The 54,957-nt window shown below is 53.4% G+C and overlaps 1 protein-coding gene across 1 annotated transcript; it reads right to left on the bottom strand.

Moving 5' to 3' along the window:
• Window positions 1–759: 759 nt before the first annotated feature.
• Window positions 760–54,220, bottom strand: RAB6B (RAB6B, member RAS oncogene family). The gene is made up of 8 exons (XM_037143870.2): window positions 53,818–54,220; window positions 28,038–28,096; window positions 13,281–13,334; window positions 12,967–13,072; window positions 11,297–11,408; window positions 10,157–10,250; window positions 7,230–7,296; window positions 760–5,127 (listed from the first exon to the last, which is right to left on the bottom strand). The coding sequence occupies exons 1-8, from the start codon at window positions 53,885–53,887 to the stop codon at window positions 5,063–5,065; spliced, it is 627 nt and encodes a 208-aa protein (XP_036999765.1). The 5' UTR covers window positions 53,888–54,220; the 3' UTR covers window positions 760–5,062.
• Window positions 54,221–54,957: the final 737 nt, after the last annotated feature.

The following is a 54,957-nucleotide window of genomic DNA, read 5'->3' as shown; positions in this document are numbered from 1 at the left end:
CACTATTTCCTGTCCCTCATAATTAGAGATGGCTCCTTTGAGGTGGCATTTTGGAGGGCATTCCACAAATTTTAGAACCTTTAAAGGGAAAACACAATAGTGGAGTGGAACTTGAAAAAGAATGAGACCTGGTGAACTTGGCTTCACGACCTCAGGATTCCTAGGGCTCACAGTCAGGGCACTTCTGTGCTTGATGATGGCCTTTGTGTTCTCTTCGGATCAACCCCACAACTCTCCCGGCCTTTGGGGCATCTTTCGGTCAGATGATGACTGAGACCTGAAAGGGGCCTCTCAGAAATGTTCTCTTGTTGGTGTGGGGTGACCTGGGAGGTGATATGTGGCAGCTTGGTGTCACCTGAAAGGTTGATTATGGCTCCTGTGAAATTCTTGCCCTTAAATGGCTTCCTGGAACTTCCCAGAAGGAAGAAAGGCCTAGTCCCTGCACCCACCCTTCAACCACCCCCAGCCAGGGCACACGGAGAGCAGGGATGACGGAAGAAATCACACCTCTGAGAGTCTCAGTTCTGCCTGGAGGTTCCCTGTCCAGCCTTTAGGCAGAATGGAGATTATGGAAAAATGAGTGTATTCTACCTTTGCCCCCTCTGAGATGGTGGAGAGCCCAGGTGAGTAGAAGGAAGAAGCTAAAGGCTTTGCATGGTGGATACATACACATAGGAGGGTCTTTGTGGGGCATGCACTTGAACTTCTCTCCCCACACCCATATATGATGGCACCACACAGAAATGGTAGACAAGAAGCTTTGTGTTGAGAATTAGGACAGTTTATTGTTTGATCAACATGCTGAGTCTTCCACATTTTACACAGTTTTATGTAAAGTCAATGTGGCCATTTGTGCCTGCTGAGCCAGTAAGAGATGGAAATGCCACCTTCTGTGCTCCCCACAGCTAGTCACTTCATGGGTGCAGGTGAGGGAAAGGGAGGGGAGACGGTGACACACCACGTGATAGGACTGGCCTTCGATGTCTGGAGGCTTCCCACAGGAAGGAAGCGTCCAAACCCCACTGCGTCACCCACACGGGTCTGGAACACCTAAACAGTTCAATTCAAACAAATTCAAAGGGTGCCCTGGTCTGTGGGTGCTCACAACAATCAGAGTGGGCCTGGGCGCTGGCCCTCCTTGGCCGTGGAGGAGCCTGAAACGGAGGTGGTTCTTCCCTGGCTCACTCAGACACGCTGAGCAGAACCTCACATCCTAACCAGAGCAGAGATGGTCTGACACCGTGCACAGCAGCCCTTCATGTGCAAGTGCACAGTCACAGTTGTACACACAGGCCAGTGATGGGTGAAGATGGAAACATCTTGGTTCTGACCGCTTCTGACTTGCTGGGTGACTAGGCCACCCTTCTGTCTTGCTTTTCCTGCCTGTGAAACGGTTATGAGAACTCCACCTCACTGCTGCAGCCAGGTGACAATGCCTCACATTCTTGGGGAAGAGGTAGTTTGGAAACTAGTGAGCATACAACTCTACTTGGTCGATGCAGACACACTTCTGTTTAGCTGCCCCTCACGTGGCTCAGACACACCTCACAGTCTGCAGCCACCTGTTCTCGCATCCTGACGTCCTCACCTACCTTCCACTGTGTGAAGGAATGAGGCTGCTCTGCCTGAAGGACACCGAAGCCAGCGGTGCCATTACTGTCACACCTGGTGCTTGAGGGCAGGGGCTCCCAGCACTGGCTGGCCACCAGGAGGACAGAGACGTTGCCCTCAAGCTGTGTCTGCATCCTGAGCTACCACCAGTGCAATCCTTTCTGTTTCCTGGGACACTTGAACTGACCTGGCCATTGCTCCATGGACCTGGGAACAGCACAGAATGTTTGGGGACGCTGACAGGAAGGGGGCAGTGACAGTGACAGCAGGGAGGCCTCCAACCAGAAGAAGCTGGTGCTAAGCGTGCTCACCTCGGACTACACAGCCGCTCACCTCGGACTACACGGCATTCAAGGTGTTTCCATCACACTTTCGTTCCAGTGAGTGTGCATTAAAAACGCGCTATGTGATTTTTTTCCATCTTATGCTCAATTTTCCAGCACCGGCAAAACAGCAGCTTTACTGACAGCTTTTCTTTCCCAAAGTAAAACAGGCCTAAAGATGACCCTGCTCATCTCCCAAGTCAGGGCTAGTCTTTGAGATCGTGTCCTGGGAGGATTCCTCCACTTTGCTTTGTGCTAGGCCATCTGGATCCTGCAAAGCCGTCACAGTCACTGGGGACGCCACAGCAATTTCCCAACGTCTTCAAGGGAACCTGACCTTTTTATTATTGAACCTTAACTCTCTGAGTCAAGATCCTACCTACGAGCAAGAGGACAGGGATGGCACCGGCTCAAAATGAGAACCAAAGAACCAATGCACTTCTGCGCAAGAGGTCTGGCTGCCCTGACACACCAGGAAATCAGGGGAGCGAATCGGGCCTGAGGAAAGAAGGGTCATCGAACGGGACGGCACCACCAAGATGCAGACAAGGTGAGGCGACCGCACTCACTGGCAGAGGCCCACAGGGCTGGGGAAAGCCTGACTCAAAACGGGATGTTGTGCACGGGCCGGGAAAGGCGGGCTCGCGGAGGCCACAGCAGCCGAACGACAACTCTCGTGCCCCGACTGCTCCTGTAGGCTGGGGGAGAATAAAGAGCTCATGGTGCCTTGGGCATGAGTGCATATGAGGAGGAAACCGAGTTTCTACATTTTTCTTATAGGAATGTTTTAAGAAAAGCTACTCTTTAGTACCAAGAAAATAAAAATCCACCGCACATTCGTTCACTGAGACCCAGTGCAGATCCCTGCAAATGAGGCTGTCCCAGATGCCACAGGCAATGGCCCTCACTGCCGTCCAGGCCGGATGCCGTGGCACCAACTCCTATAAACTCTCACGAGGTAAGTTAGCGTTCTTCCAACAAGCACCACTGGGGGGTGTGCCATGTGGCGTGCACACCCGTGCAAGTTAAGTGTGTGGAGGGAGAAATGGTGCACATAGTCCTGTGGGCTATTTTTGCCTGTAATTTAACACATCTATGTTATTATTTTATTGATGGCAAGACAATCACAAGTTTTTTGACAATATTAAGTACTTCTTATTTCAACACGTTGCATTACTTTTGAATTTCCAAAACTGTTATCACAATGCAAGTTCCAACTTGAGAGCAGGAGAAACAAGAATATACGTTGAGCACGTGTACCTCTGAGAATGTGTGTGTGGCAGGTGTATACACAAGTCTATCTCTATATATAATTATGTACACACATAGAAAAACAAAACACACGACACAGATTATTACGTTTGTACGTTGGTCTTTGCCTTCAGGGAGAGGAGCTCACTGGGAACTCTGCTCCCTCTTTTCTTCACCTGAAGACAAATTTCTCTTTAAGGATCAGCTCTGACACCCAGTCTCCTTAGCAGGAAGTGTGTGGCAGGCCCCCTGGACAAACGGCAGTGAGTCCTGCCCGTGTTTCACTGCATGTACTGGCTGCCATTTTGGATTAGTTTCTGAGAAGTTCCAAAATTCATTGCAAATAACTTGTTTGAGCTCTGCTTTGTGGAGGAATTCTCTGCCTATCATACCCCGGGTGGTCATTTAGCTCCCCTGTGACATGCCCAAGGGCAGCCTGGAGGAAGAGTCAGCCAGCTTGGAGGGCAGAGTTCACTGTTTTTGGCCAGAGTTGCTGTCCTCCGCCTGGCTTTGGGCAGGCTCGGGGTTGGTGAGTCTGGGTCTATTCAGAATACAGGCCAAGCAGATTACATCACGAAGAAGACAGAGCTCCCCTTAGAGATTTTACAGGTCCTCAGACTTAGCCCTTCTCAGAAATGAGTCAAAAATGGCAAAGATGGCTATCTCCAGGCAGCCTTCTGGAGACCCCACCGCAGCCTTACTCTCAGGCGACCAGAGTGTGGGCGCAACAGCCAAAAAGATTTCAAATGCGCTGGGCCAGTGGGGCAAAAACACATCAAGAAGTCAGCTTTCCCAGAGCAGCACTGAACAGTATTAGCAGGATCTGAGAGGATCTGAGAACATGCCTCTTTGAGGTAGTGGTTCTGCAAACAACCCTCCCCAAGCGCACACAACAAGCTTCTTTTTGCTCTTCCCATAGATTCAACCCAGACATGTGCACTGAACACTGGGCCAGTTGGCTAAAACATTTTCAGAAGTACACGTGGTGCCCCACGTCTGTAAACCAACCCCCCACATCAGCACTGCCCACAGTTGCCAACAGCACCCCATCCTTCCTTCCGATGACCTCTTGCTCTGCCAATCACTGGGCAGACCACAGAGAACACAAGGTTGCCTGTGGCAGGTGCCCCCTGCTCCCTTCAAGGTTTTTCAGGGAGGGGAAGGGAGAAGCAGAATCCATTGCAATGGGACCTACTGCTGGGCTCCCTGCAGTCCACCAAGGCCTTAATGTCAGCTCAGGGCCATGCCTGATGTGCCCCTCTGGCCACGGGAGAAGGACAGTGTCAGAGCTGCCTCCTCAGGCTTTGTTCAATCAGTGTTTGATTTAACCAGGTAGGACCTGTTTGGTGGGGCCTTGTTAGTCTGGGCCAGATGGCCCCAGACTGGAGCCTAATTAAATTGCCTGGTTAATGTTTTAGTTGACTGGGCTGGGGTGGGAGGAAGGCAGAGGTGATGGACAGTTCAAAGAGGACAGGACTGAGGAGGTGTGTGGAAAAGGCTCTCTGTAAGTTTACAAATATACAAAAACAAAAAAGCACATCTTTCAAATAAAAATGACTACGTTTTTATCTGGCAAAAAGTTGTATACACATGATTTAAATTTTTTTTTAAATTTCAACAGTTTTTGGCAATCTTAATAAAGTACAATATATTACAACCAAACCAAAAAATAGTTGTTTAAGTAACAGCTGTTAAGAGTGACGTGATCCCTGATGCCCAGCCTCCCTCCCCACCCCACCCTACTCCTACAGACAGAGAGAAAAGAAAAATCCTCCCATCTCGTTAAGCTCATTTCCCACCCCCCTTTAGGAAGCTAACCAATAGGAAGCAACACAACAAGCGAGTAGTGTCGGAGGAAGCCGTCAGGTCAGGCTGCATTAGCAGGAGCAGCCGCCTTCGCTGGCTGGGGGCTCTTGGGGTTTGTCCAGCTTGATGTCGATCACTGCAGGGGGCTGGGCTAAGGAAGACAACTCGCACAGAGAAGCTGCCACCTTGCCTCACGCCCCTCCCTGTGCAGCGCTCAGCTGCCCTGCACAGCCCCTCTGTCCCTCCACAAACACCCAGGCTCTGGCCTGGGAGAGAAGATTTAGGGTCCCCTCCCACACCCCCTCACCCCTTTCTCGGAAACCCTCCTGTTGACCAGGCCCTATACACTGGCTCCCAGCTCAGACCCCAGCCCCACCCCAAAGTGCACTGGAGGTGGAGAGCCTGAAGGCCTGGCGCAGATCCCACATCTCAAAGCACACGCTACCTGGGCCTCGCCCTACTTCGTTGCAGCCGCACAGACCCCTCAAGCTCTAGTCAGTGCACTTAGAGTCTGAGGATGCCACCATGAGAAGCCCTGGGGGAGGGCCGCAGCAGAGCCCCTTCTCCAGCCTTTCCATTGGTGCCCAGAGGATGGTGGGCTGGAGAAGCACCAATCAGAACCACCAGAGGGGTGGGTTCAAGATGCACAGACAGGCTGTTCCCTCGGCTGTCAGCAGGCTGGACACTATCAGGCCAGGCCCATCACAGCTGAGGACCAGGTCCTCCACTGTGCACAGCATGACTCCTGGGTGGGGGAGACTGCACTGGGCTGGGAGAGAGGGGTGGGAGATATAAGAAGGCCTGCTGTGGGAGCTGTTGCTGGCATCCTAGGGATGTTTTTGTGGCCCCCTATTTGAGACTATGGGAGAGATTCTTTTGGCTTTAAGTATAGTTGGCCCTGCATAGCCACAGGTTCTGCATCCATGGATTCAACCAATCATGGACCAAAACATTCGGACTTGACTTGGGGTGATGAATACATAATACAGTATACAGATGATGTATTATAGAACTGGGCACCTGAAACCTATATAATTTGATGAACCAATGTCACACCAATACACTCCATTTAAAAAACATTGGGAAAAAAGTGTTACGCTGTTGCTGACGTGTAGTTAAGCCTGCAACAGTTGCATCTGTACTGAACACGCACATTATTTCCTGTCATTGTTCCCTAAACAATACAGCTAACAACTACTTATACAGCACTTACACGGTGCTAGGTATCATAAGTAATCTAGAGATGATTTGAAGTGTATAGGAGGTTACATGCAAATGCTACACCATTTTATTTCAGGGACTTGAGCATCCACAGAGTTTGGCACCCTGGGGGACCTAGAACCCATCCCCCTCGGACAGAAAGGGACAACTGTACCACAAAAAGCCATGCTCCTCCCACAGACCACATTCTCCCTCCTTGCCACTCTTCGCCGTTTGGTCATGGCATGTATTTATAGTTTGACTTTATCTCTTCCTTCCCTTGTTTTCCTACTTTGTCTTCCCTGGGCCTTCATTTTCTCACACGTGCATGTACACAGATGACACATTTCTATCTTGTTTTTGTGTGTTCATGTACATAAACACACATTTTTCACAACAGGGCAGAGTATAAACAAACTATAAATGGCACTAAATGCCTTCTTTCTAACTGGGCAAATCAGATGACCTCTCTGAACCCCCATTTCAGCTTCTGGGTGTCGCCTGTGGTTTGGCATAGGCCATGTGAATGGCGTGCTGACCCTGTCCCACGGGCAGTGGGGAGACCTGGGGCTGTGCGGGGCGGAGCCGAGGATGCGGACAGGCCGTGGAGGCGGCAGGCGCTGGGGGAGCTGCTGTATACAGGAGGCTGAGCCACAGTGAAACCATATCTGAGTGTAGAGAAGAAACCTTCCCCGCCGCGGAGACGCGACTTGTGCCCGAGTGCAGATCAGGGTTCACTGTAACTAAGGGCGGCGTCCCTGTCTCTCACGCCCTGCCCCACACCATCACTCTGTACGTATCTCTCCGGTACCCCCAACCCATCTGGGAGGTAAGAGCTTAGTAGTTTGAGCTGGATGGTCCTACAGACCTTGGGGTTCAGCCTCACCCCTGTACAGCACCCTAACACCACATTCCCCTGCTGGGAAGCCTGAGCTGGAGGCAAGGCCTGGGTTTGTCTGCTGCTCTGAAATAGTGAGTAACTAGAGTAAATGGCTCCTCCAGCACATCTTCCACTCACTCATCAAAGAAAAAGGATACTCCCTTCTTTGCTTTTCTCCTGCACATTCTCCATTCCAGGCAAAGCCGACGCCACACGTCGGAAGAGCTGGAGAAAGGGGGGAGATGAGGCATGAGTACCCCCCACTCCTGTGTTTCCTCTCCTGCTCCCACTGTGTCTGCATCCTCTTGCTTCTACTTGTCTGCTTGGGCTTCTACTCTGTCCCCCTGGGTGTGTCCTGGAGGTCAGGGCTGCACCAACTTCTCTGTCCCCCATTGCCAGCACCTCTCGCAGGGTTGGCCCTTACCAGGCCTCTCAGCCAGCAGGGTGGCCAGGGGCCCACCAAGAGCTGCACATGGGTCGTGCTGACTGAAGGGGACCTACCCCAGTGCAGATAATGATCTGGACCCCAGGAGACGAGCCCTTGGGAGGACTTCTGTCCCACTGCCCACATAGAGACCAGGTGTGGGGAACCAACTTCCCATCTGCTCTTAAGACAAAGACACTCTTCTCACAGAGTCCTGCAAGTTCATGGGCATCAAGGCAGCTGGGAGCCAGGGCCACACAGTCACAGCAGAGAGAGACTTCTGAGAGAATACCACAGGAGTGTGAACGTGAAGTTGCGGGGTTTGTGGATGTATGGGTGTGCAATGTGTATACTGTGAGGGGCGTGTGTGGTATGGGTGTGTGGTGTCTCAGTGTGTGTGGCGTGTATGTGCACACATGAGGCCTCCGTGAGTGTGTGTGTGTCTGGGGAGAAATGCGGGTGGGGTGTGTGTGCCGGGGCGGGAGGTAGGGGTGTCAGGGAGCTGCTAGCAGACACGGAACCAAGGAGGTGGCAGCAAGGACAAAGCCCAAGTACCAGGCACCAGAAGATTCTGAACACTGGCCCCTCTCCTCACAAATACTAACTGTAGAACTTGGTGCGCTCTGCACTTGTAACTTCTCTGCGTGAGCTCTGAGGACAGGGCGAGTCTTCTTCATGGTTTCACCCAGAGCCCAACTGCATCAGAGCACCCAGGCCAAGCGAGGGCCCTATGGGAGCACCCAGTGCCAAAGGAAATGAGGGTCTGGGGGTAAAGCCACTGGTCTGCCTGGCAGGGTGTGGGACCCTGTGGCTAGGCTGCAGAAAGGGCTCCAGAGTGGGGCCGGCAGAATTGGGTGAGGGTACAGAGGGCCTGGGTCATTCCTCCTGAGCTTTCCTTCATGGCTTTGCTCCTGGCAGCCTTGCTCTGCCTGTCAGAAATGTCAAAATGGCCACGGATTCTGCCAACGGCCAACCTGGCAGCTAGAGGGCAGGTGCTGGGGTCTCTGTGAGTCTCTGGAAGCAGGTATGGTCACGGTCAGAGTCCAGAGTCTGTAATGCGAGCAGGCTCCTCTGAACCACTCAGGGTTTCAACTGACCCCACTCAGACCATTACGTGGCTTCCAGAGCATTCTAGGAAGGGCAGCATCAGCATCTCCCTGACCCTGATCACTGGTACAGAGGCTCCCCGCCCTCTCTTCCTGGCTCCCCATGACTTTCCATTTGGGGGCAAACAGCAGCAGCCCAGTGTCTTGTATGCCTGCAGGGACAGGCAGCTCCCTCCTCCTATGCCACGCAGCCCCAGTCCTACACCAAAGGAGGCCGGGAAGGAGGTGGGAGTGAATGGAGCCATAGTGCAACCACTCCAGCTGGGGGGGCACTGAGCGCTGGAGCTTTGGGGCTGCCACGCTGCCTCTGGCCACTCCTCTGCCATCTTCCCCACCTGCGGCTGGCACTGTCCACAGGGGGTGAATCTTCACTGGCCCCAGGCCAAGTGCTGCCTGGGCAGCTTGTCTAGTTTTTCCAGGCACCAAAGGGCATGGCTGGGCAGAAGTGACGCCCCAGCCAAGCCACGTTCCTCACTCGGAGTCCCCTCCCGATGCCCCAGGCACCCCTCCTGCCACACGTTTACTCACGCTGTGCCCCTTGCCTGTGATGCCCACCCTCTCATCACCTCTCCAAGTCCTCTCCTTCTTGAAGGCAGGGGCTCCTAACCTTTTGTGAACCACAGGCCCCTCTGGCAATCTGGTGACACCTACACACGCCTTCTAAGTGTGTGACATCAATTACACAGCGGCATGAAGGAAACCATTTAGTATTGAAACCTTTAAGACATAAACTGGTGATGGCGCATGAACCTGTGAAACAGCAAGAGATGGCAGTGTGTCTAATAAGCACTGTGATGCTGGAGTAGTGGTGAGTGTCAAGTTCAAGACACTGTAACTCCGCAAGGTGATAAGAACACAGCTGTGATCTGTGTGATAGAGCCACAGGGGCTGCTGCTGTGACAGTCCTGCCGCCTGCGTTCATCTCTGAAGGTAACAACACTAAAGAGCAGTCAGACCTAAGTGCCGATAAAGCTGTAGTTTTCCCAACCCAAGGCCACAGAGCTGCTGGATTATATCCATGAACTCCTTGGGGTTTGTGGACCCTCTACGCTTCTTTGATAATTCTGGCTGCCCAGGCCTGACCCCTCCTGAGAGTTGCAGTGCACCATGGCTGGGCACCTGTCTCCAAGCCTGCCTGGCCCTCCGACCACTCAGCACTTGCCAAGTACAAGGCACGAACCCCTGTACCTCCATCCCTAGTCAAGTAAGGTACCAGGGAAACAATGCTTCCTTCAGCCACCTGGAGGTTGGGGACTGGACACTCACAGAAGGCTACAGGGGCCATGTGGTTGGCTACTGCAGGGTGCCTAATGATGACATCCTTCGGACACCCGCCGAGGGCCAGTGTTCCTTCCTTCTCGCATGCCTGTGTTACCAACTCTGGAGGTAAGCTTGCTCCTCATTAGATGGGGCAATGGGCATTCTGGTTGGCTGCCCCAGCCCAGTCACTAGCCCACTGGGGAGGCAGAACAGAGGCTGGGGCTGACCATGCTGGAAGCCAAGTGTGGGCCCCATGGCCAAGCTGGGCCAGAGGTCAGCACCAGGCATGTCCTACCTGCTTCACGTTGTAGCCAGTCTTCGCACTGGTCTCGATGAACATGACGCTTAGTTCTTTGGCGCGCTGCTCCCCCTCCTCGATGGTTATCTGCCTGCAGGTGGGGGGAGGGGGGCACCAGTTCAGCAGAGAAGCAGCCTCTGGGCGAGGCGGAGATAAGGGGGCCTGCCCACAGGGCCGGGGAGCCAACCAGGATGAAGGGGATACAGGGCACAGCAGGACACAGCAGCCCCTTCTCTGCTCCTTCTGCAGCATCTTCCAGTGTGGGAATAGGCCCTGTGGCCACAGGGTGGGGCTGTCCCTTACCTGCCTTCCCCAGCAGTTGCCACCGCCAGGGACGACATCTGTAAAGTGCTTCAAGTCACATACTGCCTCTCTGGGTGACGTCATCAGGCCCATTTTCCAAATGAGAACACTGAGGTTAGAAGTGACTGCCCCAAGGTCACCTACTTAGAGAAGGAGCTAGGCTTTGAGCCTCGTTTTCTTCACTTCAAGAAGAGGATTCTAATAAAGGAGGCTCTCACTCAGGTTACTCCTTAAACGGTCAGAGGATGTTTCAGAAAGCCCACAGTCAATGGCCTGTTGCTTCATCTAACCAAGTTAGGTCCCCTGAGACAAGGGGACAAAGGCATGTAAGTGGCACCCAAGTCAGCCCTGTGCCCTGGAGCAGCCTCTTCATAGAAAGTGCCAGACCTAGACACAATGCCAGATCAGGAATTCTGAGGTTGACACCTGGGACCCAGACCTTCACACCCCCACCCATGCTGGTGTGGGCATCTCCTGGGGGCAGACACCCAAAGCCCAAGCAGAGGTCAGTAGGAGCCCAAGGGACTGCTGTGCCTGCAGCTGCGTTGGGTGTGGCCAGGCCCCGGACCACGCACTGCGGGGCTGGCCCACAGACCACACACAGGGGTCCCTGTCCTGCCCCTGCGGGCAGTGCAAGGTGGGGCCTCAGAGATGACACGGGCAGGGGTCTGCCACAGGCTTTCAGAGCCTCCAGCAACCTGATGGGACCTTTCCCAGAGGCATGGGACAGGTGAGACAGAGGGGGTGCCCACTACCCATGCACCCCAGAACTCCATGTCCAGGAGGAGGTGCAAAGGCATGTGGGGGGCCCAGCGTGCCGGACTCTGCACCCACCTCTTGTCGGCCAGGTCCGTCTTGTTGCCCACCAGCATGATGATAACATCGCTGCCCCTCTCCGTCCTGACATCATCGATCCACTTGGAGGTCTGCTGGAAGGAGTTGAGGTCTGGAGGAGGAAAGTGGGGTAGCACTAGGAGTGAGATGCAGCTCGCGGCGGGAGAGGACAGAGGTGGGAAGGGAGAGGAGGGAGCATGCAGCCTCAGACGCCCGGGAGGGGCTGGAGCACGGGCCACATAGCCCAGGGGGTCTGAGCCTTCCACAGAGGGCCCATGTGTGCTTGCGGAGCAGCTGCTCCAGCTACTTGCATTGCTAAGCCATCCTCTGGGGGTGCTAAGCCATCCTCTGGGGGTGGGGGAGAAGTCAACCCATCTGAAATGTCACAGTGTTATGAGTTGCTACATGGACCGATGGCTTTAGGGACCCATTTAAGAGTCAGATGTCATGTTGGGGCTCAGGGCAGAATGAAAAATGGAGCCCTGGACTTGACCATGCTTAAAAATTGTGGAAGGGGGTGGGGCACAGCAGCCCCTAGGGGAGAGAGCCATACAGAGCCAGCTGTCACCAGGGGGAACTCTGGAGCACTCCAGAAAGGACAGAGGGTTTTCCAAAAAGAGCCCTCAGGTCTCCAAGTAAGAACAGGGTAAAGGCGGCCCCAAGGCAGACAGAAGCCAGGAAAGGCAAGGCGACTTTCAAGCAAGCAGCTCTCTCCTCAGCCAGAAGATATGCACGACCTTGAAGAGGAGCATCGACCTATCATCGAAGGGCGATGGCCCCGCTCAGCAGCCCACACACCCAGGGGAGGGGAGGCAGCCTGTTTCCGCAGCCTGAGCTCTCTTCTGCCCTGTGTCAGGTCACATGACCCCAGCCCCCACATGTATGTGGTCAGATGGGCAGGAAGCCCGCGGTCAGGGAGGGGGCAGAACAAAGGGGTGGGGAGGGCCAGGGGCAGCAGGCTGGGGCAGTGCCCTGGGTGTCCTCCCACCACGGGCATGACCACAGCCCAAGGGCTTACCAGCTGTGTTCTATTACATCTGCCTGGGCAGTGGGGCCCTGCTCCAGGGCCTGCCCCCTGGTCTCCCCTGCACCCCACCCCATGAGCCTCCCTCAGGGCTGTGCAGTCACTCTCAAGGATGGCTGCTTTGGCTAGAGAGCCATGATGTGTGAGAAGTGAAGCCACCAGAGCTCACCCGGACCCACTCAGCCTCGCCTCCCAGGGGGCCCTGTGAGGAACAGGGATGCCAGCTGACAAAGCCACAGCCAGTGGGCCCAGCCAGCCCAGGGACCAGTGTCTTCTCCCACCTTCACACCACAAGCACACAGAAGATGCCCTGTACAGGACTTTCTGGCAGCCAGGGCCAGGGAGGGCCCAGAGTGGCTGGAAGCAGGGCCAGCCCCGAGAGCATCTCTGCTCACCTCCACACACAGGTCCCCACTCTGAGCAGGCCGGCCTGTGCACCCATGGCTGCTGCAGGAGGGAGGGGAAGGGGAAAGACATGCTGGTGTTCCAAGGCACTCACCCCTGACCCCCGAGCGCCCGCCTTCCTGCACTCAGAGGACAAGTGTGTGTGTGTGCACACACACAGAGGCTGCAGCCTGTTGGGGCTCCCCTTGGGCCCTGGAGCCCCTGGGAGCCACCCTCCCCTGGCACCCAGGACCACACTCACTTGTGATGTCGTACACCACGACGGCCACCGTGGAGTCCCGGATGTAGCTGGGGATCAGGCTGCGGAACCTCTCCTGGCCTGCCGTGTCCCAGAGCTGCAGTCGCACCTGTGGAAGGCAGGGCAAGGGATCAGTGGGGCGTCGAGGTCCTCGTGGTGGCCATGGGGGCCATGGGGGGGTCTTGGTGCAGGGATGCTGGCACTGCCAGCTTGGGAGCAAGCATGGGCCCTCCGTGGTGCCCAGCTGAAGGTCCAGGGGAGAAACCCAAAAGAACCCTCCCTGTCCTGTCCTCCCGGTTCTGAAGTCAGGTGCTCACCGTACGGTCTTCCAAGTACATGGTTTTTGACAAGAAGTCAATTCCAATGGTTGCCTGTTAGAGAAAAACACAGAAAAGGTCAAAATGAAAAGGTCTCAGACAAAAGGGCAAAAGCTCAGTGATCCAGGCAGTGATAGCCAGAAAAATGCGGGACACCCATGCCAGGTGCCGGGTGGGTTCTGCTTTGCTGTCCCTGGTCCCCACTCTCTCAACAGTGAGCCTTCTTGCCCCTCTCAGAGGAAGTGAGCTTGAACTAAATCAGGATGTTTGGGAGGCAGAGAAGCCAGAAACAAGTAGTGTCGTGAAAAGCGAGGGAAGAATGCCAAGGAGGAGGGTTGGTCAGCAGGCTCAAGTGCATGGAGTCTGGTCTACAGTGTCCTTACCACTGGCAGGTGAAATACCCTCTGGCAGCCATAGCAAGAGCAGCTTCCTTGGGCAGGAAGTAGAAACCAGGCTGCCCGATTTAAGCAGTAGGTGGGAGGGGAGGGGGTGGAGACAGGGTTTTTAGGGAGCGACATAAAAGGGAAGGAGATGAGAGAGTGAGGTGAAAAGGCTTCCCCAGGAACAAGGGCAGAAGGGCCAGTTTTGGAAGAATGACGGTCATCTCAGGACATGAGAGGACTAAGGGAAAAACCCAGAGAGACCCCACCTTAATGTCTCAATATAGTAAGTAACCCTTCCCCCCAAATTACCTGCCCATAATTTAGTTGCCTATTAAAATAAAACTCAACACCCTTCAGAGGAAGGTAAGAGAATCCAAGAATCACTACAATGTATTTTATTCACAACATCCCCTATACAATAAAAAAGGATTAGACCTGTAAAGAAGCAGGAAACTCGAGCCATAATCAAGAGAACAACTCAAGAGAATGACCCAGATATTGGGTTAGCAGAAAGGACTTTAAAATAACTGATATAAATGTCGGAATACAAAGGAAAAGATGAATATGGTGGGTTCATTTCAAGCAATATAAGAAAATGCTAAAAGAAAAAACAGAAATTTTAATACTAAATGGTACTAGACCTAAAATATAAACACATTGGATTTAAATAGTAGCAACTAGGACACTGCAGAAGAAAGGTCAGTGAACTTGAAGAGAGGCCAAAAGAAACCGTGCAAACTGAAGAACAGAGAGGAAAAAGATGCAATAAAACGAACACAGGATCGGGCACTTCCAGGACGATGCCAACTGACCTGATATGCACGCAACCACGCGCAATTAGGCTCTCACAGACAGAACAGAAACAAAACCAGCAAAAAAATTTTTTTGAAAAAATAATGGTCAGAGATTTTCCCAATTTAATCAGAAACACCCGCCCGTAGTTCTGAGTAGCTCGGTGAACCTAAAACAGGACACATACAAAGAAAACCACACCGAAGCATATCATAGTTCAAGTGCTAAAAAACAAAGACAAAGGCAAAGGCTTCCTAACCACCAGAAATGGGAAACACAGGATACACGGGAGACAACGACAAGAATGGCAGTTGATTTCTCACCAGAACAGTGCGGGAAAGAAGGACAAATCCTGAAAATTCCAAAAGAAACAACCACCATCATGTCAACCTGGCGTTATGTAGCCAGTGAAACTGTCCTTCAGCAATGGAGACAAAACAAGAACGGTTCCAGCTGAGGGAAAGCTGTGCTCATGTGCAGCCAGTGGGCCCTCGTGACAGGACACGCTCTAGGCTGAAGAAAAATCTTACAGACAGAGGTTTGAATCTTTAAAGAAGGGATGCAAGAGCACCAGAAGTGGTAACTATGGATAAGTATAAAACCACGTGACTTGTCCCCGATCCCCACCTGCTCTGGTCCGTCATCAGCAACAGCTCCCAACATCCTCCCCTGTGCTTTGCCCCTGCTACACCCTCAGCACAAGCCACTCTCAGAAGATGCCCACAAGCCTACTTTGCAACAGGAGGTGCAAACCACTCCAGTTCCTTGGTTTTATGCTCTAATATAACAACGATAACCACTACAACGATGACCAAATATGTGTGTATTTATCATTAACCAGCTATTGTGCTGAGTGCTTTTCATGCATTATTTAATCCTGATAACCTGTTATGGGTTATATTCATTAGTATTCGCATGTCACTGGTAAGAAAACAGTACAAGACATGCTAAGTTCCTTGTCTAGTGTCAACAGCTGGAAATGGAAGAGCCAGGACTTAAAAGGCATTTGCTAGAGTTGTCTCCATGCACTCAGCCCCATCACCACATCTGGCTGGGCTCTGGGCACCTCTCCTGTTCAAAGCCAGCCCCTCCTTGGGGTCCTCCTTGCCCTGGTCCTCTTTCCCTGGGTGCTCTCTCTCAGCCACCTCCATTTCTTTCACTCTCTTCCACCTCTCATTCTGTACTGATTCTTTCCTTTTGTTAAAAAAATTTATTAAAATTCTCACATCTTTAAAAACAACCCTTCCTGTCACTAAGTGGCTCTCTAGCTATCTGCCAGTCTCTCACCTCTCTCCAAATGGTATGCTTCTTGGAAAAGGACCCTAAATCCACAGGCTCCATCCTTTCCCCTCCCACCTATTGCTTAAATCGGGCAGCCTGGTTTCTACTTCCTGCCCAAGGAAGCTGCTCTTGCTATGGCTGCCAGAGGGTATTTCACCTGCCAGTGGTAAGGACACTGTAGACCAGACTCCATGCACTTGAGCCTGCTGACCAACCCTCCTCCTTGGCATTCTTCCCTCGCTTTTCACGACACTACTTGTTTCTGGCTTCCCTGCCTCCCGAACTGCTGTTTCGTAGTGGTCCTTTGTAGGATCCTCTTTCTTCCTCTGTCCCTAAAATGTTAGTGTTCCCTATTGTTCTGTGTCAGGGGACCACATTTGCTCTCACACCTTCAAATAGGACATGCGGATGGATTCCCAATCTATGCCCAGGCCTCCCTCAGTCCTGAGCCCCAGATCCAGGTAACCAGCCGCTTTCTACACATCTCCCTAAACATATACATTCCACCCAGAGCCCACTTTCTCCCTCCAAACTTGCTTCTGGTTTTCCCATCTCTGTGAATGCACCTCCACCATGCTCAGTGCCCAAGCCTCTGGGAGCCCTCCCATGTTCCTCCTCGTCACTTGCTCTCTTGTCCACTCCTCACGTCAAAGGTATCACTGAGCACATTACTTTTCGCCTGTCCACTTTTCTCCATCCCCAGCACCACTGCCCCAGTTCAGACCTCCAGCCTCCTTTACCTGAATAACCTAAACAGCCTCCTGACTGATCTCTCTGCCCTCCGACTCTCCCTTTATTTCATACAGCACCAGGGTTATCTTTCTAAGCCATTAATTTGGCCCTAGCACTCCTGCCTGCTCCTAGAAAACACTCCAAACACCTCGGCGTGGCCTCCAAAGCTGCTTGGGGCCTGCCCCTCACTTCCTATGCCTCGTGCCCACCATGCCCAGCTTACACTACATTAGTAATCACACTCTGGCCAGGAATCCACACACGTAAGCCACCCTGTGTTTCTGTGCCTCTTATGATGCTGTTCCCTCCCCAGAAGTGCTTTCACATCGTCAGTGCCTATTCAGAGTTTGAGATTCTGCTCCTCCACAAGTAATTTTCTGAGCTCTCAGGTTGGTTTCGGGGACCCTCATTTAACAGTTTCCCTACTAACCTGTAAAGATCCCTCCCATGGCCAGTGATTCCCAATATGCAGTGCGTGGACTGGTTGCTTCAGGATCACATCAGGAACTTGCAAAATGCAAGTTCCTGCCACCCAGATGGACAGAAGCACAATCTCTGGGGTGTCAGTCTGGGAATCAGAATCCCAGACAAGCCCACAGATAAGAACCACAGCCTGGCCTTTGTGCTTGAGCTGCAATCAGCCTGGGAAAGCCATGGCGCCCAGGAGGAGGGGCAGGTGTCCTGCCCCAGGTGACAAAGAGATGCTCATGCATGCAGAAGATGCTATTCATGAGTGAAGAAACCAAGGCTCACACAGGACCAAAGTCCCACAAGTGGTGGTGGCAGCAGCAGAGTATGACCCTTGTCTCCCTGGTTGCACAGACCCTGCTCATGATTCTTCAGCTTCCTAGAATCCTTTCATTTCTGAAGCTGTCACTGTGGTCTTGAAGCTGTCACTGAGTTTGCAGGGAGGTCACATCCTGTCTGGCTCCCTATTGCCAGAATCTTATGATCATTAGCCATAACAACTCAGCAGAGTCCACTTGAGAGCAGGTTCATTTGCATTTTAACAACAACAAGAAGAAGAACCAGCTCTCTAAGGACAGAACAAAAACAAGACATTTTATGATGGCCTTGGCTGGGCTTTGGTTACCAGAAAATTTCTAGCTCCTTGGCGTTATCCCTATTTCCAGACACAAGGCACAAGCAGATGGTCCCACAGGACTGCCGACTGCTGGCAGGAGTCCACTTTTCCCAGACAGGCCACATCTGCAGGGAGAAGGTGGTCATACCCTGGGCAGCTCCTTTCCAGAAAACAGTAATTAACACTCATTCACTTACTCATTCTCAAATGCTTACTATGTGTTAAATACAGAACAGAACAAGCCCTGGTCCCTGTCCATAGGAGCTGATCCTTCCCTTGAAATGCCCTTCCTCATGGTTAATATCAGAGTTCAAGATCCAGCCTTGAACTTCCAACCTATGGAGGAGCTAAGATGAGCACACAGACCTGTGGACCATGACAGATGGAAAAGACTAGTACAGCTCAGGCTCTAGGAGGAGCAGGACCTTGCTTCTGCTTGATTTCCTGAGGGAAGGCAGAATAACTGTGCAAATCCTTGAGTGAATACTAATGTTCCAGCATGTGAAGATGGGGCAAGACAGGAAGCATGGTGAGAAAATCCCAGAGAGAGGGAATGGGAGAGTTCTGGTTTTGGTAATGACAGCATTCCTATCAGACCAACTCTTGCAGATTCTTACTATTATAAACTGTGAACAAAACAGAACAAACAAGTATCTGAAGGCACTGGAAAGTGATCAGAAGTGGGTTGAATCTGGAGGGGAGTCAACACTTCAGGGAACGTCCCTGGATGAGGCTGCAGCTTTTGTGACTGTGCACTCACCTGCAGGCTGAGCGCACCCCAAATTCTACATCTAAATGCTGCTCAAATCTCTGACTGACCCAAGCAGCCTACCTGACTCAAAACAGAACAGACAAACAAATCTGAACAGAATGTATAGTTGCTGCCTATCACAGGGCAAGAGAATTGAGAATTTGGGTCCAACCAATACTCTTCCAAAGAAACAGAAATCCACAGTCTTAATCACAATGTATAGGATATAACTCAAAATTACTAGACATGGGAAGTAGAAGCCATATTGAAGAAAAAAAGACAATGATTGGAGGTCAATCTTGAGGTGGGCCAGAGGTTGAAAAGAGCAAGCAAGTATTTTTAAATAGCTAAAATATTTATGCTCAAATATATAAAGAAGAATAAAAATAAACTATAAAGAAACAAATGCAAATTTAGAACTGAAAAATATAGTATCTAAAATTTTAAAATTAATGATGGTCTTAAAAGCAGATAGGTGATGATAGATGAAATAGTCAGTGAAGTCGGAAACAGATCAATAGACATTATCCAAAAAAGCAGTATGGGGACACCAGACAAAAAGAACAACTAGGTACATGGGTAGGCCACATCCTCCTATAACAAGCCCTAGAAACCTTGGTGATTTCCTATGACCTGACCTGCCGTGAACTACACCTGCTCTCAAAGGTCAACACAGGTCACATAGGGGTGTGTGTGTGTGTGTATTGATGGGAAGGTACATATGAGTGTGTGGGAGTAGACACATGGATGGGTGGAGATATATTCAAGTACATGCAACTATGAATTTATCTGCATGTTGAAGTATGTGTGTATGGGCAGGACTGAGTGTATTATGTCTGTGTGGCCCTGAGTGTGGGGCAGTGGGGGAGTAATTTCTGCCTTGAAGGTAAAGCCCAGATGAGTGATATTCACATAGCCTTGGTGATGCCAGGAGGCTGAGAGACTGAGGTAACCAGGCACCTTCATAAGCCCAGGGGAAGCAGGGACAGACTTCTGGCAGCAGCAAACCTAAGCTCCCTGTCAGAGCCTCCCAGGGTAGACCACGGCCACCCCAGAGGATCTGGCAAGCAGGTAGCTGAGTGTACCACTCAAATGGACCAGGGTGGGGTCTTTGGCCCAGAGCACCCTGGTCAGTTTACAGTGACCTCTACCAGTGTTTTGGCAGATTCAGAATGCTGTGCAGTGAGCTTGGAAGAAAATTGGGTTGGGAGTGTCCTAGACAGCCTCTCTGGCAGTAAGCTTCTCATCTCTAAAATGGGGATAATCAGAGCTTCCTTCAAAGTTTGATGGATCACATGAGTTAGACAACCTGAAGGTATTCTATATAAAAAATGAGGACTGACCGACTAACAGAAGGATTTCCAAAAGCAGCTGTAGAAACCCACCCTCTAACAACGTTTCCCAGTCTGGTTATATAAAACACAGCCCCACGAAGTGATGTACAAGACACAAATGAACTGTAATTAAGTGCTTTTGGGAGAGGCTGCATGCTTCAGCCCCCAGTGGACAGCCATAAAGCACAGTGGCACATAAAGGCTCTGAGAGGTCCTCCACTCACGAAACAGGAACGATGTCATGTAACCCAAAGTTTCCCAAGCTTCTCTACCCTGGGGACTTTGGTGCATAATTCTTTCCTTAAAATATTTTATTATATTATTACAGTTGTCCTAATTTTCTCCCTTTGCCTCCCCTCCAACCAACCCACCCCCACTTGCTCAGGCAATCCAATCCGCACACCGCTGTCCATGTCCATGGGTCATAAATACATGTTCTTCAGCTGCTCTATTTCCTATACTATACTTTACATCCCAATGACTATTCTGTAACTAATTTGTACTTCTTAATCCCTTCACCTTTTTTGCCCATGCCCCTGGCCTTCCTCCCATTTGGGAACCATCAAAACGTCCTCTGTATCTATGTTTCTGTTTCTGTTGTCCTTGTTTTAGTTTTTAGATTCAATTGTTAATACTATTTTTTGCCACTTTATGGCTTACATATTTTTCTTCTTCTGAAAGAAGACCCTTTAACATTTCACATAATGCTGGATTGGTGGTGGTGAACTCCTTCAGCTTCTTCTTGTCTGGGAAGCTCTTTGCAGGGAACTAACTGCTTTTCTCTTGCTGCTTTTAAGATGCTTGCTTTGTATTTAACCTTTGGCATTTTAATCATGATGTGTCTTGGTGTGGGCCTCTTTGGGTTCATCTTGTTTTGGACTCTCTGTGCTTCCTGGACTTGTATGTCTATTTCCTTACCCAAGTTAGGAAAAGTTGTCATTGTTTTTTTCAATTAGATTTCCAATTTCTTGCTTTCTCTTCTCCTTCTGGCATCCCCATGATACAAATGTTGGTACACCTGAAATTGTCCCAGAGGCTCCTTTCACTATCCTCATTTTTTGGATGTTTTTTTCTTCTTGCAGTTCTTATATTGTTTTTTTGTTTTTTGCTTCCTTATATTACAAATCACTGATTCGATTCTTGGCTTCATCCATTCTACTGTTGATTCCCTATAAATTATTCTTTATTTCAATTAGTGTATCCTTTGTTTCTGATTGGATCTTTTTGTTGCTGTTGAGGTTCTCACTAAATTCATTCAGCATCCTCATAACCAATGTTTTGAATTCTGCATCTAGAGGATGGCTTCTCTCCATTTTGTTTAGTTCTTTTTCTGGAGTTTTGTTTTGTATTTTCATTTGGGCCATGTTTCTTTGTCACCTTATTTTGACAGCCTCCCTGTGTTTGTTTCTATGTATTAGGTTAGAGCTATGTCTCCCAGGCTTGGTAGAATGGCATAATGTAGTACATCGTGTCCTATAGGGTCCAGTGGCACAGCCTCCCCTATTACCCAAGCTGGGTACTCAAGATATACCTACTGTGTGGGCTGTGTACACCCTCTTGTTATAGTTGAGCCTTGACTGCTATAGGTACATCCAAGATCACCCATCACCCATCTGTCCAGGAACACATAGCATAAGCTTCAATGTAGATCAATGTGATCTACAGATGGTTGCTACTTGTGCTGAGCTTGGAAGTGCCCAGGTGATTCCAAGCTGTGAATCAAGGCTGGCTGCTGCTAGTGCCAGGCCTAGCGCAACTTAGTGAGAGGTATGGGGCTTGTTTAAGTCAGTTGCTGATTGTTCGAGAGGATTTAGGAAAATTTGAAACACAGACCAAGACGAACCACTCATATGGAAAAGGTACTAGAAACAGCTTGGGTGGGCCAGAAAATTGGGTGGGGTAAGGCCTCAGGAAATTACCAGGGTGGGACAAATAGTGTGAGTCAGGTTGATGGAGTCTCAGATATGGCACCTGCCTGCTGGCTCTGTGGGTCTCTGTGGGGAAAGCTCAGAAAAGGAACAATGGCCTCTGCCAGCACTCCTTCCTGGGAGAAAGCTACCCCCCAGGTCTTGCCCTGATGCCAGACAATTCAGTTCCTCCTCTTTGTCTCTGGTGCCTTTCAATCTGCTTCCCTTGTGTTGAAGCTCAGAGGAAGTGAATCTGAATAAGTCTGTGCATGGTCCCTTTAAGAGGACCTGCCTGGGAATCCAGAAGTTTCTGTCTTCCACAACCTCAATCCCTGCTGGTTTTTACAGCCAGAAGTTAAGGGGACTTGTGTCCTGGCACTGGAACCTTGATCTGGGGGTCCTGGTGTGGGGCTTGGACCCCTCACACTCCTGAGATACTCCTCCCCATTTATATCTGCTGCACATGGGTGTGGAACCAGCCCACTCCACATCTCGGTCCCTCCTACCAGTCTTGGTGTGGTTTCTTCTTTAATTTTGTAGTTTTAGGACTTCCATTCAGCTTGATTTCTGACAGTTCTGAATGATGGTTATTTCATAGTTCAGTTGTAATTTTGATGTGGTTGTGCAAGGAGGCAAGCACAGTGTTTACCCATGCCACCATCTTGACTGGAGGTGTGCTTATAATTCTTATCAGCATCCTCGTGTTCCCAGAGCTTCAGGAAAGACCGACTCTCAAAGATGTGAGTTCTAAAGGAGACGCTCCACTTCTAGCTTGCCCTGGAGTCTTGATTGAAACATTCATTCTTTGTACTTCATTTACACGTATTAAATAAGGAGTAAATTGTTCTTGCTGGTAACCATGCCACAGGGATGTAAAGAGGATCAAGACAACATGAGCAGCAGGCTTGACTATGAGGCCTCCCCTGCCAGTCCGTCATCCCCACGGTCCTCCCCTGCTCCCCTCAGTTTGGCTGCATGAGCCCCTGTATTCCCTGATGCCCCTCTGAGGAGGCTGGCCTATACCCTGCTCTGATTAGATTGCCCCAAACCTGGCAATGCTTACTTATTCCTTTTGCTTGCAAATGCACTGCTAATGGAAAATGGCAGGTACTTCATTTTATACAAAACATGAGGAACTCAGCAAGCACAGATTTCATAGCCACAGCCACATTTATCTTCTGAAGGTGGCATTCAGCAGTGTCAACAGGGGCTCAGACACACAGTGTAGACTACTACATTTCATGCCTCCGTTTGCACAAAAGCTTTCATTGGCCTAGCAGATCCCCAAGGAAAGATGTTCCCTGAGGCACTTGTTGAAATCTTCTTCGTTATGTGCGTTTATTATGAAATACATTTTGCATCCACATTCTGACAAGACACAGTAATAAAGTCTGCAGTGGAAATTTGCATGGTAATTTGCATAAATTGACTCAAGACTCTCTTCTCAGGAAGAGAAATCATTAAAAGGAGTGTATGTGTGTCTTCCTTTAGTCTTGGCCAGGCCTTGGTCCATGGCTGCGGAAGCATCCCAGAATGTAGCTGGGCCTGACAGGCCCTTGACAAAGAAGCTGATGTTTGTGTTCCACACCACCAACCATTAGATGAAGGTAGCAGTGTAAAGTCATGAAAATCAGCATGCAAATGAGGGTGGCAACACTTAAGGATTCAGACTGGCAAGTAGGTGCTGGGGGTAGAAACAGTGGCCTCTGCAAACATGACAGGCAGGGGCTGTCCTGGCCAGCGGCTAGGTGCTCTGGGGGAGGAGAGGCGAGCTCCTGAGGCTGCAGTGAAGGGACCCAGGTTCTTTCAGATCCATTCCGTCCTGGTGGCCACTTTCCTCTTAGTGAAGAGTGGCTTATGCTAATCAACTCCCAATTAAATACTTAGTGAGTGCCCTTTTATTTCCTGACTGTGGTCTGAAACATCAACCAAATGATATACACCTTCCAACTTTAAATAAGGGGTGAAATATCATCAAAATCCCTTCAAAAGCCAGATACCCATGGGTGTGTGGCCTGAAACTCCAAGAGAGGTCTCCTGTAGGGTCACCTATGGATCCAAGTACACAAGACTTGTCCTTAACAATCAGGGCAAAAGATGCTCCAGGTGGTGGTCTTTTGAGGTTGTCTAAGAGCTACCTGAGTAGGATTACTAAAATATGGGGCAGAGAATTGTAACATGGGTCCATTTAACTTATGAAATGTAGCAGGTGCTACTGGGGGACTCACCCGTTATCCAACTCAGTCATTATCCATTGGCAATCTCTTACTACCTCACTTGCTTAGAGACTAAAGACCATGAAAGCAAACTTCTGCTTTCCCAGGCTCTTTAGAGGCTAAGGATGATGGTGTGACTCAATCCTGGCCAATAAGACATAAGCCGCTGCTGGAGGGAGAGGGTATTCTAGGGAGGCTCTTGCTTTCTTTTTCTGCCTTGGATGCAGAGGTGCTATCTGCAGCAGGGACAGCCAGCCTGCGTGGGGACAGGAACCCACACGGCAGAAGGCGGAACAGAATGAGAGCAAGGGCCTGGCGTCTGACGGCATCACTGCATAGTTGTGCCACCTCGGGTCTCACCATGACTTCTTGCACCTGGGAAACCAAACCTTCCTTTGTTTAAGCCACTGTTAGTCAGCTTTCTGTACTAGGTGACCACACGCCTAACTTGTATATATATACACACTCATCAAAAGAGAGGGAGAGAAAGGCAGAGGGGTGGACGAAGGAAAGGATGTCAAAGCGAAGGCCAGTCTGCCCTCTGTCCTGGACCAGGTAAATGCTTTACAGGGAGCACTTGGATGACTGGCAGGGCCCTAGTGCAGGGCTCCCCAACCCCAGGCCAGATGGTGGCCTGTTAGGAACCTGGCTGCACAGCAGGACCTGGAAGTGCCCAGTGCGGGCATAGCCCCAGGGGCATCAGAAATGCTCCCCCACCCCGGCAGCAGCTGGGCGGGGCACTCTCCTGGGCGCAGCCCATTTGGCTGCTCTCCTAACTTGTGCTGTGGTGGATGGTCCAGGAATGGCCAATGGTTTCAGCTTTGGCTCTAAGTTTATCTCAATCATCGCTGAGATTTTTAAAATGCTAATGTCTGAGCGGGCCTGTGGATCTCCCAGCCAGATCCCCAGGAGGTAATATTAAGGTGTAGCCAAGATAGGGGACCCATGAGGGACCGCATAAGAGTGCTGCTTCCAAATCCTCCCTTCCCACTCCTAGCAGGGGGCCCAAGGACCAGGCCTACAGGAGGGGAGGGGGGGAGGGGGCCTGGCACACACAGGGGGTCAAGTCTCATCACTGTGCAGGTGCCACAAGGTGTCTTCTATAGCAAATTTTGAAAGCAATTTCCTACTTGGTGGTTTATACAATAGAATTGTGGAGTGGATTTAGATGGGGTGGTGGGCGGAGTGGCGAGAGGTTGGGAATGCACGTGCCAAGAGGAGAACAAGATGTGTGTAGAAGGGAGGGCCAGGCAGGGGGCAGCCGAAGATCTGCTCTCCAGGGCTCCACAGGTTGACCAGGTGGCATCTCCCCAGGGCCTGCCAGGTGGACAGGACCCCCGAGAGGTCTAACAGGGACGCCCAGCTCTGCATGGACGGGTCCTCATGCCAGCCCCTCAGGGACGCAGGCACGTTCAATCCCAGGCTGAGGGAGGACTTGCTGACCGCTACCCAGATGAGGCCGAACCCCCTGTGCTCTCCATGCAGGGCTGAGGGCAGGGCCAGACTCTGCAGCCAGGTCATTTTCTCCTACTGTCCCTCCAAACAAGTGAGCACTTGACAAACATCTGAAGTCAGGAGTGAGGGAGGGAGGGGACAGGAGACAGCCAGAGGCACACGGGAAGGATGGGAAGGAGGGAGGGGTGATTGGTCTGGGCACCTCAGCGGATGGAGGTGGGGTGGCGGGGGCTCTGCCGGGCTGGACCGGCTGATGGGCAGGATGTTTGTGGGGGTGGTTGGGAGTAGTAACTAGGGGGCAACTAGGGACATCCCCCAGAGCCCTTGGAGATCTTGTCTGCTTCCCAGATGTCTCTGCCATAATGTTAAGAAAAACAAACAAAATAGCATTTCCCTTTCTATCTCTAGAGAATTCATTAAGATGAGCCTGTGTAGGCACAGAATCGAAGCCCCAGCCTCCAAGCCTAATTACCACATTAAAGGGTACTGGGAAGGAAACTGCCTGCTGGGAAAATGAGGCAGAGAACCTGCAGTGGGGCACCTGCTTCCCTCCGGCTTTCTCCCCTTCTCCCAACACTGCCAGGGGACCCTGTGGCCTCTCAGGCAGGCGGGGCCTAAAGCCAAGGCAGACAGCGCATCTCCAAGCCACTTTGGTATCAACAGGCGCTGACCGCAGCTATGGCCATGCCTTGTGCTGGGCAGATGGATACAGTGGTGGATCTGAGGGGTCCTGGCCTCAGCCAAGCCCGGAGCCAATGCAGGAGCCAGAGCACACAGGAGTTCCCGTAGAGTCAGGAGGCTAAATGCGCCTCAGGACAACGTGCTGGGGACAGGGTGCAATGGAGGGGGGTGGACCACGGGCAAACGTGTGCTCTGAGCCTTGATGAGTCAGAAGAACGTTTCACAGCAAAGGAGAAGGAAGGGCACTCGGGCAGCGGCAATACCGCGAGCCGAGGTATGGAACTGTGACGGCAGCACTGTGTGGGGAGCAGCAGGCCCACTGGACCGTGGCCTGTAGGACAAGCGGTGAGCAGTGGGAGATGACACTGGAGATGGCGGTGGGCTGAGATTCTGAGGGACTTACACACCATGGGGAGGAGCTGATCCATGCCAAGGACAGTCACTGCAAAGGCCCTACGGTCATGGTTACCATCCACCCATTCACCACTGCCAAGAGCACCAACCAGCCCAGAGTCTCACTGTGCTTGCTCATGGGGACACCAGCAAGAGGCATTATACATATCTTGATGTTGAAATACATCAAATAATTGAAACAATATCCGCGAGATCTCTCTCCCTCATGCACACACACGGAACACTAAGTCAGACTCCAGAACTGAAGTCAGATCTACTAGAATCCCAAATGCAGACTGACGCGGCAGAACTCCCCTTACGGGGAGGCGAGGCCTCTGGTGAGGCTGTGGTGGCACAAAGCCCCAGCCTGGAGAGGACACAGTGAAGACAGTGTGGCTGACGTCACCTTCCCAGAGCCGGTGCCCAGGGCTCCTCTCCCAGAGCCTCACGTTCTGACCCTTGCGTCAGTTCTTACCAAGCCCACTAGTGACCTGGCATTTCAGACGAGAGCAGAGGAAGAGCAGGAGTCAGAGGGAGGCGGTGAGAGGGGCTGTCTATGGGGCAAAGAGGATGCCCGGTCCAGAGGAAGACACGCGACTACAATCAGTAGTGAGCAGTGCTCCACAGCCTCGGCCGGCCCAGGAGGGAACAGGGATCTCTTAGCACAGCCGTCCCTGTGTGTTCTATAAATATCCATGCTCTGAAGGCTCGGTGACGAAAAGATTCCATGACCAGACACACGTGGGAGCTCCTGCACGCTGCACCCCGCCTCCGGCACAAAGCCGCGCACGGATGCAGTAAAGGCCCCGAGAAGGTCTGCAGTAGGAAAGCTGGCTTCCTTTTCTTCCCCAGTGTTCCCTGCATCCACACAGTACTAAACCTTCCTCCCTGCCTTTCTCTCTCAAATAACACCTGCTGATATCCCATGGAACTAGTAGCTCACAGAACCCACTGGCTTAGAAAAATGCATTAGTGTTTGTCTCTGATTTAAGGAAGAAAACAGTACATACTCTTTTTTCTTAAAAATAGTTGAAATGATTAGAGTTGGTATCTTTTGCAAAAAGCTATAGTGGCGGGGAAAATTCCCTTCCTTGGCACAAACCTCGCACTCACTCATTGCTGGTGTCAGGAAAGTGAAATGTTACTGACCCCCAAGGGCCCAGCCTTTGGGCTACCTGGAGCCATCTTTGGGCCACTGGTTGACCCAAGACCACCCTGGGAGTGAGTGGTCAGAGGTCACTCCGTCCAGCCTCCCGCCCATGTAGAGCAGTACAAGCCCATCGAATCAACCTCTCAGCATCTGTGTGTGCACGTGTGAGTAGAGGTACACGCATGTGCCTGAGGTCCAGCAAACATGACCATGCTCAAGGCGCAAGTTCTAGTATTGCTCCACCACCTCCGTTATTTTGCATTTTGTTGCTCCTCCTTCGTGTGATGACCCACCCATGTAACCAAACAGGGTACTGGTTAGACCTGCCCATGGGCAGCAAGATGACACAGACTGAAACGTGTCCTTTCCCTGCTGGGACATGTTTCCTTGGCCAAGGTTTGGATCTTCAGAAGGGCTCAGGGCCTGTACTGGGCTGGGGCCGGGGCACGCATGGGAAGCTCCCTCAAGGTAAAACAAAGGCCCTGGGCCCCGAGAACATCCTGCTCTCCTATCAGGACTAGCAAGCCCCAGAAAGGCCAGTATGGTCTCCAGGCAACTGTTATGGCTACAGACATGATAGGGCACCCAAGGACCTCACCTGGTACGTGTTGTCGAAGCTGTCGTACATGAACCTTGTGATCAGAGACGTCTTCCCGACTGCAAAACAACAAGAAGAGAGGGGTTCAGCCTTGGCACCTGAGCTAGTTTCCTTTAAACATATTTCATGTGAAGAAAACAGATTTAACAAGCAAAAAAGCCCAGAGGGAAAGATGAGGTGCATAAACAGAAGTACAAATAACAGGCAGACTGGGTAGAGGGCCCCGGAGCAAGGTGGCTGAGTCTACGCCGGGTGGGCTGCAGGGGAGCTCTTGCCAGGCACCCAAGAGGCGGCCTCTCCCTGCCCCATGATTTCTTGCCACCCTAGTCCAGGTCTTTCTTGACCCACAAGAGCCTGACACAAGAGTCATACATGAAGAGCAAGTGGGCAAAAGACAGATGCTCCTCTCACACCGGCGCACCTTCACCTAGAAATACGGCCTCATCACTGGTCACAGGCTGTGATGGAGGCAGGCTGTTTAGTTCCCGTCCACTCCGCTAAAGACTGCCGAGGACAGTGGCTTTCTAGGGACCCAGGAGGCAGGAGAAGTAAATGGGACATTCCCCAGTGTCCCTCTTGGGCAGGACTACTTTTTGTAGAGTGTGCCTGACTGTCCGGCTCCTTGCAGGGTGCTTGGCATCACAGGACCTCACTGCACCCTGCCGCTGGGACAACTCCGGACTCCCCACCCCACAGTTACAAATGCCCTCTGCGTGGTGGTAACACCCCAGTCAAGAACTGCTGGATGGCGAAGAGAGCCAGGAAGTCACTTGGGAATCCCAGTAGTGCTACTAATGTCCCAAACTGCAGGGCTTGGCTTCCGACCAAGCCAAGGTCCCTGGGGGCCTGGCAGTGGCAGAAATGCCTACAGTAGCATTTCTTTCATCTGGGAGGGGAGGAAGGGTGAGAAAGGAACATCTGTTAGGTCAGGCCCAGCTCAGAGTGCTTTTCTACACCGAGACTGCCACGGCCCTGGAAGGCTCAGAGGGAAGTCCACTGAGCTCGGCTCACAGTCCCTTCTGTTCCAGGTTTGCCAGAAACAGACAACCGTGCTGGGAAAGCCATGTGGGGGAGCCAGGGATTGAGAGTTCTCCATTCTGCCAGTCCCCGATTCTGGGATGGGGTGTGCGTGGGCTCGGGGCCTGGCGTGGTGGTTGGTCACTGCCAGAAGGGAGCAGGGCAACCCGATGGGGCTCCTCTGAGAAAGGTCCTTTTCCGGTCTGGAAGACCCAGCAGTGCACTATGTAACAGACGCACGTAGCCATCTCCTGACAGCCGACCTCTAGAACGGAGAGACAACTGTCTTCTAGCCAGAGGGAGCATGTGATGGACTGGGTGGGGGGTACATGTAGGGGGCTCCATCTTTGACCTGGAATCAGTTAGTGGGATTCAAATCCTGGCTGTTCAGCTGCATCATTTCGGGGTGGTTCCTACCCTCCTGGACCTCAATGCCTCATTTAAAAATGGACCTAATAACATCAAAGACTTCACAGGGCAGTAACAGAAATGAAGTAGGTTAATAAAAGTGCCAGGCACATAGGAAATGCTTAAAACTGGAAGGAGGTAAGCGGGTAACTGATACAGCTGAGGCAGTTCTCAGAACACCAGATTTGAAAACAATACCACCACCACTATTTGTATTGACCTTGTCCACCGACTCCCTTCACTTGGTTGTTCCTGATCTGTATCCTTTGTAATAAAACTGTAATCTTAAGTAGAGCAGTGTCCCAATTTTATGAGTTGTTCAGATGAATTTTGGTAGCTGAGGAGGGTCATGGGAGCCCTCGGGTGTGTGGCCAGTTGGTCAGAAGCGTGGCCAGCATCTGAAGTCGGGGACAGGCTTGTTGGGGACTGTGCCCTTAACCCTGAGGAGTCTGATGCCAACTCCAGGTGGACGGTGCCAGGGTGGGCTGTGGTAAGCAGCAGGGGTCAGAACAGCCACATCTCTAGGACAACATACATGTCTGGGGTGAGCAGTGATGCACCCCAGGTCTCTTCTAACTTTACCTGAAGACCGTCCTTTGTAAAGCTCCTGATGGGCATTTAATCTACAAAGTGCTTCCCAATTGCTTTAAATCTCCCCTTCAATTTCACATGAAGGTGAGAAGTGGGGGCTCCCCACACAGAAGGGCCTGGCTAGAAACATCTAGGGGGACCCCAGAGTAAGAAGTGGGGCAACACTGAGCCAGCAAGAAGCAGACGAAATTGGAGAGAGCATAGCTTCCTCCCTTTTCAAGAGACAATGAAAAGTTACGGCCTCATCCTCAGGAAGAGGGGCTCGGAGGGCCCGCTGGTAACTCCCCGAGGTAGTGACACTCCACGTCTCACTCCGTGGGGAAGGCTCAGGGAGCGGGGTTCCCCGCAGAATTTTCCCTGGGGCAGCTGGGCCGACGGGCAGGAGAGACAGGATCACAAAAAGCCACAAAAGGGTGGGAGGTTCATGGAGTAGCTGAGAACTGAGAAATCCCTACCAAGGTTTCTAATGCCTGGTCATCTCTTTTTGGGACACCAGCCACTGGCGATGGGCTAATACTGGCTTGTGGGGTAAAGAAAAAGTCCCCAGAATTGGGGAGAGGCAGAACAGAGAATTTTCGGGCACTGGCTATCCTGCTTTCCCACCACGGTTGTCTGCTTCTGGCAGCCCTGAGCAGATGGGACTGTGGGCCGAGCTTAGCGGGGCCAGTCCCTCTGAGCCTCCCAGGGCCATGGGACTGTGCGTGCAGGAGGAACAGGTGTGGGGTCCTGGCCACAGCCAATATTTTCTGAACATTCCCACAATAACCATCAGGGGCAACAGGTGTATTCACAGGCCATGTTCCAGGCACATGCTGGGGGCTGTGCAAGGCGCAATTACACGACTGGAGTAAACAGAAGAGTTGGGACACCTGCTGCCTGAAGCTTGCAGGATTCCACACCTGCAGCAATGCTGTACCAAGCGCTTAGCACCCATCTGTTTAGGCCTCAACCATGAAGTGGGTATTTATATTGTCCCTGTCTTATGCATGGGAAAATGAACCGACAGCTACTGGCCCCCAAGGCCAGAGCTGAGTGGGGTCAGGATCAGGCGGCCTGACCAAGAACCGAGCTCCTATTTCTGACCCTCTCGCCATCTTTGAATTAAACTGGGTTTTAGGATCCTGCCAGGTCTGTTGTCATCACTGTGGATGTCATGGAGTTCAAGGGAAAAGCCCGTGCAAGCCAAGGCACCTTCTCCTTGGGATCAGCTGCAGGTAAGGGCCTCTCCCCACTCGGGTGGTGCATGGTCCAATCTGGAAGGTGAGAACTGGAAACTGAGCTGCCCTGTGGGGCACAGGGAGGGCTCAGAAAACGAGGCAGGCAGGTTTGAACACCTGGGGTCCGGCACCTCAGTGGAGTCCTGGACTGGACGACCGGATCAGTACTGATTTGCTGCAAGAGTTTCTTACTATTCCTCAAGGCCAGTTTTTCTCACTTCTCTTCTTCCCTGCCTTAGAGCATCCCCAAGCCCACCCAATCCAATTTTCAAGTCTGCCAGGATAACATGGCTCAGACCCTTTCTGAACTTGTCAGCTCGGCCTCCCTCCGCTGGCTCATCCTTCCCTGTGGCAGGTATTATTACACTTCAATGTGGGCACGTGGTTGGTGTGACCTATTCCCACCCTTGACTTCGACAAGTCTGACTGCAGGGCCTCTACCCTGACCCTTGACCCCTGGGCTCCAAGGCAGAACTCATCAGTATGGAGGGGACTGACCAGAGGCCCCGGGCAACACCATCTGACACGCGTGCAGCCTCCGCAGTGCGGAGTGCGGAAGTGCGGCCTCCGCATGGTCCCTGGGAGGCTCCCGAGGGCCCCCAAGACAGAGCCGACTAAAAGGAGCCACTTGCACACCGCTGCCCAGGCTCTAGCCTGACATCACACAAGGAGCAGAGCTGGTAAAAGGGCCGCCCTGGGCCAAGCTCCTCTCTACTCGAAAGGGCAGCTGCCCCTTCCTCTCCCCACAACTGAGGAGAAGGTGCTGGGACCTGGAGCCAGTGAGCTTGCACGGCCCATCTACCTGGCCACTCCCTCCGTCTCACCACAAAGAGCCCTCACCTGCCTGGGCACTACCACTGGGCCCCAGCCGACGGGAGACCGGAGAGGGGTCACGGCATTCAGTGGCTCAGACAGGGGCAGGGGAGGGGCAGGAGACGCTCCCGAGTTGCTCCTGCCCTCTTGCCAGGCACCCCCGCCCCCCACCTCTGAGAGAGTGGAGCTCCCATGCAGCGCTGTGCTCAAGGTCACACTGTCCCGAGTCCCTCCTCACGACGGTCTGAGACAGTGCAGCACAGTGGAGCTTTTTCTGAAGGCACAGATTCAGCTCTACCAGCAGGATTTTATTAAAAATAAGCGGCCAAATCATTATCGAGTTTTTTTGTTCTGCTTTGTGTTTGTTTTTTTTTTAATCTCAGCTCATGGCTCAGCAATATTCTTGTAATCTTCTGGTAGTTTAGTCTCACATGATTAAGCAGAGAGATGCATTTTTCATTTCAACCAAATGAGGATGAGAAAATTCATTACTGAGTATTTACCAGGAACCTCTAGAAAGAAGGAATAGGAGCTCAAACTCTTATGGGGCTTTCATGCCAGACAAGAAATTCGGTGCTTTATTTAGGGTCCCTCATTTGATCCTCGTCACGATCCAATGAGTAAGTTATTGTCCCCAGTGTCACAGAGCTGGTAAGCAGTGCAGCTGGCACGCGAACCCAGATCTGACGCCGAAGTCCATGCCTCGTGTACACTGTTGTGCTGGTGGACAGAAGGGTCCGACCACAGCAAAGCAGGAGATCCCAAAAGGCGGGGGCTCGGGCGGCCGGGCAGTCAGGGAGGCCCGGGGAGCAGGGAGGGCCGCTGCCGAGCTGCAGGAGGGAGGGTGGGGAGAGAATGGGTATTCCGGGCGGGGGGACCTATGTGTACAGGCACAGAGGCAGGGAGATCAAAAGTTTGTGAGGACACACAGGAGGCAACAAGCCAGGATACTGGGGGCTGGGGGCAGGAGTGTGTCCAGGAGCCATGGGGACACACTTGGAGGCCTCTACATCTGAGCTGTGTCTCAGGGAGCGTGGGGCAGGGCCAGATGTGTGAGGAGAAAGCTAAGTGGCCAACACTGTCCGAGGAAGCTCCGTGTGGCCAAAGGGCTGATGTAACCCAGAATCTGTCACTGGGGCCAGTTGGGGAGGGAAGGAGGAGGCGGGGCGACAGAGAAGCAGGGCCAGCAGGGCAGAGGCCAGCCGGCCACGCCACGGTGCCACAGCAAGGAGCGTGGATTCTCTCCCAAGGGTGCGGGGAGCTTCAGAAGGGTCTTAAGCAGAGGGGTGGCAGAGACAGGGGTGGCAGAGACAAGCGTGGCACTTTTTACAATGCAGGCCTGTGATGGTGGCAGAAGTGGCACTGTGTGCAACTCCCCAGGCCGGGAAGGAGGGGCAGCATGGCTTCTGTCTGGACTGCTCTGGAAGCTGTCCCTTTGGCCCAGCCGCCACACTGTAAGGCAGCCCAATGCAGCCTGTGTGAGGGAGGCCACAGCCACAGCCACAGCCTGCCAGGGGCCGCACACCTGCGCACGAGCGAGCCTCCCTGTGACTCCAGCCTCCGTGCACCGGAGTTGCCGCCGCGTGGAATGGAGACGGGCTTTCCCCACCCAGACCTGCCCAAACTACAGATTCCTAAACAAACTAAATGTTCTCGCTGTCTTGAGCCACTAAGTTGGGGACGGTTTGTTACACAGCACCAGGTAATCAGAACGGCACTGTGCTTTGGGAAGAAAACTCAAGACTTCTAGGGGAGAAATGGCCTACAGGGAAAGGCGAGGGGCAGGCGCTCAGTGAGAGATGTCAGACTCTGGTTCAAGCAGAGGCAGTGGGGCTGGTAGAAATGGCAAACAGAGGAGGGTGACGGCAGCCAGTGACTGGTCAGATTCAGAGGAGAGTGTGGGACACCTCCCTGTCACCTGGCTTTGTGACTAGCAGACGATGGAGCCATTACCGAACCCAAACAACTGGGGTGAGGGACAAACATCAAGTACTACCCTGGATGCAGGTCGCTTTCTTCAAAATAGTCAGATCAGAGGGGTGTTGGGGGGGGAGGGATGGGTAAAAAAAGTGAGGGGTTAAGTGTACAAGTTGGTCGTGGATATGGACAAGAGTGTGGTGATATTTTTGGGGGGGTGGAGGTGGAAGAGGGTATGGGAGATAAGTGGTGATGGAAAAAATACAATTAAAAATAATGTAAGCAGAAGTACAAGTCGGTAGTTACAGAACAGTCATGCACAGGAAATACAGTCAATAATGTAACAACAACGGATGGTGTCAGATGGGTCCCAGACTATGGGGAGATCACCTCATAAGTCATATAAATGTCTAATCGCTGGGGCGTACACCTGAAACTACTATAGTATTGTATGTCAACTGTAATCGAAACATATTGTTCTGAAAAAAACTGTGAGACCAAAGCCCCAGCACCAGCAACAGTCAGAAGAAAGTCATATCCTGATTGACAATAATTCAGACTCATGAGCTGAGGGTCCAAGGTTATTTTCCCACGAGTGACATCACCAGGAAAGTTACTTTCTTACCCGCATGTGAGCTGTTGGCCCGGGGGTCTTGCACACCTATGGGCTGTCCAGATGAGCTCAGCCCCACACAGCCCAGAAATTCCACCCCCACAGGTGGGACTGGATGCTGGCCCTTCACAATTAGCTACCAGCACCCACCTGGACCTCACGTGTGGGGGCCACTCGCTCTACCAGCCTCCCATGAGCCCCAGTCCCCACCTCAGCGGTAGGTCCCAGGTAGAAAGGTTTTTGTATATTGGGGTGACTTCTAGGTAGCTGCAGAGGGTGTGAGGTCTCCCCACTGGACCAATACCCACTGGGGGCACACCGTGTGCCTGGTCCCTGCTGGGCGGAGCGCATAGTGAGAAAGCAGGCACACCTCTGTGCCCTGGCAGCCTCGTCTGGTGGCGGAGCTAGATTCAGGCACAAATAGCCCAGATGTGAGGCAACTTGGGCGAGGGCTGCTAAGAGGCCCCCGAGAAGACATGGTCACCCTCCACTGGGGAACAGCAGCGGCCCCTGAAGGAGGTGGCATTTGGAGGGCTCTTGACTGGTGGAGAACAGGCATCGGTGAGTGGGACAGTGTGCCCAGGGGAGGTGCTGGACGGAGTCAGCAATGTGAGGCTGAGGCGTCCTCTGCATGCAGCTGTCACTTACCCACACTTCACAACTGCCACATGGAGCCAAACCCACCCAGGGCCCCCGGCTTGGCTTGTGTCCAGGCCACAGGCTGACAGCCGAGTGTGCTGTGAGCCTCCAGCTTCCCATGCTGACACCGGCTCCCTCTCTGAAGGACCCCCTCTACGCCCGTCATCTCCATGGTGGGTGTGGGTGGCGTTGGAGAGATTGTCGTGACAGCCAGAAATGGAGCAGAGAGTGAGGCAGAGCACAAGAAACAAGCTGGAGACTTCGTGGGGGTCTGCCAAGACCTGGCAGAGTGTGCACCACCCGTGAGGTGGCCCCCTTGCTGAGCTAAGCCAAGATCTGAGCCTACCATCTGCTCTCGGCCATGCTTCCCTTTACCACCCACACCAGCTCCAGGGCGCTGCGGGGCAGTGGGGTCCTGCCTGGTCCTCCTCTGGGTCACAGAACTGGGCCCAGAGTGGGAGGCAGAAAAGACCTGGGGGAACTGACTGCGGTTTCTAGGCCACCCTGGTAGGCTACCCACCACTTAAATGCCTGGGAAAGGGTCTCTATATCCTTGGCCCATGGTCTCTAGGTCAGAGATTGTCTAGAGTTGTCAGAAGGGGCCCCTCACAGCTGAAAAGGCAAATGTACTCCCTCAGGTCAGCAACTGTTCATGGGACGGGCTGGCCGACTCAGTTGTCCATCAGCTCAGTTTCCAGAACACAGCCAGGGAAAATGCAGTGTGAGTGCTGGGAAGGGCTGCCTGCCCCGGGGGCTCAGCCCCAGCCCTGCAGCTGGGAAGGAGGCCACACCATCCTGGCCCAGCTTCCGTTCCACAGGGGCCTGGGAAGAGGGCTCCACTGTGGCCCTGCAAACCTTTGCCCACAAAGTCCCCCATTACTGGCCGTATGGGGGGGGGGTTTGTGCATAGCCCATAGGCCCTGTGGGAACAAGAACGGGTGGAGACATCAGCGGCATCCACCTGATCCTCATTTTCTTTTGTTCTGTTTTCACAAAACAGAAAATCCAGCCCCAACCTTCCTGCAAGTTGAACAAGCAGGGGGGGCTTGGAGGCTGGGCTCCCCCCTCTACATGCACCCAGCCACCCAATGCAGAGAAAGGCGGCTCCAGACCAGGGCTCCGCCAGCTCCTACCCAAGCCCTGAGGGGCTGCCTGGCTCACTGCAGGCTAAATGAGGAAACACATGAAAAATCCCATTTCAAAGTGTTCCCCAAAAGACTCAGACGGTAATTAAGAAATATGCAAAGCTCTTCATTGGACACTTTAATTAAGTGTGTTAATTCCCTCTGCCAGAGGACGCTCAGCCACCTGGGCCTCACCTAGGGACTCTGAAAAGAAAAAACAGAGAAGGGAGGAAGGGGCGGAAGGGGCCTCAGGACAGCAGTGGCTGGCCCAGCCCAGGCCCCTTCTCCTGTCCAGCTGGGAGGTTGATCCACTGCTGACCCTCATGCTCCCCCACTGTCCTCCATCCGTCCCATTTCCTCTGTCCAAACCCAATGACGGCCTGCCCTGAGTCAGGGCTCTAGGGCATCATCCACCCCCACAACCCACCTGCTGGAAAAGAGAAAGCCTGGGGTGCCAGAAAAAGTTCTGGTGTGAGAGGTGTCCCCGGCTGGCTACGGACCTTGGACCTGCCACAGCCCCCGCTCAGGTCTCAGGTTCCCATGAGAGTAAGAAGGAGCAGGACAAATGAGGCCTACAGAATCCCACCTGCTGCAGCCATGTAGAAGGACGAGGACAGAAAAGGGAAGGCAAAGGAAAGCAAAGGTCCTTGTGACCCGGGAAAGCTCGGATTCCAGGTGGGGGGTCTTCCTAGTGTCTTCGAACCCATAGGACACTCCCAGGACTGTCTGTCCTCTATTCCACTCACTTGCCCTGAACACCGTAACAGCCCTGTGGTCTCCAGGGACAGGGCGGCCTGCCAGGTCGCCACATGGTAAGTGGGCTGGGGCCTTGGGGGTTCAGCCTCAGTCACCCTTCCTGCACTGATGCCCTGACCCACCTCCTGCTTCTTTCCCCAGAGGCGAGTTCCAAGGAAACAGGTGGCCAGTGGGGCTGGACTGGGAGAGGCCCTGGCCTCTGATGGCCATATCAACACCTCCAGTTGCCACAGGGGAGGCTGGGCTGTCTCCTTTTGCCTATTGGAGAGCTCTTATCTTTGCTTTTCCTCTTTGCCTCTCCAGTATCCCTTCACTTTCCAAAGCCCCCAGGTTCAGCTGTGGTCTGGTCTTGGCCTCAGCCCCTCCCGCCCCCAGAACGCCACGACACCGCAAATCATCCCTGCCTGGCCCACACCAGGAGCTTCTCCGAGAGTCTATACCTGACCTGGGATTTCCTCTTCTCCCCCCACCCAGAGCAGACCCTCCCCAATCACTGCTCTATATATTAACTGTCTACACCAATCAGTGAGATAGAGAGAGCAGAATTCTCCTGTTTACAATTGAGAATTCTGAGATAGATAAAGGGCAAAGGAGAAGTAAGCTAAAAAGAGAAGGCTGGAGCAAAACCTTTGTTTACAGGCATACACCTTGCATCCCCTTACTCAAGTCACTGAAGTCAGACTCAGCAACTGCCTGATCTCCCTGGCCGTCAAAGCAAAAAGCAAAAAGTAAAAACACACGATCAACTACAGTATTCACCGTACTTGTGAGATAAAACCAAACTAGCTGCTGAGCTTTTTATAAGAGTTGAAAAGCAGGAAGTTCTTGAGTCTAGAGTGCAGAAATCATGTGACCACTTAAAGGGCAAATTTACATGTTGCTGTAACCAAATTGGATGAACATCACTGAGGAAGATCAAGGGCGCTGACACCCCCTGCCTGAGTCGATGTTCACGGTCACAGGGCCAGACCAATATGTCCTACAAATAAGTGATGAAATGAAGAGCCCAGGGCCCAGGATTTCAGCTTCTGATCAAGATGGAGTTATAAGGGCCAGATGTATCCTCCCACCTGAAAGAACCAAAAGACAGACCAAATATAAAAAATAATGATTTTCAAGACATTGGACATCAGACACTGAAGGACAATGACCCCTGAGAGGCATGAAACAAATGAGGTGAGCCCGACAACTGCCCCCAAAGTGTTTCCTTGAGAAGTTTTCAGGCCACAGCGTAGGGAGGGGGAGCCAGGGGGAACCTGGTGTACTCCCTGAATTTAGCTGAGAGTCTGGAGTTCCCAAGGCCGAGTACCAGAGAGGAGGCAGGTGCACAGAGCGAGAACTCCAGCAGCCTGCAAAGGGGTTCCTTCATTTTCCACTGAGGACTGATTAGCAAATGTGTGTAAGGAAACTACTCAAGGTTGGGGAAAGGGCCACTAAAATGCATGAGAGGAAGCAGTGCCTGGCGTCCACACAGGCTCAGGAGAGTGCTGGTCCCACCTGTTTCCACAGTGGAAAGCCCCACCAAGGCCGGGCCACCGGGCAGCGGAGTCAGAGGGGCTGTGCCTCAACAGTGGGTGACGATGAGCTACAGACTGAGCATCACCCTGGTCTCAGCTAACAAATCTCGAGAATATTTATAGGAATACAAAAACGACCCAGTCTACAGCATGGCAAAAGGCACAGTGTCTAGTAGCCAACAGGAAAATTATTAGGCATGCAAAGAAACAGTGAAATATACCCCTAGAGAGGGGGAAAACACCATCAATTGAAACCAACCTAAAACTGACACAGATGTTAGAATTAGCAATGACATTTTTTTTAAGTTATTTATACTGTATTTCATATGTTCAAAAAGTTAAACAGCAACGTGGAAAATACTAAAAAGAGCATGACTCAAAACTGCTGGAGATAAAAAAAACCCCACAATGTGTGGGATAAGAAATACACCGATGGGATTAACAATAGATCAGACACTGCAGAAGAAAGTGTCAGTGAACCTGAAACACACAGAAAGAATAAAAAAATAATTGGAACACCAGTGAACTCTGAGATGATGTCAAACAGCCTAACATACGTGAATTGGAGACCTCACAGGACTAGGGAGGGCAACAGAAAAATATACTTGGAGAAATGATTACTGAAACTAGTCCACATGTGAGGAAACTATATACTCACAGATCCAAAGAGCTCAATGAACATAAAAGAAACCAAACCAAGGCACATCATAAACAATTTGCACAGTATCAACAATTCAAAGAAAACCACAAAAGAGCCGGGATGCAGGTGTGGGGGTGGGGGGGGAGGCACATTATGTTCCGGGAAACAATGATAAAGAGACAGCAATTTCTCCTCAGAAACAATGCAAGCAGGAAAACAATGGGCACACCTGCGAAACACTGAAGGGAATACTTACTAACCTAGAATTCAACAGCTCTCAGATATGTAACACAAAACATCTTCCAAAAACAAGGGAGAAATACTTCTCAAACACGAGGCTGACAGACGTCATCGCCAGCACTCTCTCACAGTAAGAACTGCTGCTACAGGACACCTTCAGAAACACTGAGCGACACCGGATGGAAATTCGGACCTACACAAAGGCACCCGGAACACAGGAAATGGTCACGGCCTGGGTACATAGGTAAGATTTATTTGATATTATCAAAATCTGTTTATAATTGACCATTTAAGCAAAAATTACTACAACCTACTGAGTCAGAGCCCTAAGAAAACATAGAAGAAACCTTGACAGAAACGATACAAACCAGAAAAAAAGTATCTTTGAAGGACAAAAAGAAAAATGTTGCCAACATGAAATTCTATACCCAGCCAAAATGTTTCAAAATGAAGCTAAAATAAAGAAAATCAAATGCCAAGATAATGCATTCTAGCAGACCTGTAACCTAGGAAAGGAAGTTCTTGGGCAGGAGGAGGACCCCTGCACACTCAGACCACACCCGACACGGTCAGGACGTGCACTGAGAGTCCGACAGGCTTTAAGGCTCTGGACTTTAGGTCCCCGTGTGATCATGGGTTAGTTACTATCCTCTGAGGCTCAGCTTCCTCATTTTTACAAGGGCGGCAGAAATGGCCGCCTTGCGAAAGCGTTTTGAATCTCCTGAGAACAGTGAAAAGTGAATAGGCTGCATGAGAGGCAGATGGGAAGTCTTGGTATTATTCTAGCAATTTTCTATAAGCCTGAAGTTATGTCAAAATAATGCTGGTCCTTAAAATTATGCACACACATGCACACATCCATTTCTCTCAGATTCCTGGCACATTCAGGAAATATTGTGCTGATTAGTTAAACATTCTGGTCAACATGACATTTTCCTAAGGAACTAGAACATAAGTGTACTTGGCATCAGCTTAGTCTTCACAGTGAGCAGAGACCTAGCTGGGTCCCGGAGAACTGCTGGGAGTCCTTCTAGCCACAAGCCAGGAGATGGAGCATCTGGACAGATCACTCAGTGGGCAGAATCCATGTGTAAGCATCATGTGTGCCTGTGCCCTGAGATGCATGCAAACACACACACACACACATACACATACTCGTGCAATGAACTGGGCACCAGAAGCTCTGGTGTGTGGGAACACTGTAGTTCCCCTGGTGTCTTAGCTGTGGAACTGAGAACCTTACAAAAACAACATCTTCAGGGCTTCTTGAAAACCACCTGAGATCTGACCACACAGCTTGTATGGACTGCAGAGCTTCTTCCACCCACAGTCAGTCCACCCACTGTCTGAACCCTGTCTCCCTGGGTCATCTCAAACACTCTGTCGGCTTCACATAGGTACAGGGTCTCTCCTCCAGGCTGCACAGCAACGCCATCACCAGCACTGGCTGGCCGTGAGGGCCAGCCGCCCTCCAACATCAGCTCAGCAAAGGAGCTCCTGACCACAGCACAGTTACCCTCTGGCCTGGCTTTCCTGGCTGGCTAGACGGGTGGGCAGAATGCAGTCCATTTCAATTGGTTTAGAGCTCGGCCCAGCTCCAGCCACAGCCTACACATGCCAGTTTTGTCCATGTATCTGAGTGGCTGCCTGAGTGCTGTGGAGAATTAATATGTGGTGGGTATATGTGTGTTTGAGAGACGTGTATGTATGCTTAATTCCCATCTCCAGCTGGTCTTTTGATGCAGCTAGTATTAACGCAATCTGGCCGTATATTTAACTGATGGGAACTCTTGGCCCATCCACAGCATGGAGTTGGGTAAAGTAATATATAGGCTCATGTTTATCCTTTTCTTGCCAAGCGAATTGCTGGTGGCACTGATGTTAAAAGCCCCCATTACGGGGAGAGGAGAGTGGGGAAGTGAGAATGGGGAGAGAGGGGCACGGCTTGAGTTTCCTAGACTGTCCACTGAGGTCCAGTCTGAGGGGCCTTGTGACAATGGGCCCACAGCTCCCATCCGGGGGGCACAGCTGTGGCCTGGCCATGAGACCAGGCTAACTCAGGCAGTCTGCAGGCTGCTGCAGGCAGGGCATCTTCCTGGATGCCCACCCCTTCTCAGAGGGAGCCCTGGGCTGGACGGCCGTGGGCTCTGACTCTGAGGGTTCCACGAGCCCAAGGGAGCTGTTCCCAGCACGCTGCTGGTCCAGCTTCTCCTCCTTTGCTTACACAGCCCGCTCACTGCTGTTCGCCTTGCTGCTTTGACAAGGGGGGAGTGGGAACAATCTCAGGCCCTGCACCTCCAGACCCAGCTGGTGAGAGAGGAATGGACATGCAGATTTCCCCATCTGGGCGACAGAAGGAAACCGCCGCTTCCCCTGAGAACAGACTGAAAGTCACATGCTCAGAATTCACTCAAAGAGCATAGAAAGCTTTCCAGGTGACGTTTCATGTCCTGAGATGGAAAGGGCCTCTAGACTCCAAGGACCAAGGGCCTAGAAGTGGGCATAGGACCACCCAGCAGGCAGGGGAAGCACTGTGTCTCCACCCTGGTGGACCAGAAATGATGATGGTTAGGCCTTGGGGTGGCCAGAGGGCCAGGCTAGAGGAAGGCAGTAGGAGAACTGGGTCAATGCCCCAGTCTGCCCATTGGACTTGAATGGGTAACCAGGACGAGGAGGTGATAGCCAGGCTCACCTGTTCCCATCCCACAAGCTCCCGGTCCCTAAGGAGCCCTTCTTAAATGCAGCACCACAGATGGCAGGAGCCATCAAGACATCTGGAGCTGATCTTGTCCAAGCTGCGCACTAAGCTGAGGCATTGTGAAGGCAGGGAAGAGGGGCCCCTTGCACAAGGTCACAGCACCAGGGTCACGGCCAGTCAATATCTCTGCCAGGAGTTCCATCTCAGAGGTTCCTGAGTCCATAAGGTTTGCCCAAGTGTGGGATTGAGCAACATGAGAGGTGCCAAGGAGAGCAAACCGTTCTGAGCTGCAGAACCCTGGCTTCTGGAAAGATCACAGATCACAGCGATCGCCCTTCTGCTGCCTAGCGGTGACAGGAGAAGAGTCAAGTTCCTCTGTCCCAACACCGGGGGTGTGCCTTCATCTGATGTAGGTGGAAGAGAAGCAGGGTGGGTAGGCCAGCTGGGAACCTTCTCAGGCCTGAACGTCATATTCTGATCCAGGCAGAAGCCTGCAGTGTTTTGGCTGGAGCAGGGGAGTGGAAGGGGAACTTACTGAATTAGAATCAGGGAAGAATCTCTGGATCTTGGTGGTACAAGTGGGATCTGTTAATATCCTAAAAACTAAGTGGATAATTTGGGAGCAGTGTTTGTTCTCCCTAAAGAGAAACCCTTCCCAGAGGTGCTCTCTACTCAGAGAAGAACAGAACTGAACACAGATCTGCTGGCCTCAACACTAGGCCCTGCTCAGAGCGGAGCAGCCTGGGAACTGCGGGGCCCAGGGCCGCAGAGCCAACTGGCCTTGAGGAGGGAGGGACGAAGCGCAGTCTGCTCACAGAAGCCAGGCGTTGGCAGCACAGGGGCAGGGAAGCCGATGACTTGTCCTCCCTCGGCCCCGGCACAAGGTAAGGGCCCTTCTCTCCACTCCTCCTGCTCTGCCTGGCTGCAGGTTATCTACAGGCCCTGGTTAAGGCGGCCGCCCCTCCTCACCCCACCTTCCCGCACAAGTACAGAATTGGTCCCATCACTCCTGTGCCCCAATGCACAGTAATGCCTCCATGGGAAACGTCAGCCTCCAATTCTATTTGGTCAGAACCCAGGAAGGGACAGCGCCACTGCCCAGAGCTGCAAACCACCCTGGCTGTTCCAAAGCCCTGCGTAGGGCACAAACACAGCCCTGAGAGCGTGGCTCCTTTAGGTCTGTCTGTGTCTGGTGGCAGTGCCACCCTCCTCAGTCTCAGTACTTCCACAGCTCTCTTCCCCATTTCTCTACTAGCCCCCTCTCTTCACTGCAGGGGGAAGTCAACAAGAAACATTGGTCCTAAATGCTTCACTTAACCCTCTTCAGTCTGTGCAGTGTTAACTTCCCACTCGGCAACAGGGTCGGAACAGAACATTTTCCCTACCTCTCATAATTAGCCACCCCCACAGGGACCTGTCTGAACCAGGAATGGAGCTTTGGGTCCTGCCTCTGCCCCAGGGGTGGGGGCACTGGGGAAACAGAGGGGACTCACACAGGTCAGAGCTGAACTGAGCTGCCTGTGGCCAGCTTCCAGGCCGGTCCTGTCTTCTGCAGGCCAGCAATCCTGGCAGGGGAGACACCCCTGCTGAGCCCCCAGCTGAGGGCACAGATCTCCTCACCACCCTGACCTCACAGACAATCAATCTGGCACTGCTCAAAGGGCCCATGGGTGGTGATTGAAACGTGCTGTGATCACTGATGATGCATAATAGGGTATTCTCCACCCACCAGCCGTGCCGGCAAAGCAGTACAGGTGGTGCTTGGTAACCTCCGTGGGCACTGCCTGGATAGAAGACAAGAGGGGCAAGGAGCAGAGGTCACCAGGGCTTTGGGGGCTGGGATTTCCGGCCTTGAGAACAGACCTGAGGAGGCCTGTGGGCGGGAAACTGCACAGACTGACCTGAACAGGCTGCCGGCTCAGGGCCAGGAGGGCAGCCCCTGCCTCCTCTCTGGCTCTCTGGCTCTCGTCCTTCGCGTTTTGTGCAGCCAGCTTAAGACTGGGTTTCTATCTCCAAGGCAGAGAGGGCGCTCTCCTTTCTGCATCACTGCCTCCCTCAAGTCCTCAGGGTTCCCTGAGTTTGCTGGGGAGCTGGAAGCTGGCAGAGAAGAGCATGGGAATCCGTGGGAGGAAGCAAAGGAAGAAGAGACCAGCAAGGGAAGGAGTGATAGGAAGCTGTGCAAGGGGCCAGGGAAGCTCACGCTCCCAATGAACAGAGGGCAGGGAGCTCACAAAGCTACTAACCAGCTTCTCGACAGGTAGTACATTCTGCCCTGAGCAGGCAGCAGAGGGAAGGAGTCTGGGAGAGCTGCCCGCAGCCCTGGAGCACCCCCGCGGCAGGACAGAGCAGCTGGGGAAGCCTGGGCATTGAGCAGGCAGGAAGGACAGCAGGGCTAAAGGTGGCCAGGTTCGGAACATGTGAGTGTGGTGTGACCTTGTAGAGAAGAACAAAAGCTCCTCCTCTACATTCCTTCACTGCTCCTGAGTCCTCTCTCTATAGAAAAGAATCGAGAAAATACACACCTCCAGTGGGGCTGAACTTCAGAGCTGGAGGACGTTCACCTCTCACCATCCGTCCTCTAATTATATCGATGGACTGCTCCCAGCCTTGCCTGGTTCAGGTTGCCGGCATCTCCTGCCTCCCACTGGACCACATCCACCTTCATCTTCTAATCCACGAACAGGTCCCTCCTCAGCCAAAACGCCCCAGTGGGTCCTCACTGCTGGGGAGAAGACCCGGACTCCTGCATGTGGGAGTGAGGCCCTCTGGGGCCTGACTCCGCCTACCTGTCCGGGTCCAGCTCCTTCTCCCACCATGCCACGCCCACCTCGGCCGCAGTCCACCACTTTGTACCACACTGGATTCCCAGGAAGCCGCAAGCCCTTCACAGCCTTTAACCTTGACACAGCATGGCCCTCTGCTCACCACGCCCCAGCTTCTTGTCTGCCAGTGAACTCCTGCTCACTGTGCACAACCTCCGCCGGGAAGCCTCCCCTAACAACTCCGGCAGACCACGCCCACGGCCTTGCTCTGTACTGAACCCTCGCACTGGCTGAGACTTACACCTGCTCACCTCGCCGAGCACTGCTCTAATCACAACAGCTCAAAGCCTCTGCCCCTGCAGTCACCAGGGCTGTGCTCCTCCGGGAAGTACCAGAGCTGTGAAAGTGAGGAGCTCTCCCGTGGGCAGCTGTGGGGGTCCCACCAAGCAGAGCAGGGTGCGTCTGTCCCACTCCCTGCCAGGATGGGCAGCCAGGAAATCACTCACCATGGAGTCAGAGACCTCGGAGCTCTTCCCAGCTCAGCAGTAACCACTCCGAGTCTCAGAGCCTCCTGTTCTTCATTTACAAAATGGGATGCGCAGCTCTACCTGTCAGAGCGCACAGAGGTGCGCCTTCCAGCTCATGACACAAAAATGACAGATCAATGACTCTCAAAACCTCGCACCCCTTCCTGCCTCTCCCTCACGCATCTACAAAGAGGGGATGCCTGTCACTATTTCATTAACAAAATTACCTGGTGCCTGAGTGTTTACCATGTGTCATGCACTGACGTCTTCACCTTCATGAAACCCCCAAGGTAGTAATAATCACCCTACTATCTAGTGAGGAAAAAGAGGTCCTATCACATCCCCGCACCACGCAGACGGTGAGGGGGCGGGGCCGGGGAGGAGGACGAGGTCTCGGGAGGATGGAGTAAGAGACGGGGTTGGAGTAGGAGCTGGGGCCGGGTCAGTAAATTGGCTTGGCCTGACTGGGACACTGCCTACCCCTCTTGGCGCTGGCCCTTCCCTGGCCCTCCCTGCTTACCGTCCACCACCTGGCTGCAGAAGGAAGTGTCCTAGAGTTGGAGTACCTGGGAGCTGTCACTTTTTCTGTTGTCCTCATCATAGGTCCTCTCTGTACAGAATAAATGCCTGCCAGCAGCAGGAAGGGCAGGACAGCCCCATCCCTGTTGCCTGGCAACCTGGGCCAAACATATCCTCAAATTGATGAGCCAGAGTACCCTGGGGGCACATGAGGGAAGGCTGGGCCCAGGGAGGTGGGCAAGGATGCTTCCCAGGGGAAGAGGTAGCGGGCTGGAGAGGACCCTGCCCCGGGGCCTGCTGGCAGAAGTCCTGGGGGTAAAACAGCTGGCAGACACCCTGATCCCACACCCCCATCCTCGAAGCCCCTCTGATCCCCCGGCCGGCAGTGCCGTCTCCAGCTGGGAGTGCTATCAGCTTGGCATCCTGTTCTGAGTTGGCACTGAATCACAGAACCGGAGTTAGAGCTCCATTGGTTGGAGTGGTCACTCAGTCCAGTAGTGTCCGGGGACACATGGAGAAAGCCAGAGATGGGATGGGGCTTATCCGACCACACAGCTGGCTAGTGCCTGACCTGGCACAGATTCGGGGTCTCCAGGGCCCTGACAGCTCCAGGCCTGGTGTGGGGAGGAGGGAGCCGGCCACTTAGCTTGGTTCTTTCCTTCTCGGTAAGTCATTCCCGGCTGAAACCTGGGTAGTGTCTTTCCTTTACGCACTGGGCCAAGGACTTTGGAGGACATGAGCTACAACCCAACCCATCCTCTCTACCACCTCCCTGCAAACCACCCCAAACAAGCAGTTCATTCAGTGAAGGGTAGAGTGCCTGCCACACGATCCACAACTCCGGCTCCACCAGAGGCCCACATGGAGAACAGCTTCCTTCCTGTGGCCCACTCCCCTCCCTCCTCAGGGCCCCAGTGCCCCTCACCAGCTTGGGGAGTCTGAACAGACTCCTCCTGCCCACCCCAGGCTGTGATCCGCAGGCTGCTCCTCCACAAGAGCTTGACACACTCCCTAAGAGGCACTTATAACTGACCTCACGTCCGCCAGGCCGCAGGGGTCCTGTCTCGTCCTCCACACTCCCTGGCCTGGGCCTGCCTCAGAGGCACGAGGGCCAGTAGCTCACTGTGTTTCTCACAGGGACCTGGGTTCGAATTCTAATCCTACCACACGAGCAGTGAGTCCTTGGGCGTAACCAGCTCTTGCGGATCCGCTGCCTCCTGACCTGAGAATGAGTGTACCCCACATCTATCACAGAGTGTCCCGTGCAGAGCATCAGGGAGCGTGGGGCTTCCTAAATAAACGCCGTCCGAGGTCCACTAGAGGAAGGACATGCACTCCGCTTTGTCAGGAAGAGCAGACCCCTCCCCAAGCACCCTCCACCCAAGGCCCTAGAGTGACAATCCTTCCTATGTGCAGATGTAGCTGAGCCACTCTCCCCAGCTGGGGACCCTCCACTGGTTCCCCTTTCCTTCAGAACACAGTGCCAGCTCATGGCCGGGCCAGCCTCTGGGACTCACCCTCACCTCATCTCCAGCCACAGGGGAAGCTGGGAGGGCCGGTCATCTCCATACTGCAGGCCCCTTTCCCTGGGGAAACCCCACTAAGGCAACCCCACCCCTGACTGTCCAGGCCCCAGAAGAAAGCGGCGGGCCCAGCACAGAAGGCACACAGCTGAGGCCGCCCATTCCCGCCCCGCCGCTGCCCGGCACCTGCTGGGGCTCCAGGACGCCCTTCTTGTCCTGCACGTCCTGGGAGCAGCCTTTGCTCTAAAGGGGCAGGGTATAACCTGCTTTTTCACGACCCCAGCCTGTGCCTTGGATATGTCACCACCTGGGAACAGGTGACTGGGACACCACCAGGCTTAATACCAAGAGACCAGGGTAATTGTGCCTTTCCACTAAAAGTAAATTTTACTAAATTGATAAAGTATTCATAGCAGCGAACACTTATTTTTTAAAAGAAACATCCCACTTGGTTTAAGGCAAAAGTTATAGAAATAATAAAGGAAATTGGAAATTTCAAGCCCCAAGAATTGGTCAAGAACCTCTCTTAGGAGTCCTGCACCTTTATCTTCTCCTTCCCTGTCCAGGGAAGCAGGACTGGCCCCAGGTCTCTGTCCCCTGGGGCCTCTGTCCCCAGGCCCTGTCGGCCGCCATTTCCCAGCAGCTTGTTCTAACAGGACCTGCCCACAGCAGGGCGTGTCTGGTACTTCTCCCCCGGCAACCTCTCCCGTCATCTCTTCTCCTGGTGAGGAACAGAAAAGGAGGACAGACAGAGGGACAGGGGAGAAAGGGTCCAGTAATTTGTCAGTAGCACACCCTGATGTTCATGAATTCTGCTGTTCTACCTCACCTTTCCTCATCTCCCTCAGTGGAAGATGTCCAATAATTATTTTCCTAAATCATTTACATTGATACCCTCAGCCCTGCACATTCACGGGCTCGTGCATTCAGCAACAGCGGAAGACATGAGTTGGGGAGGGCAGGGGCGCTCTGCGGCCGGGACACCCACCGCGGGCCCTTGTGAGTCTGCAACACCAGGGTGACATCTGCAAGGATAACTGTCCGTGGGCTGACTTCAGGGATGTAGTGACAAAAGGACAATGAGGTTATTTTGCTGTATTTTAATGGGACTCATTCCAACGTGGCGGCACAAATGATCATGATAACCAGATCACCCAAAAGGTTCGTATTTCTGATACAGCTGCACAATCAGATGTATTCTGTTTCTGTTTTCTCCTCTGGTCGGTTCTCTCGTCTCTGTCATCAGCATCGAGGGTGCCACTTTCTCTTATACCAAGTACGGGTGGATTCTCATGTTGGTGTCTGACTCTCTTACCTCATACACACCTTTCTATGCAAATGAAACAAAGGTTCTGGGTCTGTATCCAACATCTAAGGTTCCTACTCTCATCCCAGACTCTGAAGAAGGGAGAGAAACTGGGAAAAGAGAAAGCAAGGCCAGGAAGCTAACGCGCAGGGCGGACTGGGGACATACCCCAGACCTCGCAGGCAGCCCTGTCGGCATCAGGTTCAGAGTGTCCCTTACTTCCCACCGCTGGTGGCCTTACTGCTTCTCATCTGTCTGCAGTGGTGGTGAGGGTGGGGGCGCCCTGGGAAGGAGATGAACTGTGAGTTGGGCACGACCAAGACTAGATGATCTAGTTGTCTGTGAATGATTCTTAAGTGTGGCTAGTAAAAATCTGCTTGAGAAAGTGGCAGGTGGCAGGATGAAGAATCCTATTTCAAACCTGCCTTGACTCCCCACACTTTCAATCTACTGATGGGCCATCAGCAAATCTCAAGCAGCAGGATAATGTCCTCATTTTCAAACTGAGATCGTTAATGAGCACCGACCTCCTGGGGACGGGGAGGTGCACTGATGACGGAGCCCTGGTCCTCTTAAGGTTCTGAACTTTCCCCTCAAGGGACTCAAAATGCAGTCAGAGTTTTTTGTACTTAGGAAAAAAGTTAATACACTTTTTAAAAAAATCCTGAGTAAGGGAGACAGCAGAGAGGTCACAAAGCAGAAAGTGACTGTTTTTTTTTTTTTAAATGCTCGGGAACAAACAAACACGGTGAGTGCACAGGTGGGCAGGGCACGGCAGAGCCAGCCAGTCTGGGAGGCAGTGGGGGCAGAAAAGCTCTGCTCCAGGCCTCAGGCACAAGCACCAGGCTCTTCGTGTGGTCAAGGGTGGTGTGGGCAGTGGGAGGGCAGGGGTCAGGGGCGGCCAGGCCCCAGGCTGGGGAGGGCTCACCCTCCAGACAGTGGGGGCCGATCAATGCTCCGTACCCAGAGGAAGGGAAGCAGAGTGGAGGAACAGCCCCTCCTCCGCACTAACAGCAAGCCACACACTGGAGAGTCAAGGGTCACTCGTGTCTACCCCACACACTTTCTCCAGCGCAGGGAGGACAGACAGAGCTCCCTGGAGAGGGCGGGACCCTTGCAGGACCTGGTCCCTGCACCCGACCCAAAGGAGTACCACGGGCTGCCTACAGAAGCACCTCCTCCTCTGCCTTGTGCTTCCAGAGCAGCCACTGCGGCTCTCACAGGCCTTCACTGTAATTATACCCACAAATGTCTGTCCTCCCCAGTGGACCGTAAGTTCCATGAGGCAGAGAGACACCCAAAGATCTGATTAAATAAATGGACGATGCAAGGAGGAAGGGAGAGAGAGGGAGGTGCAGGGGGAGAGGGGAGTGAACAAATGACGAAAGGACCAAGTGGCAGCCACGCATAGGGCCACTGCTCTGCACAGCTCCAGGGACACCACTCACACTGTGCTCAACGTGGACGGCACCTGTAGCAGCACAAGGGGCAAGGGCAGGACGGGGAGGCGGCTGGCCAGAGGGAGGAGCTGGCCTGCTGCCCCAGGCTGGGACAGCAGCCTGAACTTGTGTCCATCCATCTTCCTGCTTCGGTGGAGGGCTCTTGGGGAAAGAAGGTCAGAGGAGGCCAGAGCACCGCCAACACATCCAATCCTTCCTCACCACACAAGCTCGGATGCGCCTAACTCCCCTAGAATGCCAGCAGGACTCAGGAGAGAGACATGCATCCCACAGACCCACTCTTCTTTAGACACCTGCTGGTGCCTCTCGTCTGAGAATGCCACCAAGTGCCCCAGCCAGGACTGGTATGTATCATCCCCTTTGTCCCTCACCACTGCCATCACCACAAGGGCATGACCCGCAGGCCCCGAGGGCCACTTAAGTATCAGCAGGATTGCACAGCATTCCTACTGCAAGGAAACCCTTCATCCCAGGTCCACAGAACCCCCTACCCCCACAATCCTACCCTCTGCCAGGCTGATGCTGACAGCGAGCCTGTATTCCATTGTCCAGGGGACAGCAGTCATTCTGCTGCCAGGAGCTGGGGCTCTGTCACAGACTGGAGGCGTTTTCTGAGTGGCTCCTCGAGGACTTCCCACTCAAACCAGGCCCTTAGCATCTTTGAAGTCCTGATGCTTCTCCTCATCACCAGGCTCCAGGCTGGATACTCCTTTCTGGAATCCAGCTGTCCTCACCCACTCACCAGGCACAGGAAACAAGAGAAGGCCACATCCCTCCAGCCCCCTTTCCTGGCCTCTTTCCAGTGGACTCAGCTCATATAGGCAAGCCCGGCTGCTCTAGAAGGCTCTATCAAGCTCAGCTAGCCCAAGTTTCCTGTGAGCAGAAGGTGAGGGAACCTCTGAGGTCACACAGGGTGGGGGAAAGGGCCAGAGCTCAGGGTCTCCCTCTGGAGCGAAGGCTGCAGTGGTGATTCCCCAGTCTCACCTGATTCAGAGATGTACATGTCCCCTGCTGAACTCAGGGACCCTGAAAGCTTTGTAAAACCTAAGGAAACCCACTGATGACACACTTGAGTGGGAAGAGGCTTTTCAGAGCCTACGGCTCCCTGCTGGGAGGGGCCAGAATGGCCCCTAACCAATCTCACTGACAGCAGAGCCTCACATTCCCAAGGGCCATGTTCTAAGGGCTCACAAACCCTACCCCCAACCAATGAGCCCTGCATTCCCACCAGGTCACCCAACCCAGCCCCAAGCCTGACCAGAGAGTGGCAGCCATCACCCTCTCTTGGGGAGGCTCCCCAACTCTGGGCTTCCCCAGTTCAAGGTCATCTTATTATAGTTCACAATGACAGGTTAGTGACTGGGAACAGGAGAGGTGGGTTTCAGCCCAGAAGTGAGAACAACTCACAGTGGGACTCGGGGCAAGCCTCCCCCTTTCCAGAGAGGCTCAGCTGTGCCACCTACACACGCCAGGGAGGTAGAGGCTCCATCTCTGAAGCCTGAGCTTTCAGTTCTGTGATTTTAGGAGCAAAGGGGACTTGCAGTTCTCAGCAGGGCCCTCAGTCCACCAGGGATACGGAGAGCCCTGAGTTTTCACTCGAATTCAACAGAGACATTCTCCGCATCAAAGCCCTAGCTCTTCACTACAACATGTTCAGACTTGGAATAAACAAGTATTTTTTGAGAAATCTACCAGGGTCCAGGCCCTGTGAGAGGCACTAGGGAACCTTGAAGGAGTAAGAGGACTGCCCTCAAGTAACCATTTCAAAGAAACAGAAGCTGAAACTCTGAGAGGCCTCGTGCCCTGAGAGTGAGTTACAAGTAGGAATTCAGCTCCGAAGCTGTCTGATCTCTAAAGAGTTCACCTGGGCTCCGGGCTCCAGGCCCCAGGCCCAGTAAGGCTAGCAGCACTGGGATGTGGAGACCCTAAAATACCTTCAGGTCTCCAGGTGGGGATGGCGGTGGGGGTGAGGGTGAGGGAGTGAGCTTTGAAACTGGCATTTATTAAGATCGGAAACTCGAAGTCCAGGACACAGGTCTGGCCAGCTGAGCTGGCCCTGTTCTGAAATGCCCCATCCCCATGATGGGGCCTGACCCCCTTCTGATGGTCTTCTCTTTACCGTCCATCCCAGAGGTTGGGCAGCAGCAGCCAGGAGATTGCCGTGTGCCCCCCACAACCCACATATGCACACACCACAGTTACTGTTGTGTGTGCCCACCAGGTGCTCCCAAGGTTGCCTGAGTCTTGGCCCCTTGTACAGAGAGGACCAACCCAGGTGAACTGGACTGTTCTGCAGAGCTGGAGCTGAAAGTCCTGCCCTTAGGGGCTGCCTTCTCCATGAGCAGAGCTGGGCAGGACCTGCCCTGCCAGGGTGAGAGGCCTCTGGAGGGATGTCTTAAGAACCACTCCTTCCTACAGGGGTCACAGGGGTCCATGCTCTTCAATCTGGTCTTCCCACCTTGGGACCAACCTGGGTTTCAAAGATGCTTTCCCAGGGGAGGCTGCTAGCAGCAGGGAAGCCAGTTCTCTTCCCCCTCTCCTGAGCCCCTGGCTGGCTGCCACGGTGACCTCCCCTCCCCCAGGAAGGGCGGTGAGCTGGGAGGTGGGGGTGGGAAGATTCAGCTGCCAGCGCTCTCATGAGGGGTGCAGGGAAGCTAGGCAGGGCGTGTCGCCTGGTCCTTTCTCTGTCCAGCTCTAGGCTTCACTGTGGCCTCTTGGTGTGAGGCACCCCTATATCATCCCCCAAATTTGCTTCGAATTGGGGAATCCTTGCCGTCTGTCATCGCCCAGATTCCGGACTCCGAAAGAGACTAACACATGCCGGTGAAGGGCAGCGGGTCTAGAACCTTCTGTGTCCAGGGAAGTAGCCAGGGGACATAAGCCACGGGAAGCAGGTGCCCCCGCGGCCCGGACTCGCCCCTTCGAAAGGAAGCAGGTATCGGTCTTGCGCCCAGGCCCTTTGCCCCAGCCTGGACGCCCGAAATTACGCATGGCTGCTGGCAGGGTCCTCGGGGAACCCCTCCGGTGCACTGGGGTGGGGGACGGCAGATGCCAGACCCACCTCGTTCCCCTTAGAGGGGCGTCTGTCCTCCCCCAGACCCCCGCCACCTGCCCGGTCGCCCGCAGCCAGTGCCGCAATGCGAGCGAGCCAGGGAGCCCGACACCTTCACGCTCCGGCCGGCGCTGCCGGGAGAGCCGCCGCCCTCCGGCCTCCCGTCGAGCCGCACCCGCACCTGCACCCGCACCCCTAGACCCCACCCCAGATCCCACTGTCTCCCCCACCTCTGGTCCCAGCGCTTTTTCCGTCTCCATCCTTGGCCCCTCCCCTGCCCGGCCCCGCCCGAGCCGCCCCGACCTCCACCTGCCCATCCCTGCCCTGTACCCGGGCTTGGAGGGGCCTTTCCGAGGCCGGGCCGTGGGTCCCGAAGGGGCGGATAATTTGGCGGCGGGGGCAGACTCAGCGCCAAGCCGAGGGAACGAGCGGGGTACTTACCGCTCTGCTCCCCCAAGAACACCAACTTGAATTTTCTCAGCGGGTTCCCAAAATCTCCCCCTGCGGACATGGTGCTGGCAGCCGGGGCCGGGAGAGGCGGAGGAGGAGAAGCGAAGGAGCAGGGAGGGGAGAAGCGGAGGGCGCGGGGAGGCGGCCGACGGTGCGGGAGCCGGAGGGGGAAGGGCTGGCTGCGCGCGTCCCTGCCTCCCCAGCTGCGTCCCGGCCCCGGCCTGCGGCTGCGTGTCCGGCGCCGACGGCGAAGGAGGCGGAGGAAGAGGAGGAGGAGGCTGGGCTGGGCTGGGCTTCGGCGGGCGGCGCTCGCTGCGGCGCGAGGGGGACGCTCCGGCTGCCCGAGGCGCGGCGCGGACTGCGAGGCGGCAGCGGAGCGCAGGGACTCGCGCGGGCGGAGGGCGCCTCTCCGGAGCCGCGCGACGCGGCCCCCGCCCGCCTCGCTCGTCCGCCGGCGCCTGCGCTCTGCGCGCTCCCCAGCCTCTGATGTCATGCGGGGCCCGCGGCGCTGCGGGGCTGGGGGGCGTCGGTCCGCCCACCCGAGGCCAGCACCCGGGCAGGAGAGAACCGCCTCACCTTGCCTTGGACAGATCCCTGAATTGGGCCGTTCTCGTTGCCCATCTACGTGTCTCTTCACCTCTCTATCCCTCTTTTGAATCCAGAAAAAGGACATGAAATTGTCAGGGGAGATTTGTTTCTGGTCTTTGAATCTAAATGCCAGTCCCTTCCTCCACCTCCAACGACACCCATGCACCGCGCAGCCACGCGAGAGGGCGGAAAGGCATGGAGGTGGGGTGAGACAGGGTGTGGTGGACTGTGTGTGGGCAGAGGGCTCTACTGTCGGTCACCCTGTGTGGTCTCTGGCCCTTCCTCCCCTCTCTAGGTCCAGATCCTTCCTTTGGGAGCCTCTGTGGGGCCATGGATGTCTCCGCAGACCTGGCTCACCAGAGAGGAGGTACCAGTAATGGGTGCACGTACCACAAACCAACGACTCCTGCAGATCATTTTATCCTAAATCAGCTGCCCCATGGGAGAGAAAGAGCAATGATGCCCTGGATGTCAGCATGGCCATGGTTAGGACAGTGCCCTGGATTCCTTGATCCTGGGGCTGCTGGGCTGACACCACTCTTT

The sequence above is a fragment of the Artibeus jamaicensis genome, unplaced genomic scaffold (assembly GCF_021234435.1).
Source record: "Artibeus jamaicensis isolate MK-2021 breed Jamaican fruit bat unplaced genomic scaffold, CSHL_Jam_final contig_519, whole genome shotgun sequence".
Taxonomy (NCBI): domain Eukaryota; kingdom Metazoa; phylum Chordata; class Mammalia; order Chiroptera; family Phyllostomidae; genus Artibeus; species Artibeus jamaicensis.
Note: the sequence above shows the minus strand (reverse complement) of the source record. Positions and strands in the feature narration are given on the sequence as shown.

Excerpts from the sequence above, each read along its gene's own strand:
- RAB6B (XM_037143870.2), bottom strand. The coding sequence starts at position 53,887 with ATGTCCGCAGGGGGAGATTTTGGGAACCCGCTGAGAAAATTCAAGTTG. Across the intron at positions 13,335-28,037 it reads GCTTCGACAACACGTACCAG|GCAACCATTGGAATTGACTT; the intron begins GTGAGGTCCTTG and ends TTTCTCTAACAG. Across the intron at positions 13,073-13,280 it reads TGTACTTGGAAGACCGTACG|GTGCGACTGCAGCTCTGGGA; the intron begins GTGAGCACCTGA and ends TGCCTTCCACAG.